At 35.1% G+C, this 70,168-nt stretch overlaps 4 protein-coding genes and 1 long non-coding RNA gene across 8 annotated transcripts; 4 read left to right on the forward strand and 1 right to left on the reverse strand.

The window, feature by feature from the left end:
• Positions 1-8,430: 8,430 nt before the first annotated feature.
• Positions 8,431-15,554, forward strand: LOC149876029 (uncharacterized). The gene is made up of 4 exons (XM_090075852.1): positions 8,431-14,536; positions 14,770-14,835; positions 15,095-15,151; positions 15,310-15,554. Exons 1-4 carry the CDS (start codon positions 11,746-11,748, stop codon positions 15,552-15,554), a joined length of 3,159 nt encoding a protein of 1,052 aa, XP_089931978.1. The 5' UTR covers positions 8,431-11,745.
• Positions 15,555-25,917: 10,363 nt separating this feature from the next.
• Positions 25,918-33,203, forward strand: LOC149876030 (uncharacterized). Of its 2 annotated transcripts, XM_090075845.1 has the most exons (5): positions 25,918-25,990; positions 29,243-32,062; positions 32,296-32,361; positions 32,621-32,677; positions 32,836-33,203. In XM_090075845.1, the coding sequence occupies exons 2-5, from the start codon at positions 29,272-29,274 to the stop codon at positions 33,153-33,155; spliced, it is 3,234 nt and encodes a 1,077-aa protein (XP_089931971.1). In that variant the 5' UTR covers positions 25,918-25,990; positions 29,243-29,271; the 3' UTR covers positions 33,156-33,203. The 2 variants fall into 2 exon arrangements, with proteins under 2 accessions (XP_089931971.1, XP_089931970.1); XM_090075844.1 differs by having other exon boundaries at positions 25,918-32,062.
• LOC149876031 (uncharacterized) lies at positions 29,882-33,947 on the reverse strand. Its single transcript, XR_016448952.1, has 2 exons — positions 33,851-33,947; positions 29,882-33,043 (listed from the first exon to the last, which is right to left on the reverse strand). It is a non-coding gene; the product is annotated as an uncharacterized LOC149876031 (long non-coding RNA).
• Positions 33,948-43,435: 9,488 nt separating this feature from the next.
• Positions 43,436-50,719, forward strand: LOC149876032 (uncharacterized). Of its 2 annotated transcripts, XM_090075846.1 has the most exons (5): positions 43,436-43,508; positions 46,759-49,578; positions 49,812-49,877; positions 50,137-50,193; positions 50,352-50,719. In XM_090075846.1, the coding sequence occupies exons 2-5, from the start codon at positions 46,788-46,790 to the stop codon at positions 50,669-50,671; spliced, it is 3,234 nt and encodes a 1,077-aa protein (XP_089931972.1). In that variant the 5' UTR covers positions 43,436-43,508; positions 46,759-46,787; the 3' UTR covers positions 50,672-50,719. The 2 variants fall into 2 exon arrangements, with proteins under 2 accessions (XP_089931972.1, XP_089931973.1); XM_090075847.1 differs by lacking the exon at positions 43,436-43,508 and having other exon boundaries at positions 46,083-49,578.
• A 10,235-nt stretch (positions 50,720-60,954) lies between these two features.
• On the forward strand, positions 60,955-68,229 carry LOC149876033 (uncharacterized). Of its 2 annotated transcripts, XM_090075848.1 has the most exons (5): positions 60,955-61,027; positions 64,269-67,088; positions 67,322-67,387; positions 67,647-67,703; positions 67,862-68,229. In XM_090075848.1, exons 2-5 carry the CDS (start codon positions 64,298-64,300, stop codon positions 68,179-68,181), a joined length of 3,234 nt encoding a protein of 1,077 aa, XP_089931974.1. In that variant the 5' UTR covers positions 60,955-61,027; positions 64,269-64,297; the 3' UTR covers positions 68,182-68,229. The 2 variants fall into 2 exon arrangements, with proteins under 2 accessions (XP_089931974.1, XP_089931976.1); XM_090075850.1 differs by lacking the exon at positions 60,955-61,027 and having other exon boundaries at positions 63,333-67,088.
• The last annotated feature ends 1,939 nt before the right edge of the window (positions 68,230-70,168 follow it).

Raw genomic sequence — 70,168 nt, forward strand, 5'->3', positions numbered from 1 at the left:
TGATGTCAAGCTACATAAGCTAATGTTAAAAGAGGAAAGCTGCGCTAACCTTTCTTTGAAAAACTATTCGAAATCTATTTTTGAGATAATCTAGATTTAAAAGAGGAACACTACGCTAATTTTGCTTTGAAAAAACTCTCGAAAACTAACTTATTCGATAGAGATAGCACACAAATTTAAAAAATTGTATCTACTCATCCACTTCTTCTACAGCAAAGTACTGAGGCTTTTTATGCACTTTTATTCTCTAACATACCTATATTTGCGCAAAGGATTTTATTTAACTCAATGTAAACATACATAGAAGAGTATTGTTACCCGTTTGTTTTATGCAGCCTAACTTTAGTTTCATCTATACATTATATTGCGTTTACCTTATATTTTATCTTGCCTTTGTTAGTTTTGTGTTTTGTTATGTCAAGCTTCATAATCTAATCTTAAAAGGGAAAACTGCGCTAACTTTTCTTTGAAAAAGTACTCAAAAGGACCTAAATCGATATAGATAGCTCACAATTTTAAAAAGTTGCATATAGTCATCTTCTTCTTCAGCAAAGTATCGAGGCTTTTTATGGATTTTTACTCTAACTTTCCTATATTTGCGCAAAGGACATTATTTAATTCAACTTAAACATGCCTAGTAGATTATTATGTTGTTGGTTTTTTATGCAGTCTAAACTTTGTTACATCTATATTTTACGATTAACTTATATTTTATCTTGCCTTTTTGAGCTTTGTGTTCTGTGATGTCAAGCTACATAGTCTAAACATAAAAGAGGAAAACTACGCTAAACTTGCTTTGAAAAACTATTCAAAAACTACCTTTAACAAAGTAGCGAGGCTTTTCATGCACTTTTACTCTCTAACATACCTACATTTGCGCAAAGGATTTTATTTAATTCAATTTAAACATGCCTAGTAGATTATTATGTTGTTGGTTTTTTATGCAGCCTAACTTTAGTTTCATCTATATTATGTTTTAGGTTTATCATATATTTTATCTTTTCTTTTTGAGTTTTGAGTTTTGTGATGCCAAGCAACTTAAGCTAAACTTAAAAGTGGAATGCTACGCTAACCTTTCTTTGAAAATCTATTCATAAACTACCCTAGACAAAAGCTAGATTTAAAAGAGGAAAACTACACTATTTTTACTTTGAAAAAACTTTCGAAAACTACCTTAATCGATAGAGATAGCACACGATTTTAAAAAATTGCATATAGTCATCCACTACTTCTGCAGCAAAGTAGCGAGGCTCTTTATGCACTTTTTCTCACTAGTTTGCTTATATTTACGCAAAGGAATTCATTTAATTCAATCCAAACATATATAGAAGATTATTATGTTACGATTTTTTTTTTCTTTTATGCAGCCTAACATTTATTTCACCTACATTTTATTTTACGATTAACTTTTATATTACCTTTCCTTTTAGTGTTTTGTGTTTTGTGATGTCAAGCTACATAAGCCAAACTTTAAAGAGGAAAAACTACGCTAAGCTTTCTTTGAAAAACTATTCAAAAACTACCTTAAACAAAGTAGCGAGGCTTTTTATGCACTTTTACTCTCTAACATACCTACATTTGTGCATAGGGTTTTATTAGATTCTAGTAGGTTATTACGTTGTTGTTTTTTTATGCAGTCTAACTTTAGCTTCATCTATATTTTATTTTACGTTTATCTTATATTTTATTTTGTCTTTTTGAATTTTGTGTTTTGTGATGTCAAGCTACATAAGCTAAACTTAAAAGAGGAAAGCTACGCTAACCTTTCTTTGAAAAGCTGTTCAAAAACTACCTTAGACATAATCTAGATTTAAAAGAGAAAGACTACGCTATTTTTGCTTTGAAAAATCTTTCGAAAACTACCTTAATCGATAGAGATAGCACAGGATTTTAAAAAGTTGTATCTAGTCATCCACTTCTTTCACAGCAAAGTAGCGAGGCTTTCTATGCGCTTTTACTCTCTAACATACCTATTTTTGCGCAAAGGATTTTATTTAATTCAATTTAAACATGCCTAGTAGATATTATGTTGTTGGTTTTTTATGCTGCCTAACTTTAGCTACATCTATTTTTCATTTTACGTTTGTCTTATATTTTATTTTATCTTTTTGTGTTCTGTGATGTCAAGCTACATAAGCTAATGTTAAAAGAGGAAAGCTGCGCTAACCTTTCTTTGAAAAACTATTCGAAATCTATTTTTGAGATAATCTAGATTTAAAAGAGGAACACTACGCTAATTTTGCTTTGAAAAAACTCTCGAAAACTACCTTATTCAATAGAGATAGCACACAAATTTAAAAAATTGTATCTACTCATCCACTTCTTCTTTTTATGGATTTTTACTCTCTTATTTACCCAAATTTGCGCAAAGGACTTTACTTAATTCAACTTAAACATGTCTAGTAGATTATTAAGTTGTTTGTTTTTTATGCAGCCTAACTTTAGTTTCATTTATATTTTATTTTACGTTTATCTGATACTTTATCTTGTCTTTTTGTGTGTTGTTTTGTCAAGCTACATAAGCTAAACTTAAAAGTGGAAAAGTACGCTAACCTTTCTTTGAAAATCTATTCAAAAACTGCCTTAGACATAAGCTAGATTTAAAAGAGGAAGACTACGCTATTTATGCTTTTAAAAAACTTTCGAAAAATACCTTAATCCATTGAGGTAGTGCACGAATTTACAAAGTTGTATCTAGTCATCCACTTCTTCTATAGCAAAGTAGCGAGGCTTTTTATGCACTTTTGCGTTCTAATTTATCTCTGTTTACGCATATGGTTTTTGTTTATTTCTATGTAATGATATACAAAAGAGTATTTTGTTAAAGATTATGCTGCAGGAGCTGCGTAAAAAAACTCTGGCGACCTTTCCTTAAGAAAAAAGCAACTGAAAGACATGTGCGCCTTAGAAAATTCAAATCGCGATTCACCAAATTAAAAGACGAAAAGAACGACCTTTAAAAGCTCTCACTAGACATTTGTGTTTATGATAGGCAATGCAGTTTTTGATTTTATGCAGCCTAACATTTGTTTCATCTATATCTTATTTTACGTTTATCTTATACTTTATCTTGCCTTTTTGAGTTTAGTATTTTGTGATGTCATGCTAAATAAACTATACTTTGCTAATTTTTATTTGAAAAAATATTCAAAAACTACCTGAATTATAAGCTAGATCTAAAGGAGGAAAACTACGCTAACTTTTCTTTAAAAAAAATATTTAAAAACTACCTTAAACATAAGCTATATCCAAAAGAGGAAAACTATGCTAACTTTTCTTTAAAAAAATATTTAAAAACTACCTTAAACATAAGCTAGATCTAAAAGAGGAAAACTACGCTAACTTTTCTTTGAAAAAATACTCAAAAACTACCTTAAACATAAGCTAGATCTAAAAGAGGAAAACTACGCTAACTTTTCTTTGAAAAAATACTCAAAAACTACCTTAAACATAAGCTAGATCTAAAAGAGGAAAACTACGCTAACAATTCTTTGAAAAAATATTCGAAAACTACCTTTAAACATGATTTAGATTTAATAGATGAAAACTACGCTAACATTTCTTTTGAAAAAACATTCAAAAACTACCTTTAAACATGATTTAAATTTAATAGATGAAAACTACGCTAACATTTCTTTGAAAAAACATTCAAAAACTACCTTTAAACATGATTTAAATTTAAAAAAGGAAAACTACGCTAACATTTCTTTGAAAAAATATTCAAAAAGTACCTTAATCGAAAGAGATAGCACACGAAATTAAAAAGTTGCATTTAGTCATCCGTTTCTTCTTCATCAAAGTAGCGAGGCGTTTATGCACTTTTTATTCTCTAAGTTATCTCTACTTACGCAAATGGCTTTTGTTTATTTCAATGTAAAACTTTTCAAAAGAGTATTTTGTTAAAGATTATGCTGCAGGGGCTGTGTAAGAAAACTCTGGTGACCTTTCTTTAAGAAAAAGCAACTAAAGTAGATGTGCGCCTAAGAAAATCCAAATTGCGATTCACTAAATTAAAAGACATATACAACAAACTTTAAAAGTGAAACTATTTTTACAAGCGTATTTGGTAAAGATGAAATGTTCTTATGACATTTTAACGTTACGAAAGGGATTTTCTTCTGTTCAAATATTTATTACAATTTAAAGTGTTAAATAATGTTACAGAAACGACCTAAAACGCCTGTTGTATTAATTTAAACGAACAAAATAGATAAAAAAAAGAAAAACTATCATTAAAAAAAAAAAGTAAAAAAAGAAAAGAAATAGAAGTTGAGGAAAAATAAAAATAAGAACTTCTAACAAAGAGCTCTTCTTTTTATTTTTCAGATTTTAGATGCTTAATTCCTTGAATGAAAAGTTGAACTGATGACTCACTACTAAGGTTGTTCCTAGCCTTCCGTTCTCAAACTAGGCCATTCTGAGAGGCTGTTTGATTAAGTACCGTTGATAGTAGTATCGCACGTAAGAGACTTCTAAAACTCTGATTATTATTAATTCCTGGAATGAAGAGATGACTTCATACTCACTAACGAGGTTGTTCTTAGCCATCCGTTCTTAAACTAAGCAAAACAGTGAAGTTGTTTGATTAAGTATCACAGTTTGCTGATTTGCACATGCACCATTGCCGAAACTGTGATGCTTGGTTCCTTGATTGGATTGAAGAAGCTCATCACCATGCATTTTACAAGCTGTCCGTTGTTATGTTTTGCAATTCAGTGGTTCTGTTTTGCAATTCATTTTCTGTTTGTTTAAGTATCATCGATGGTGGTGTCGTGCATGCAAACTTTCCGAAACTCTGATGCTTGTTTTTCTTGAATGGAGAGATGAGCTTATACTTTAGGTGACTTTTAAAACTGCAGTAATTAGTGCCTCGAATGGAAAAACGAACTCATTCATTACAGACCAAGGTTGTTCCTGGCCATCCGTTAACATATTAGGCAACAGTACAGCGAAGCTGTTTGTTTTACAAGCTTTTGTCGTTTCGAGAAATCACTACATTAAGCATTCGATGGTGATACACGACTGATGGCCAGGTTCTGATTTTCGAATGAAAAGAAGAGTCGCATCCGACCACCGGTCGGCTTTCGACGCAAAACAGCTGTACACACTCGTCCAACGATCCAGTGACTAACTGTTGCAACGAGAAAGTTAGCTTTATTTGTCGTGCAGATTGTCCGCTTTGACGTAAAATGCTAGAAATTTGCTGAACGCTCGGTTTGCGCCGCCCAAGAGTCATTCTGTTTCTGCGTTGCCAGCGTCTGTCGGCTAAATACAACTGTAGACTCCGCGCAAGCTTTTTCACCGCAAAAGTTGTACAGAGCCACACCGAAGGCTAAAATCGACTTTAAGGTCGAAGGTTAAAATCGACCCTAGAGGTTTGAAAACGACGTCACGAAATTTTCAAGACATCATCGAAGAAAATTACGGCGGCCAGATGCAACTCTTAGTACTAACTCTACTAATCTTAGTACGTTAAGCATTCCAGTCGAGAGATCAGACGTTTTTTCGTCACCTAAGAGACCGGCCGATGCGTTTGCGACGCTGCGGAAAGAAAGAAGATGGCAAACCACAGGGTTGTTACCGTAACAAACCTCCGTGAGTACCTCCATCTCGAGTGGCTTTTGAAGAAACGTTCGTTTTAAACTCAAAGGGATGGTTGTTAAAGCTCACAAACGCCTGGTTAACGATTTTCTAACGGCAGACACCGTGTTTACAATGGATACAGACCGATTAACTGAGCCCAAAGCGCAAGATCTATCAGAAAACTCCTCTAGGTCGATGCAACGAGACGACTAGACACGTGCGTCTAAAGGCATTTTACAATTGAAGGACGCCCCTCGTGGGCCCTTTAACCTTAACACTAAACTCCTGCTTGATATCCTCGTCCCCAGGTTTCCAAACCGTAACCCCAACCCCCTCTAATCCTAACCCCCTTACCCTCTAACTCTCCCCCTCAAAAAAACAAAAAACATAAAAAAGCAAACAAAACGAAAAAAAACTTGCTTCCCTCCTCACTTTTAGCTCTAGGATGCAACACCTTTTTGCCGCCCTCCGCTAGAAGGGAGTAGGGAGTAACGAAAGCTTGACATCAAAGTAGCGTTTCGTATGAGATTTGTTTGCCAAAATTTGAGCGTTTTTAAAAAAGCCAAGACTTCGTCAGAGGGGTTTCTTCTTTTCTCCTAAAGCTATCGATCGATTAAAAAGCTCAAAGCAAAGAAATTCAAAACAAAATACAAAAACGGGAAGTTTTAGTTTCTGCACCACAAGCCAAGCACTAGTTCAAACTGGAGATAATAAAAGGAAATCGAATGATCTCACTTCTCAAACCACTGAGCTGCCATTGGTCGGCAGTCTCTTGTTTGGAGACCATTGAGCTGCCATTGGTTGGCTGTTTAATCGTTGCGATTGGTCGGCAGTTTTATCGTTGGAGACCATTGAGAGATATAAAAGGAATTTTTTTTTTGAGCACAACATTAAACGTTAAATCGTTAGATGTTGTTATAAAGGCACCATTAGAATGCGATGTCCTCAAATATTTTCCTCGATATTTTAATAAGTAAACAAAAACAAAACTAAGTCTTGCAACTGGCGAAAACTTTCAATAAGCAAACAAAGCAACAACTTTCCTTTCGAGTTTTTTACATTTTAAACAAAAGACAAACAAAGAAAAAAAAAAACAAACAAAAACAAAAACAAAAACAAAAAAACAAAACAAAAACAAAACAGAAAAGGGAGAATGAGTGAGTCGACTGATTTCGCTCAACTGTCTTAAACGAGAAGTCATAAACGTTTGCTTGTGCCAGCAAGTTGCAAATTAAGTTGTAAATGAACTGCACCGCAAAAGCTTAACCACAGTTTATTAAGCATATTAAGCCTTTGCTGACATGTTAAGACATTTTAAGCCTTTGCTATTATCATGAGGCTTTTGCTCCACGAGCCAAAAAAGTACGCTAGAGTTGACAAACTGCATCGCGGTCGAAAAGTGTAATTACGCCAACACTTTTATCCGTTTTAAGCATTTCGTTTTCGCACGAACAACAATTAAAGCAGCTCGTTGAGCTTAACGACGTTCGTATTTTTTTTCGAAGCCAAAACTTCGGCTATAAGTAGAATGAAGAGGCACTTCGAAAAACAACAAAGCTGTTCGCAGTCGATAGCAACGAGCGACAACATCTCTGCGAGTCTGGCATCAAGGTAAACAGTTTTTTTTTACATTTTCATTTGTAAGTGCCACTTTTGTGTACATTATGTATTCAAAAATTTCTTGCTGACGCTAGATTTTTCGTTTTCAATGAACAACAGTTGCAACCTCTAGTCGTTTGCTAAAACAGCTTGCTAGGACAACCAAATCAATCATATGTTGTGAAAATTTCTTTTTGTTCAACTGACTAAGGAAGATCGAGCGAACGCTTTTTTTTTTATAACTTGTTTGTATCATATTGCTATTAAGAAAACAGCGTTGTGTATACTAAACGTGACATAATTGGCAATTATCCGTAACTAAAAATAAGATAGAAATTACAAACTTGATACCATATTTTAATTACTCTAACAAAACTAGACGTCATCGCGTGAGAAAATAAATGTTCATAACACATAACCTATTTTTTTGTTTTTTTTTTCTTCTCTTTTTTCCTTTTAATCTCTTTTCTTTCGTCCAAAAAGCGTTTTGATTTTTGCCTCGCCACAAGCGATGAAATCGATAAAAAAACCTGCTCGGACATTCTCAATTCTCAACAACAAAAGCAATCAAAGTTCTAGCTCTCGAGCACGTGCGCCGACAGGTTGATGAAACCGTTCAAATATGCTCGATCGCTAGAATTTAAAGAAAGAAACAAGCCAGAAACAAACCAAAATAAAAAAAACAAAAACAAAAATGGACATCTTTAGAACGCTTAAATTTTATAAAATATTTTCCTCTGCGTTTTTAACCAGCTAAACTGTCGTAAAGTTTTTTCGGTGCAGTTCATTTAAAAAACTTAGTTTTCAACTTTTAAACGTTTTAGACTTCTCGTTTAAGGCAGTCGAAAGAAATGAGTCGACTCACTCTCTCTCTCCCTATTCGGTTTTGTTTTTGTTTATTTGTTTTTGTTTTTTCTTCGTTTGCCTTCGTTTGCCTTTGTTTGCTTTTGGAAAAGTTGTCGCCATGCGAGACTTAGTTTTTTTTTTTTTTTGCTCAAATTGAGCACAAGTGAGTTTCTAGTCTTGAAAGTGTGCAAAGTGTGGGCCAATCTGGTGGCTGGAGTGATGACACGTGAATGCTGGAAATTCCAGACTTTGAGCGGATTCAGCGTACATAGAAAGAAAATGTAGCATTCACGTGGGTCTCTCCTAAGCGTGCCATTGGTCGGTCTGCTGTCCTTAAGTACCCCCCTCCCCCCCCTCAACGTCACGTTTGCTCAACTTTCTCGGTCTTTGGCGCCCAGAGAAAGCTTGAGGAAGGATAAAAAATGGCGAGGTTTCGGTACTGCGTTTTCTGTTTTTCTTATTTGTTTTTGTTTGTTTGCTTGTTTGTTTGTTTGTTTGTTTGTTAATTTTTTTAATTTTTTTTTTTTTGTTTGTTTGTTTCGTTCGTTTGTTTGTTTGTTTGTTTCGTTTGCTTCGTTTGTTTTGTGATGTTTTGTTTTCCCTTCTTGATGGCACAAAACAGAAGCAAACAAGACTTTCGGTTATATTCGGTTATATTCGGTTCAATAAAAGTTTGTTGGTTTCTGCACAACAACAACAACAACCACAACAACAAAAGTCCCTCTGTCCCTCAAAAGCAGTTTCTCCTCTGTCCTAAAGAAGAGCCTCTTTGTAATCGATCTTGTCTGAATGCAGCTCTCCTTTTGCCTACAGGTTTTTATTCCAACCCTTTTGTTGTTGTTAGTGCCATGTTGTTGTTATTGTTATACTCTGTAAAAGCAGTTGTTGCTGTTGTACTTGTTTGTTGTTTCTAAAGACACTGTTGTTGCTGCTGTTAGCGCTGTTAGTAATCACCCACTTGGCTTGTATTTTTGTTTCTTGTTTTTGTTTTTTGTTTTATTTATAAACACTCTCTGAGTAAGTGATGCTGTTGCTGTTGTTGTTGTTACAGTTGCAATGAGTGTTTGTTAATGTTCCCCCACTTGGCTTGTACTTTTGTTTTCTGTTTTGTTTTGTTTTTTTTTTGTTTTTGTTTTTTTTTTCTCAACACTCTCTGAGTAAGTGATGCTGTTGCTGTAGTCGTTGTTATAGTTGCAATGAGTGTTTGTTAATGTTCACCAACTTGGCTTGTTTATAATCTATTTTATTTTATCAACACTCTCTGAGTCAGTGATGGTGTTGCTGTTGCTGTTGTCGTTATTATGCTTGCAATGGGAGTTGTTACTGTTCACCCACTTTGCTTGTTTTGTTTTTATTTCTTTATTTTATCAACACCCTTTGAGCCAGTGATGCTGTTGCTGTTGTTGTTGTTATAGTTGCAATGAGTGTTGTTAATGTTCACCCACTTTGCTTGTGTTTTTGTTTTTGTTTATCAACACCCTTTGTGTCAGTGATGCTGTTGCTGTTGTTCTTATTACAGTTGCAATGAGTGTTTGTTAATGTTCACCAACTTGGCTTGTTTATAATCTATTTTGTTTTATCAACACTCTCTGAGTCAGTGATGCTGATGCTGTTGTTGTTATTGTGCTTGCAATAAGTGTTGCTAATGTTCACCCACTTTGCTTGTTTTGTTTGTGCTTTTGTTTTTGTTTATCAACACCCTTTGAGTCACTGATGCTGTTGCTGTTGGTGTTATTATAGTTGCAATGAGTGTTAATGTTCACCCACTTTGCTTGCTTTGTTTGTTTGTTGCTTTTTTTTTTTATCAACACCCTGCGAGTTAGTGATGCTGTTGCTGCTTTTGTCATTTTACTTGTATTTATAGTTGTTACTGTTCAGCCACTTTGCTTGTTTTTTAATCTGTTTTATTTTATCACCACTCTCTGAGTCAGTGATGATGTTGCTGATGCTGTTGTTGTTATTTTACTTGCAATGATAGCTGTTACTGTTCAGCCACTTTGCTTGTTTTGTTTGTTTGTTTGTTTGTTTTTTTTATCAATATCCTCTGAGTAAGTGATGCTGTTGCTGTTGTTGTTGTTATAGTTGCAATGAGTGTTTGTTAATGTTCCCCCCCTTGGCTTGTACTTCTGTTTTCTGTTTTGTTTTGTTTTTGTTTTTTTTGTTGTTTTTTTTCTCAACACTCTCTGAGTAAGTGATGCTGTTGCTGTAGTCGTTGTTATAGTTGCAATGAGTGTTTGTTAATGTTCACAAACTTGGCATGTTTATAATCTATTTTATTTTATCAACACTCTCTGAGTCAGTGATGCTGATGCTGTTGTTGTTATTATGCTTGCAATAAGTGTTGTTAATGTTCACCCACTCTGCTTGTTTTGTTTGTGCCTTTGTTTTTGTTTATCAACACCCTTTGAGTCACTGATGCTGTTGCTGTTGGTGTTATTATAGTTGCAATGAGTGTTAATGTTCACCCACTTTGCTTGCTTTATTTGTTTGTTGCTTTTTTTTTTATCAACACCCTGCGAGTTAGTGATGCTGTTGCTGCTTTTGTCAATTTTACTTGTATTTATAGTTGTTACTGTTTAGCCACTTTGCTTGTTTTTTAATCTGTTTTATTTTATCACCACTCTCTGAGTCAGTGATGATGTTGCTGATGCTGTTGTTGTTATTTTACTTGCAATGATAGCTGTTACTGTTCAGCCACTTTGCTTGTTTTTTTTTTGTTTTTGTTTTGTTTGTTTGTTTGTTTGTTTTTTTATATATCCTCTGAGTTAGTGATGCTGTTGTTGTTATTATGCTTTCAATGAGAGCTGTTACTGTTCACCCACTTTGTTTGTTTATAATCTGTTTTATTTTATCAACACTCTCTGAGTCAGTGATGCTGATGCTGATGCTGTTGTTGTTATTATGCTTGCAGTGAGAGTTGTTACTGTTCACCCACTTTGCTTGCTTATTGTCTATTTTATTTTGTCAACACTCTCTGAGTCAGTGATGCTGATGCTGATGCTGTTGTTGTTATTATGCTTGCAATGAGAGTTGTTACTGTTCACCCAATTTGCTTGTTTTGTTTTTTTATTTGTTTTTTTGTTTGTTTTTGTTTTGCTTGTTTTTTTTTATCAATACCCTCTGAGTCAGTGATGCTGTTGCTGTTGTTGTTGTTGTTGTTATAGTTGCAATGAGTGTTTGTTAATGTTCCCCCACTTGGCTTGTACTTTTGTTTTCTTTTTTGTTATGTCAACACTCTCTGAGTCAGTGATGCTGATGCTGTTGTTATTATGCTTGCAATGAGAGTTGTTACTGTTGTAGTTATGTCTGTCATTTGTCCTTGTTAGCAAGTTCTATTTGCCCTCTCTTGCCTTTTTTCAACACAGTTTCTTTCTTTGAGTCATATGGTTGCGAGATCCTCTCAAACTCCATCTCTTTATTTATTTGTTTCTTTTTTTTTTTTTTTTTCTCATTCTCCTTCTCATAATAGCAATCACTGCTGCCACCATGCATGTAATGCTAGTTGCTCTCATTCTTTTTCATTTGCTAGTGGAAACTTTGTTTCTTCTTGTTGCTCTCTTTTCTTTCTTTTTTCTCTTTTGCAGAGGATTCGAAAAAACACAGCTCTTCCCTGCAGTTGTAAACATTCCAGGATTCCAGGATGCAGGCAGAAGAAAAACACTCTCACTAACTGTCTTCTTTTTTTTAGCATAAACCGTTGCAAACAAACACCTGAACATGTCTTCTTCACAAGAAAACAACACTGTTGTTGCCCCTTCTCCGAACTCTAAAGCGAAAAAAAAGAAAAGAAGGCAGTCACAAGAACAGAGAGACTTAAAGCTCAAAAACAAAGTCAGGGCCGCATTAGTTGCAGCGTGTGGCTCCGTAAACAGGGTTGTACCTTTCTATGGTACCAAGAAGAGGTACGCTGTTAGCTGTCCGATGCCTTTGTGCAAACATTCCTCCACAAGCATTAAAAGACACTTGACTAAAAAAGATCATTCTTGGACTTTGGATGAAGCTTCCATCTTTTACTCTGCAATGGTCAGGAAGTTTCAGCATGCTCGTCTCGAACGCAAGTCCGGCTGTCCAAAACCTTACCCCTGTTTGCAATGTTGGAAGTATTACGACCGACTGGACATACACTTGAAAGAGACTCATTTCTACGATTCCAAGACGATCAAACAAAAGATTGCAGAGGCAAAGCGATACGACAACGACAAGCTCTATGTCCCTCAATTTATTCGACCTGCCTTCTTTGGTATTAAGCCAGTAGCTGAACAAGCGTCTGCATCAGGCTCTGCATCCTCTGCTCCTGGGCCTTCCTCCTCTTTTTCTTCTCCGGTTCTTTCCTCTGATCCTCTTTTAAGCTTGCCCTCATCAGTTGCTGGTTCGTCCGAGGCTCCTTCTGCAAACCACTGCACCTCTGTAGAAAACAAAGAGCTGAACACCGAATCCGTCCTAGACTCTGATTTTAATTCCTTAAAGCACTTGGTTTCCAACTCCTCCGTCTTGACAGAAGATAAGAGACTCTTGTTTCAGCTGGACAAAGATGCTTTTCACTTTTATTACCAGTCAGCAGATGAGCTCTTCAGAGATTTTGAAAAGTGGCTTGTGGTAGCCAACAACAACACTTTGTCACAAGCAAAGATCTACAAAAATGCAGTTGTTGAAATATTGACATGTTGTGACAGCACGCTGACGCTGCACCCGAACGCTCTCACCAATTCCAACGTTTTGGAGGATAGATACTTTTCCATGCACTTTAAAAACATTCAGCTCAATTCCAAGCTGAGTGAACTTGACCAAACAAAAGCCATGTCTTGTCACACGTTGTACAACCGCCTTGTCTACCTTTGTCTCCTGTTTCGTTTCAGTGAAGCCAGGAATGTCTATTTCGGACTTTCTCATGAGGCCATCCGACGTTTGCGCTGCAAGGTGGAGGAGTTACAAAAAGTGCTGAGGCCCTTTCGTTCTTTGAGGAGGAGCCTTGTGAAAAGCAAAAAATGCATCAACATCATCAATGTCAGTTTGCTGAACGAATATGGCAAGTCTGCATACGTAAGACAGTTAGTGGAATCGATTAGAAAGCCGTCTCTTACACCGACTAGAGACAATGCTGTGTCTCTACGAAACCATCTTCTGCTCTCTGTCACTGTAATTAACAGTTTAAGAAAATCTAACATTGCTCTTTTAAACATTAGAGACTACATGGCTGCTGAGAAGAGTGAGTGTGGATATTGCATTGTGCAAGAGCGCTACAAAACAGCATACAAGTACGGAGCCAAAAACATTCTAGTGCCGAACGACTTGAAAGTGTTGATCGATATTTATTTGCTGAGATACAGAGACCTTCTTGTCAACGACTCTCACTACATGGCTGCAGACACCAAGACTGTTTTGGAGTTGAGCGACTGCTACAGGCCCCTTTTTCCATCGATGAGACCCAACAAAGACGAATGTGTGACACTCGGTGCAACTAGAGTGCCTGTTTACCAGATGGGTTCCTCTGCTATCTCCTCTTGCCTGACGTCCTGCTTCAGAAAAAGCCAAGTAAACATTCCCATGAAGCGTCTTACTCCCACTTGCATTCGCGGTTCGATAGCCACTTACTTTGCCAACAACAGCAAAGAAGATCGCGAGCGGTTTGCTACACTCTACATGAAGCACAGCAGGAACACAATGGATAGCTTTTATGTGTCCCAGTGGAACGCTGCAGAGGAGTTGCGCTTTGCCCTGGGCATCGGACAGTCCTTCGGAGTCATAGAGTCTTTGACTGTTGAAAAGTCTGAGAGACCACCAAAGAAGGAGAAGGATGTGATGGACTGGCTCCAAACTAATGCAGAGGAGTACGGTTTTCATGAGGTTGAGGACATCTTTGAGGAAGATTTAGACTCCGGTTCTGACTCTGAAGAATGTGCTGCTACTTTCAGCTGTACCACAGTGGTTCCGTTTTCTCCAGCTGTAGAAAACAATGTTCCTTTAGAGGATAGCAACGACCATGCCGTAGATTTCTTGTGTGAACCTACCTCAACTCCTGTTTCGTCTGTTCCATCTGAACAAACAATCGCTGGTCCAGTTCTTGAACTATCCCCTGCTCTTGCACAACTAGTTCCTAACGAACAAGCTGTTTGTATGGATGTAGATCAGACTCTAGCTGTTCCTGTTGGCACAGCTTGTTCTCCTCTTGCATTAACATTATTTCCTGATGAACCGGATTTTATTGAACACCATGCAAAACTTTCTCCAGTTTACTTTAATGAGCAAGTGGTTGCCAAACCTGTTTCTGCTTCTCCTTCTCAGCAAGTCGCTTTCTGTCCTTCAAAAGAGGTCTTTTCTGTTCCTCTGACTCCTAGCCTTGTTGCTTTTCAGCAAACATTGGCCAAACCCAGTTTGTTTCTTTCATCTGATCCAGTTTCAGCTGTTCCTGTCCAACAGGCTGGTACTGTTCTTGCAAAGCAGCTCTCACCTTATGCTGTTCAATCTGTTGGTAGCCTATTTAGCCAAAGTCTTGCCTCTACATCCAGAGGTAAATTCTTTTTGATTTTTGATTTTTGATTTTTATGCAAATCTCAACACGCTTTCAAAAAATGAAAATGCCCAAATCAACTCCTTGCCCTATTGTTATTGTTAGAGCTGTAAAAAAAACAAAACAAAACAAAAAAACAACACAGAAGTGTGTATGTATTTGTTGCAGGACTAATTCTGTGATTGCTTAAATGTTTATACAAGTGAATGATACTAAAACTGATTATGTTTTAGAAGTAAAAGATCCAAGAAGAAAAAAAATCAAGTTGGAAATGCCATCTTTCACTCAAGAACTCATCGGTAATGTAAAACCTAATTTATACAAAGATATATAAACACAAACCTCTTCTTGCACAATTTCAGATGGTTAACTGTTAACAAAAACTAGCCATCATTGCTAAGTGCACTTTTAGAAAGTTGTGTCTACCCGATTTCTAATGATGAAGTTAGAAACATCACCGTTAGAAATCATGCACAGCTTGTTATCATCTCTAACACTTAGAAACTGTTGATGGTTTTTATGAATTAGAAAAATGAACATGGTTTTATTTTATTTCAGGATCAACTCAGCCAAGAACAAAGGAAAACAAAGCAGAAGTTAGCCAATGCCATTTAGGTAATCTTTCAAAAACCAGTTATTGCTATCAGTGCAAACAATAAGGTCAACAAAAAAAAAATAAATAAAAAAACAGAATAAATCTTGTCTTACTTCAGAACCAAATGAATATTTGATTTAATCACTTTGTGTTATGACTTGAGTTTGTAAAATTTTAGATGAAATAGTTGAAGAGCTGAATGCTTGCCCTGGCCACAACGAATGGTTCAACACCAGAAGTTTTCCACGATGTGCAGCTTTGGTGTTGGCATACATCTTGCAAGACGTGTTTACAGATGTAAGCTCAAGTTGCTCGTACAAAGATTACCTTGGCATCTTGGCAAATCATAGCAGTGACAAGCTCATTCATGTCTTGCAAAAGTACTCCTACCAAAGCCATATTAAAGACAAAATTAAAACCTGAAGCTAAAAATTCAAAAAGAGGGTAGTTTAGAAAAGTTTGTTCAATATGGCAATATCGTGAAACCATTTATGTAGTTTAGATAAGTTTGTTCAGTTTGGCAATAAAGATGGGCCTTTTGTGTAGTTTGTTTTATCTATGCTTTTGCAAATATTTTTATCTGTTTCGCTAAAGACATAATAAACAAGAAGTTCTGTTAAACTGTTCTCACATTTCTTATTTAAAGATAGTTCAAACTTTTTTTTATCTTTAAAAAAAAAAAAAAGAAGTCGTTTTGTTATTCTGTGAAAACTTTTAATAGAGTTGCATTTAGAATTACTTCTGATGTTTTTAAGAGTTTGTTAAAAAGCAAAATAATATTTCCTGTGATGTTAAACTGCATAAGTGAAATTTAAAAAAGGAAAACTGCTCCAACCATTTTTCGGAAAAAGAAATCAAAAAGTTCCTTATTTTAAAAGATCTAGACATCCATTTCTTCTTCAGCAAAATAGCGAGGCTTTTTTATGAACTCTTACTCTCTATTTTTTCATATCTTTACACAAAGGATTTTGTTTAGATCAATGTAAACATACATAGAAGTATATTATGTTTTTTTTTTTTTTTTTGTTTTTATGCAGTCTAACTTTTGTTTCACTTCTATTTTATTTTACGTTTATCTTGTATTTTATCATGCCTTATTGGTTTTTGCGTTTTGTGATGTCAAGCTGCGTAAGCTAAACTTAAAAGGGGAAAACTACGCTAACTTTTCTTTGAAAAAATATTCAAGAAGTACCTTAAACGAAAGAGAAAGCACACGAATCTTGCCATCCAATTCTTCTTCTGCAAAGTAGCGAGGCTTTTTATGTACTTTTGCTCTCTAATTTATCTCTATTTACGCAAAGGGTTTTATTTCAATGTAAACACGTATAAAAGAATACTTTGTTAAAAATAATGTTAAAGGAGTTGCGTAAAAAAAAACGTCTGAATAAAGTTTCTTTACAAAAAAAACAACTAAGAAACAAGCGCGCCTAAGAAAAACCAGATCGCGATTCACTAAGTCAAAAAACGAAAGAAACAAAGTTTAAAAGGTCTTTCTAGACAACAAATTCTATTTTTGGCAATGCAGTTTTTGTATTTATGCAACCTAACTTTTGTTTGACTTCTATTTTATTTTACGTTTACCTTGTATTTTATCTTGCCTTTTTGTGTTTTGTGATGTCAAGCTACATAATCTAAACTTAAAAGAAGGAAACTAGGCTAACTTTTCTAGTAGAATATTATGTTGTTGGTTTTGTATGCAGCCTAACTTTAGTTTCATCTATATTTTATTTTGCGTTTATCTTATATTTTATCTTGTCTTTTTGAGTTTTGTATTTTGTGATGTCAAGCTACATAATTTAAACTTAAAAGAAGAAAACTAGGCTAACTTTTCTTTGAAAAATTGTTCAAAAACTACCTTACACCGATAGAGATAGCTCACGAATTTAAAAAGTTGCATCTATTCATCTTCTTCTTCAGCAAAGTAAAGCTTTTTATGCACTTTTACTCTCTAACTTACCTATATTTGCGTAAAGGATTTTATTTAATTCAATTTAAACATAACTAGTAGAATATTATGTTGTTGGTTTTGTATGCAGCCTAACTTTAGTTTCATCTATATTTTATTTTGCGTTTATCTTATATTTTATCTTGTCTTTTTGAGTTTTATATTTTGTGATGTCAAGCTACATAAGCTAAACTTTAAAGAGGAAATTTACGCTAACCTGTCTTTGAAAAACTATTCAAAAACTACCTTTAACAAAGTAGCGAGGCTTTTTATGCGCTTTTACTCTCTAACATACCTATTTTTGCGCAAAGGATTTTATTTAATTCAATTTAAACATGCCTAGTAGATTATTATGTTGTTGGTTTTTTATGCAGCCTAACTTTAGCTACATCTATTTTTCATTTTACGTTTGTCTTATATTTTATTTTATCTTTTTGTGTTCTGTGATGTCAAGCTACATAAGCTAATGTTAAAAGAGGAAAGCTGCGCTAACCTTTCTTTGAAAAACTATTCGAAATCTATTTTTGAGATAATCTAGATTTAAAAGAGGAACACTACGCTAATTTTGCTTTGAAAAAACTCTCGAAAACTAACTTATTCGATAGAGATAGCACACAAATTTAAAAAATTGTATCTACTCATCCACTTCTTCTACAGCAAAGTACTGAGGCTTTTTATGCACTTTTATTCTCTAACATACCTATATTTGCGCAAAGGATTTTATTTAACTCAATGTAAACATACATAGAAGAGTATTGTTACCCGTTTGTTTTATGCAGCCTAACTTTAGTTTCATCTATACATTATATTGCGTTTACCTTATATTTTATCTTGCCTTTGTTAGTTTTGTGTTTTGTTATGTCAAGCTTCATAATCTAATCTTAAAAGGGGAAAACTGCGCTAACTTTTCTTTGAAAAAGTACTCAAAAAGGACCTAAATCGATATAGATAGCTCACAATTTTAAAAAGTTGCATATAGTCATCTTCTTCTTCAGCAAAGTATCGAGGCTTTTTATGGATTTTTACTCTAACTTTCCTATATTTGCGCAAAGGACATTATTTAATTCAACTTAAACATGCCTAGTAGATTATTATGTTGTTGGTTTTTTATGCAGTCTAAACTTTGTTACATCTATATTTTACGATTAACTTATATTTTATCTTGCCTTTTTGAGCTTTGTGTTCTGTGATGTCAAGCTACATAGTCTAAACATAAAAGAGGAAAACTACGCTAAACTTGCTTTGAAAAACTATTCAAAAACTACCTTTAACAAAGTAGCGAGGCTTTTCATGCACTTTTACTCTCTAACATACCTACATTTGCGCAAAGGATTTTATTTAATTCAATTTAAACATGCCTAGTAGATTATTATGTTGTTGGTTTTTTATGCAGCCTAACTTTAGTTTCATCTATATTATGTTTTAGGTTTATCATATATTTTATCTTTTCTTTTTGAGTTTTGAGTTTTGTGATGCCAAGCAACTTAAGCTAAACTTAAAAGTGGAATGCTACGCTAACCTTTCTTTGAAAATCTATTCATAAACTACCCTAGACAAAAGCTAGATTTAAAAGAGGAAAACTACACTATTTTTACTTTGAAAAAACTTTCGAAAACTACCTTAATCGATAGAGATAGCACACGATTTTAAAAAATTGCATATAGTCATCCACTACTTCTGCAGCAAAGTAGCGAGGCTCTTTATGCACTTTTTCTCACTAGTTTGCTTATATTTACGCAAAGGAATTCATTTAATTCAATCCAAACATATATAGAAGATTATTATGTTACGATTTTTTTTTTCTTTTATGCAGCCTAACATTTATTTCACCTACATTTTATTTTACGATTAACTTTTATATTACCTTTCCTTTTAGTGTTTTGTGTTTTGTGATGTCAAGCTACATAAGCCAAACTTTAAAGAGGAAAACTACGCTAAGCTTTCTTTGAAAAACTATTCAAAAACTACCTTAAACAAAGTAGCGAGGCTTTTTATGCACTTTTACTCTCTAACATACCTACATTTGTGCATAGGGTTTTATTAGATTCTAGTAGGTTATTACGTTGTTGTTTTTTTATGCAGTCTAACTTTAGCTTCATCTATATTTTATTTTACGTTTATCTTATATTTTATTTTGTCTTTTTGAATTTTGTGTTTTGTGATGTCAAGCTACATAAGCTAAACTTAAAAGAGGAAAGCTACGCTAACCTTTCTTTGAAAAGCTGTTCAAAAACTACCTTAGACATAATCTAGATTTAAAAGAGAAAGACTACGCTATTTTTGCTTTGAAAAATCTTTCGAAAACTACCTTAATCGATAGAGATAGCACAGGATTTTAAAAAGTTGTATCTAGTCATCCACTTCTTTCACAGCAAAGTAGCGAGGCTTTCTATGCGCTTTTACTCTCTAACATACCTATTTTTGCGCAAAGGATTTTATTTAATTCAATTTAAACATGCCTAGTAGATTATTATGTTGTTGGTTTTTTATGCTGCCTAACTTTAGCTACATCTATTTTTCATTTTACGTTTGTCTTATATTTTATTTTATCTTTTTGTGTTCTGTGATGTCAAGCTACATAAGCTAATGTTAAAAGAGGAAAGCTGCGCTAACCTTTCTTTGAAAAACTATTCGAAATCTATTTTTGAGATAATCTAGATTTAAAAGAGGAACACTACGCTAATTTTGCTTTGAAAAAACTCTCGAAAACTACCTTATTCAATAGAGATAGCACACAAATTTAAAAAATTGTATCTACTCATCCACTTCTTCTTTTTATGGATTTTTACTCTCTTATTTACCCAAATTTGCGCAAAGGACTTTACTTAATTCAACTTAAACATGTCTAGTAGATTATTAAGTTGTTTGTTTTTTATGCAGCCTAACTTTAGTTTCATTTATATTTTATTTTACGTTTATCTGATACTTTATCTTGTCTTTTTGTGTGTTGTTTTGTCAAGCTACATAAGCTAAACTTAAAAGTGGAAAAGTACGCTAACCTTTCTTTGAAAATCTATTCAAAAACTGCCTTAGACATAAGCTAGATTTAAAAGAGGAAGACTACGCTATTTATGCTTTTAAAAAACTTTCGAAAAATACCTTAATCCATTGAGGTAGTGCACGAATTTACAAAGTTGTATCTAGTCATCCACTTCTTCTATAGCAAAGTAGCGAGGCTTTTTATGCACTTTTGCGTTCTAATTTATCTCTGTTTACGCATATGGTTTTTGTTTATTTCTATGTAATGATATACAAAAGAGTATTTTGTTAAAGATTATGCTGCAGGAGCTGCGTAAAAAAACTCTGGCGACCTTTCCTTAAGAAAAAAGCAACTGAAAGACATGTGCGCCTTAGAAAATTCAAATATCGCGATTCACCAAATTAAAAGACGAAAAGAACGACCTTTAAAAGCTCTCACTAGACATTTGTGTTTATGATAGGCAATGCAGTTTTTGATTTTATGCAGCCTAACATTTGTTTCATCTATATCTTATTTTACGTTTATCTTATACTTTATCTTGCCTTTTTGAGTTTAGTATTTTGTGATGTCATGCTAAATAAACTATACTTTGCTAATTTTTATTTGAAAAAATATTCAAAAACTACCTGAATTATAAGCTAGATCTAAAGGAGGAAAACTACGCTAACTTTTCTTTAAAAAAAATATTTAAAAACTACCTTAAACATAAGCTATATCCAAAAGAGGAAAACTATGCTAACTTTTCTTTAAAAAAATATTTAAAAACTACCTTAAACATAAGCTAGATCTAAAAGAGGAAAACTACGCTAACTTTTCTTTGAAAAAATACTCAAAAACTACCTTAAACATAAGCTAGATCTAAAGAGGAAAACTACGCTAACTTTTCTTTGAAAAAATACTCAAAAACTACCTTAAACATAAGCTAGATCTAAAAGAGGAAAACTACGCTAACAATTCTTTGAAAAAATATTCGAAAACTACCTTTAAACATGATTTAGATTTAATAGATGAAAACTACGCTAACATTTCTTTGAAAAAACATTCAAAAACTACCTTTAAACATGATTTAAATTTAATAGATGAAAACTACGCTAACATTTCTTTGAAAAAACATTCAAAAACTACCTTTAAACATGATTTAAATTTAAAAAAGGAAAACTACGCTAACATTTCTTTGAAAAAATATTCAAAAAGTACCTTAATCGAAAGAGATAGCACACGAAATTAAAAAGTTGCATTTAGTCATCCGTTTCTTCTTCATCAAAGTAGCGAGGCGTTTATGCACTTTTTATTCTCTAAGTTATCTCTACTTACGCAAATGGCTTTTGTTTATTTCAATGTAAAACTTTTCAAAAGAGTATTTTGTTAAAGATTATGCTGCAGGGGCTGTGTAAGAAAACTCTGGTGACCTTTCTTTAAGAAAAAGCAACTAAAGTAGATGTGCGCCTAAGAAAATCCAAATTGCGATTCACTAAATTAAAAGACATATACAACAAACTTTAAAAGTGAAACTATTTTTACAAGCGTATTTGGTAAAGATGAAATGTTCTTATGACATTTTAACGTTACGAAAGGGATTTTCTTCTGTTCAAATATTTATTACAATTTAAAGTGTTAATAATGTTACAGAAACGACCTAAAACGCCTGTTGTATTAATTTAAACGAACAAAATAGATAAAAAAAAAGAAAAACTATCATTAAAAAAAAAAAAGTAAAAAAAGAAAAGAAATAGAAGTTGAGGAAAAATAAAAATAAGAACTTCTAACAAAGAGCTCTTCTTTTTATTTTTCAGATTTTAGATGCTTAATTCCTTGAATGAAAAGTTGAACTGATGACTCACTACTAAGGTTGTTCCTAGCCTTCCGTTCTCAAACTAGGCCATTCTGAGAGGCTGTTTGATTAAGTACCGTTGATAGTAGTATCGCACGTAAGAGACTTCTAAAACTCTGATTATTATTAATTCCTGGAATGAAGAGATGACTTCATACTCACTAACGAGGTTGTTCTTAGCCATCCGTTCTTAAACTAAGCAAAACAGTGAAGTTGTTTGATTAAGTATCACAGTTTGCTGATTTGCACATGCACCATTGCCGAAACTGTGATGCTTGGTTCCTTGATTGGATTGAAGAAGCTCATCACCATGCATTTTACAAGCTGTCCGTTGTTATGTTTTGCAATTCAGTGGTTCTGTTTTGCAATTCATTTTCTGTTTGTTTAAGTATCATCGATGGTGGTGTCGTGCATGCAAACTTTCCGAAACTCTGATGCTTGTTTTTCTTGAATGGAGAGATGAGCTTATACTTTAGGTGACTTTTAAAACTGCAGTAATTAGTGCCTCGAATGGAAAAACGAACTCATTCATTACAGACCAAGGTTGTTCCTGGCCATCCGTTAACATATTAGGCAACAGTACAGCGAAGCTGTTTGTTTTACAAGCTTTTGTCGTTTCGAGAAATCACTACATTAAGCATTCGATGGTGATACACGACTGATGGCCAGGTTCTGATTTTCGAATGAAAAGAAGAGTCGCATCCGACCACCGGTCGGCTTTCGACGCAAAACAGCTGTACACACTCGTCCAACGATCCAGTGACTAACTGTTGCAACGAGAAAGTTAGCTTTATTTGTCGTGCAGATTGTCCGCTTTGACGTAAAATGCTAGAAATTTGCTGAACGCTCGGTTTGCGCCGCCCAAGAGTCATTCTGTTTCTGCGTTGCCAGCGTCTGTCGGCTAAATACAACTGTAGACTCCGCGCAAGCTTTTTCACCGCAAAAGTTGTACAGAGCCACACCGAAGGCTAAAATCGACTTTAAGGTCGAAGGTTAAAATCGACCCTAGAGGTTTGAAAACGACGTCACGAAATTTTCAAGACATCATCGAAGAAAATTACGGCGGCCAGATGCAACTCTTAGTACTAACTCTACTAATCTTAGTACGTTAAGCATTCCAGTCGAGAGATCAGACGTTTTTTCGTCACCTAAGAGACCGGCCGATGCGTTTGCGACGCTGCGGAAAGAAAGAAGATGGCAAACCACAGGGTTGTTACCGTAACAAACCTCCGTGAGTACCTCCATCTCGAGTGGCTTTTGAAGAAACGTTCGTTTTAAACTCAAAGGGATGGTTGTTAAAGCTCACAAACGCCTGGTTAACGATTTTCTAACGGCAGACACCGTGTTTACAATGGATACAGACCGATTAACTGAGCCCAAAGCGCAAGATCTATCAGAAAACTCCTCTAGGTCGATGCAACGAGACGACTAGACACGTGCGTCTAAAGGCATTTTACAATTGAAGGACGCCCCTCGTGGGCCCTTTAACCTTAACACTAAACTCCTGCTTGATATCCTCGTCCCCAGGTTTCCAAACCGTAACCCCAACCCCCTCTAATCCTAACCCCCTTACCCTCTAACTCTCCCCCCTCAAAAAAACAAAAAACATAAAAAAGCAAACAAAACGAAAAAAAAACTTGCTTCCCTCCTCACTTTTAGCTCTAGGATGCAACACCTTTTTGCCGCCCTCCGCTAGAAGGGAGTAGGGAGTAACGAAAGCTTGACATCAAAGTAGCGTTTCGTATGAGATTTGTTTGCCAAAATTTGAGCGTTTTTAAAAAAGCCAAGACTTCGTCAGAGGGGTTTCTTCTTTTCTCCTAAAGCTATCGATCGATTAAAAAGCTCAAAGCAAAGAAATTCAAAACAAAATACAAAAACGGGAAGTTTTAGTTTCTGCACCACAAGCCAAGCACTAGTTCAAACTGGAGATAATAAAAGGAAATCGAATGATCTCACTTCTCAAACCACTGAGCTGCCATTGGTCGGCAGTCTCTTGTTTGGAGACCATTGAGCTGCCATTGGTTGGCTGTTTAATCGTTGCGATTGGTCGGCAGTTTTATCGTTGGAGACCATTGAGAGATATAAAAGGAATTTTTTTTTTGAGCACAACATTAAACGTTAAATCGTTAGATGTTGTTATAAAGGCACCATTAGAATGCGATGTCCTCAAATATTTTCCTCGATATTTTAATAAGTAAACAAAAACAAAACTAAGTCTTGCAACTGGCGAAAACTTTCAATAAGCAAACAAAGCAACAACTTTCCTTTCGAGTTTTTTACATTTTAAACAAAAGACAAACAAAGAAAAAAAAAAAACAAACAAAAACAAAAACAAAAACAAAAAAACAAAACAAAAACAAAACAGAAAAGGGAGAATGAGTGAGTCGACTGATTTCGCTCAACTGTCTTAAACGAGAAGTCATAAACGTTTGCTTGTGCCAGCAAGTTGCAAATTAAGTTGTAAATGAACTGCACCGCAAAAGCTTAACCACAGTTTATTAAGCATATTAAGCCTTTGCTGACATGTTAAGACATTTTAAGCCTTTGCTATTATCATGAGGCTTTTGCTCCACGAGCCAAAAAAGTACGCTAGAGTTGACAAACTGCATCGCGGTCGAAAAGTGTAATTACGCCAACACTTTTATCCGTTTTAAGCATTTCGTTTTCGCACGAACAACAATTAAAGCAGCTCGTTGAGCTTAACGACGTTCGTATTTTTTTTCGAAGCCAAAACTTCGGCTATAAGTAGAATGAAGAGGCACTTCGAAAAACAACAAAGCTGTTCGCAGTCGATAGCAACGAGCGACAACATCTCTGCGAGTCTGGCATCAAGGTAAACAGTTTTTTTTTACATTTTCATTTGTAAGTGCCACTTTTGTGTACATTATGTATTCAAAAATTTCTTGCTGACGCTAGATTTTTCGTTTTCAATGAACAACAGTTGCAACCTCTAGTCGTTTGCTAAAACAGCTTGCTAGGACAACCAAATCAATCATATGTTGTGAAAATTTCTTTTTGTTCAACTGACTAAGGAAGATCGAGCGAACGCTTTTTTTTTTATAACTTGTTTGTATCATATTGCTATTAAGAAAACAGCGTTGTGTATACTAAACGTGACATAATTGGCAATTATCCGTAACTAAAAATAAGATAGAAATTACAAACTTGATACCATATTTTAATTACTCTAACAAAACTAGACGTCATCGCGTGAGAAAATAAATGTTCATAACACATAACCTATTTTTTTGTTTTTTTTTTCTTCTCTTTTTTCCTTTTAATCTCTTTTCTTTCGTCCAAAAAGCGTTTTGATTTTTGCCTCGCCACAAGCGATGAAATCGATAAAAAAACCTGCTCGGACATTCTCAATTCTCAACAACAAAAGCAATCAAAGTTCTAGCTCTCGAGCACGTGCGCCGACAGGTTGATGAAACCGTTCAAATATGCTCGATCGCTAGAATTTAAAGAAAGAAACAAGCCAGAAACAAACCAAAATAAAAAAAACAAAAACAAAAATGGACATCTTTAGAACGCTTAAATTTTATAAAATATTTTCCTCTGCGTTTTTAACCAGCTAAACTGTCGTAAAGTTTTTTCGGTGCAGTTCATTTAAAAAACTTAGTTTTCAACTTTTAAACGTTTTAGACTTCTCGTTTAAGGCAGTCGAAAGAAATGAGTCGACTCACTCTCTCTCTCCCTATTCGGTTTTGTTTTTGTTTATTTGTTTTTGTTTTTTCTTCGTTTGCCTTCGTTTGCCTTTGTTTGCTTTTGGAAAAGTTGTCGCCATGCGAGACTTAGTTTTTTTTTTTTTTTGCTCAAATTGAGCACAAGTGAGTTTCTAGTCTTGAAAGTGTGCAAAGTGTGGGCCAATCTGGTGGCTGGAGTGATGACACGTGAATGCTGGAAATTCCAGACTTTGAGCGGATTCAGCGTACATAGAAAGAAAATGTAGCATTCACGTGGGTCTCTCCTAAGCGTGCCATTGGTCGGTCTGCTGTCCTTAAGTACCCCCCTCCCCCCCCTCAACGTCACGTTTGCTCAACTTTCTCGGTCTTTGGCGCCCAGAGAAAGCTTGAGGAAGGATAAAAAATGGCGAGGTTTCGGTACTGCGTTTTCTGTTTTTCTTATTTGTTTTTGTTTGTTTGCTTGTTTGTTTGTTTGTTTGTTTGTTAATTTTTTTAATTTTTTTTTTTTTGTTTGTTTGTTTCGTTCGTTTGTTTGTTTGTTTGTTTCGTTTGCTTCGTTTGTTTTGTGATGTTTTGTTTTCCCTTCTTGATGGCACAAAACAGAAGCAAACAAGACTTTCGGTTATATTCGGTTATATTCGGTTCAATAAAAGTTTGTTGGTTTCTGCACAACAACAACAACAACCACAACAACAAAAGTCCCTCTGTCCCTCAAAAGCAGTTTCTCCTCTGTCCTAAAGAAGAGCCTCTTTGTAATCGATCTTGTCTGAATGCAGCTCTCCTTTTGCCTACAGGTTTTTATTCCAACCCTTTTGTTGTTGTTAGTGCCATGTTGTTGTTATTGTTATACTCTGTAAAAGCAGTTGTTGCTGTTGTACTTGTTTGTTGTTTCTAAAGACACTGTTGTTGCTGCTGTTAGCGCTGTTAGTAATCACCCACTTGGCTTGTATTTTTGTTTCTTGTTTTTGTTTTTTGTTTTATTTATAAACACTCTCTGAGTAAGTGATGCTGTTGCTGTTGTTGTTGTTACAGTTGCAATGAGTGTTTGTTAATGTTCCCCCACTTGGCTTGTACTTTTGTTTTCTGTTTTGTTTTGTTTTTTTTTTGTTTTTGTTTTTTTTTTCTCAACACTCTCTGAGTAAGTGATGCTGTTGCTGTAGTCGTTGTTATAGTTGCAATGAGTGTTTGTTAATGTTCACCAACTTGGCTTGTTTATAATCTATTTTATTTTATCAACACTCTCTGAGTCAGTGATGGTGTTGCTGTTGCTGTTGTCGTTATTATGCTTGCAATGGGAGTTGTTACTGTTCACCCACTTTGCTTGTTTTGTTTTTATTTCTTTATTTTATCAACACCCTTTGAGCCAGTGATGCTGTTGCTGTTGTTGTTGTTATAGTTGCAATGAGTGTTGTTAATGTTCACCCACTTTGCTTGTGTTTTTGTTTTTGTTTATCAACACCCTTTGTGTCAGTGATGCTGTTGCTGTTGTTCTTATTACAGTTGCAATGAGTGTTTGTTAATGTTCACCAACTTGGCTTGTTTATAATCTATTTTGTTTTATCAACACTCTCTGAGTCAGTGATGCTGATGCTGTTGTTGTTATTGTGCTTGCAATAAGTGTTGCTAATGTTCACCCACTTTGCTTGTTTTGTTTGTGCTTTTGTTTTTGTTTATCAACACCCTTTGAGTCACTGATGCTGTTGCTGTTGGTGTTATTATAGTTGCAATGAGTGTTAATGTTCACCCACTTTGCTTGCTTTGTTTGTTTGTTGCTTTTTTTTTTTATCAACACCCTGCGAGTTAGTGATGCTGTTGCTGCTTTTGTCATTTTACTTGTATTTATAGTTGTTACTGTTCAGCCACTTTGCTTGTTTTTTAATCTGTTTTATTTTATCACCACTCTCTGAGTCAGTGATGATGTTGCTGATGCTGTTGTTGTTATTTTACTTGCAATGATAGCTGTTACTGTTCAGCCACTTTGCTTGTTTTGTTTGTTTGTTTGTTTGTTTTTTTTATCAATATCCTCTGAGTAAGTGATGCTGTTGCTGTTGTTGTTGTTATAGTTGCAATGAGTGTTTGTTAATGTTCCCCCCCTTGGCTTGTACTTCTGTTTTCTGTTTTGTTTTGTTTTTGTTTTTTTTGTTGTTTTTTTTCTCAACACTCTCTGAGTAAGTGATGCTGTTGCTGTAGTCGTTGTTATAGTTGCAATGAGTGTTTGTTAATGTTCACAAACTTGGCATGTTTATAATCTATTTTATTTTATCAACACTCTCTGAGTCAGTGATGCTGATGCTGTTGTTGTTATTATGCTTGCAATAAGTGTTGTTAATGTTCACCCACTCTGCTTGTTTTGTTTGTGCCTTTGTTTTTGTTTATCAACACCCTTTGAGTCACTGATGCTGTTGCTGTTGGTGTTATTATAGTTGCAATGAGTGTTAATGTTCACCCACTTTGCTTGCTTTATTTGTTTGTTGCTTTTTTTTTTATCAACACCCTGCGAGTTAGTGATGCTGTTGCTGCTTTTGTCATTTTACTTGTATTTATAGTTGTTACTGTTTAGCCACTTTGCTTGTTTTTTAATCTGTTTTATTTTATCACCACTCTCTGAGTCAGTGATGATGTTGCTGATGCTGTTGTTGTTATTTTACTTGCAATGATAGCTGTTACTGTTCAGCCACTTTGCTTGTTTTTTTTTTGTTTTTGTTTTGTTTGTTTGTTTGTTTGTTTTTTTATATATCCTCTGAGTTAGTGATGCTGTTGTTGTTATTATGCTTTCAATGAGAGCTGTTACTGTTCACCCACTTTGTTTGTTTATAATCTGTTTTATTTTATCAACACTCTCTGAGTCAGTGATGCTGATGCTGATGCTGTTGTTGTTATTATGCTTGCAGTGAGAGTTGTTACTGTTCACCCACTTTGCTTGCTTATTGTCTATTTTATTTTGTCAACACTCTCTGAGTCAGTGATGCTGATGCTGATGCTGTTGTTGTTATTATGCTTGCAATGAGAGTTGTTACTGTTCACCCAATTTGCTTGTTTTGTTTTTTTATTTGTTTTTTTGTTTGTTTTTGTTTTGCTTGTTTTTTTTTATCAATACCCTCTGAGTCAGTGATGCTGTTGCTGTTGTTGTTGTTGTTGTTATAGTTGCAATGAGTGTTTGTTAATGTTCCCCCACTTGGCTTGTACTTTTGTTTTCTTTTTTGTTATGTCAACACTCTCTGAGTCAGTGATGCTGATGCTGTTGTTATTATGCTTGCAATGAGAGTTGTTACTGTTGTAGTTATGTCTGTCATTTGTCCTTGTTAGCAAGTTCTATTTGCCCTCTCTTGCCTTTTTTCAACACAGTTTCTTTCTTTGAGTCATATGGTTGCGAGATCCTCTCAAACTCCATCTCTTTATTTATTTGTTTCTTTTTTTTTTTTTTTTTTCTCATTCTCCTTCTCATAATAGCAATCACTGCTGCCACCATGCATGTAATGCTAGTTGCTCTCATTCTTTTTCATTTGCTAGTGGAAACTTTGTTTCTTCTTGTTGCTCTCTTTTCTTTCTTTTTTCTCTTTTGCAGAGGATTCGAAAAAACACAGCTCTTCCCTGCAGTTGTAAACATTCCAGGATTCCAGGATGCAGGCAGAAGAAAAACACTCTCACTAACTGTCTTCTTTTTTTTAGCATAAACCGTTGCAAACAAACACCTGAACATGTCTTCTTCACAAGAAAACAACACTGTTGTTGCCCCTTCTCCGAACTCTAAAGCGAAAAAAAAGAAAAGAAGGCAGTCACAAGAACAGAGAGACTTAAAGCTCAAAAACAAAGTCAGGGCCGCATTAGTTGCAGCGTGTGGCTCCGTAAACAGGGTTGTACCTTTCTATGGTACCAAGAAGAGGTACGCTGTTAGCTGTCCGATGCCTTTGTGCAAACATTCCTCCACAAGCATTAAAAGACACTTGACTAAAAAAGATCATTCTTGGACTTTGGATGAAGCTTCCATCTTTTACTCTGCAATGGTCAGGAAGTTTCAGCATGCTCGTCTCGAACGCAAGTCCGGCTGTCCAAAACCTTACCCCTGTTTGCAATGTTGGAAGTATTACGACCGACTGGACATACACTTGAAAGAGACTCATTTCTACGATTCCAAGACGATCAAACAAAAGATTGCAGAGGCAAAGCGATACGACAACGACAAGCTCTATGTCCCTCAATTTATTCGACCTGCCTTCTTTGGTATTAAGCCAGTAGCTGAACAAGCGTCTGCATCAGGCTCTGCATCCTCTGCTCCTGGGCCTTCCTCCTCTTTTTCTTCTCCGGTTCTTTCCTCTGATCCTCTTTTAAGCTTGCCCTCATCAGTTGCTGGTTCGTCCGAGGCTCCTTCTGCAAACCACTGCACCTCTGTAGAAAACAAAGAGCTGAACACCGAATCCGTCCTAGACTCTGATTTTAATTCCTTAAAGCACTTGGTTTCCAACTCCTCCGTCTTGACAGAAGATAAGAGACTCTTGTTTCAGCTGGACAAAGATGCTTTTCACTTTTATTACCAGTCAGCAGATGAGCTCTTCAGAGATTTTGAAAAGTGGCTTGTGGTAGCCAACAACAACACTTTGTCACAAGCAAAGATCTACAAAAATGCAGTTGTTGAAATATTGACATGTTGTGACAGCACGCTGACGCTGCACCCGAACGCTCTCACCAATTCCAACGTTTTGGAGGATAGATACTTTTCCATGCACTTTAAAAACATTCAGCTCAATTCCAAGCTGAGTGAACTTGACCAAACAAAAGCCATGTCTTGTCACACGTTGTACAACCGCCTTGTCTACCTTTGTCTCCTGTTTCGTTTCAGTGAAGCCAGGAATGTCTATTTCGGACTTTCTCATGAGGCCATCCGACGTTTGCGCTGCAAGGTGGAGGAGTTACAAAAAGTGCTGAGGCCCTTTCGTTCTTTGAGGAGGAGCCTTGTGAAAAGCAAAAAATGCATCAACATCATCAATGTCAGTTTGCTGAACGAATATGGCAAGTCTGCATACGTAAGACAGTTAGTGGAATCGATTAGAAAGCCGTCTCTTACACCGACTAGAGACAATGCTGTGTCTCTACGAAACCATCTTCTGCTCTCTGTCACTGTAATTAACAGTTTAAGAAAATCTAACATTGCTCTTTTAAACATTAGAGACTACATGGCTGCTGAGAAGAGTGAGTGTGGATATTGCATTGTGCAAGAGCGCTACAAAACAGCATACAAGTACGGAGCCAAAAACATTCTAGTGCCGAACGACTTGAAAGTGTTGATCGATATTTATTTGCTGAGATACAGAGACCTTCTTGTCAACGACTCTCACTACATGGCTGCAGACACCAAGACTGTTTTGGAGTTGAGCGACTGCTACAGGCCCCTTTTTCCATCGATGAGACCCAACAAAGACGAATGTGTGACACTCGGTGCAACTAGAGTGCCTGTTTACCAGATGGGTTCCTCTGCTATCTCCTCTTGCCTGACGTCCTGCTTCAGAAAAAGCCAAGTAAACATTCCCATGAAGCGTCTTACTCCCACTTGCATTCGCGGTTCGATAGCCACTTACTTTGCCAACAACAGCAAAGAAGATCGCGAGCGGTTTGCTACACTCTACATGAAGCACAGCAGGAACACAATGGATAGCTTTTATGTGTCCCAGTGGAACGCTGCAGAGGAGTTGCGCTTTGCCCTGGGCATCGGACAGTCCTTCGGAGTCATAGAGTCTTTGACTGTTGAAAAGTCTGAGAGACCACCAAAGAAGGAGAAGGATGTGATGGACTGGCTCCAAACTAATGCAGAGGAGTACGGTTTTCATGAGGTTGAGGACATCTTTGAGGAAGATTTAGACTCCGGTTCTGACTCTGAAGAATGTGCTGCTACTTTCAGCTGTACCACAGTGGTTCCGTTTTCTCCAGCTGTAGAAAACAATGTTCCTTTAGAGGATAGCAACGACCATGCCGTAGATTTCTTGTGTGAACCTACCTCAACTCCTGTTTCGTCTGTTCCATCTGAACAAACAATCGCTGGTCCAGTTCTTGAACTATCCCCTGCTCTTGCACAACTAGTTCCTAACGAACAAGCTGTTTGTATGGATGTAGATCAGACTCTAGCTGTTCCTGTTGGCACAGCTTGTTCTCCTCTTGCATTAACATTATTTCCTGATGAACCGGATTTTATTGAACACCATGCAAAACTTTCTCCAGTTTACTTTAATGAGCAAGTGGTTGCCAAACCTGTTTCTGCTTCTCCTTCTCAGCAAGTCGCTTTCTGTCCTTCAAAAGAGGTCTTTTCTGTTCCTCTGACTCCTAGCCTTGTTGCTTTTCAGCAAACATTGGCCAAACCCAGTTTGTTTCTTTCATCTGATCCAGTTTCAGCTGTTCCTGTCCAACAGGCTGGTACTGTTCTTGCAAAGCAGCTCTCACCTTATGCTGTTCAATCTGTTGGTAGCCTATTTAGCCAAAGTCTTGCCTCTACATCCAGAGGTAAATTCTTTTTGATTTTTGATTTTTGATTTTTATGCAAATCTCAACACGCTTTCAAAAAATGAAAATGCCCAAATCAACTCCTTGCCCTATTGTTATTGTTAGAGCTGTAAAAAAAACAAAACAAAACAAAAAAACAACACAGAAGTGTGTATGTATTTGTTGCAGGACTAATTCTGTGATTGCTTAAATGTTTATACAAGTGAATGATACTAAAACTGATTATGTTTTAGAAGTAAAAGATCCAAGAAGAAAAAAAATCAAGTTGGAAATGCCATCTTTCACTCAAGAACTCATCGGTAATGTAAAACCTAATTTATACAAAGATATATAAACACAAACCTCTTCTTGCACAATTTCAGATGGTTAACTGTTAACAAAAACTAGCCATCATTGCTAAGTGCACTTTTAGAAAGTTGTGTCTACCCGATTTCTAATGATGAAGTTAGAAACATCACCGTTAGAAATCATGCACAGCTTGTTATCATCTCTAACACTTAGAAACTGTTGATGGTTTTTATGAATTAGAAAAATGAACATGGTTTTATTTTATTTCAGGATCAACTCAGCCAAGAACAAAGGAAAACAAAGCAGAAGTTAGCCAATGCCATTTAGGTAATCTTTCAAAAACCAGTTATTGCTATCAGTGCAAACAATAAGGTCAACAAAAAAAAAATAAATAAAAAAACAGAATAAATCTTGTCTTACTTCAGAACCAAATGAATATTTGATTTAATCACTTTGTGTTATGACTTGAGTTTGTAAAATTTTAGATGAAATAGTTGAAGAGCTGAATGCTTGCCCTGGCCACAACGAATGGTTCAACACCAGAAGTTTTCCACGATGTGCAGCTTTGGTGTTGGCATACATCTTGCAAGACGTGTTTACAGATGTAAGCTCAAGTTGCTCGTACAAAGATTACCTTGGCATCTTGGCAAATCATAGCAGTGACAAGCTCATTCATGTCTTGCAAAAGTACTCCTACCAAAGCCATATTAAAGACAAAATTAAAAACATGAAGCTAAAAATTCAAAAAGAGGGTAGTTTAGAAAAGTTTGTTCAATATGGCAATATCGTGAAACCATTTATGTAGTTTAGATAAGTTTGTTCAGTTTGGCAATAAAGATGGGCCTTTTGTGTAGTTTGTTTTATCTATGCTTTTGCAAATATTTTTATCTGTTTCGCTAAAGACATAATAAACAAGAAGTTCTGTTAAACTGTTCTCACATTTCTTATTTAAAGATAGTTCAAACTTTTTTTTATCTTTAAAAAAAAAAAAAAGAAGTCGTTTTGTTATTCTGTGAAAACTTTTAATAGAGTTGCATTTAGAATTACTTCTGATGTTTTTAAGAGTTTGTTAAAAAGCAAAATAATATTTCCTGTGATGTTAAACTGCATAAGTGAAATTTAAAAAAGGAAAACTGCTCCAACCATTTTTCGGAAAAAGAAATCAAAAAGTTCCTTATTTTAAAAGATCTAGACATCCATTTCTTCTTCAGCAAAATAGCGAGGCTTTTTTATGAACTCTTACTCTCTATTTTTTCATATCTTTACACAAAGGATTTTGTTTAGATCAATGTAAACATACATAGAAGTATATTATGTTTTTTTTTTTTTTTTTGTTTTTATGCAGTCTAACTTTTGTTTCACTTCTATTTTATTTTACGTTTATCTTGTATTTTATCATGCCTTATTGGTTTTTGCGTTTTGTGATGTCAAGCTGCGTAAGCTAAACTTAAAAGGGGAAAACTACGCTAACTTTTCTTTGAAAAAATATTCAAGAAGTACCTTAAACGAAAGAGAAAGCACACGAATCTTGCCATCCAATTCTTCTTCTGCAAAGTAGCGAGGCTTTTTATGTACTTTTGCTCTCTAATTTATCTCTATTTACGCAAAGGGTTTTATTTCAATGTAAACACGTATAAAAGAATACTTTGTTAAAAATAATGTTAAAGGAGTTGCGTAAAAAAAAACGTCTGAATAAAGTTTCTTTACAAAAAAAACAACTAAGAAACAAGCGGCCTAAGAAAAACCAGATCGCGATTCACTAAGTCAAAAAACGAAAGAAACAAAGTTTAAAAGGTCTTTCTAGACAACAAATTCTATTTTTGGCAATGCAGTTTTTGTATTTATGCAACCTAACTTTTGTTTGACTTCTATTTTATTTTACGTTTACCTTGTATTTTATCTTGCCTTTTTGTGTTTTGTGATGTCAAGCTACATAATCTAAACTTAAAAGAAGGAAACTAGGCTAACTTTTCTAGTAGAATATTATGTTGTTGGTTTTGTATGCAGCCTAACTTTAGTTTCATCTATATTTTATTTTGCGTTTATCTTATATTTTATCTTGTCTTTTTGAGTTTTGTATTTTGTGATGTCAAGCTACATAATTTAAACTTAAAAGAAGAAAACTAGGCTAACTTTTCTTTGAAAAATTGTTCAAAAACTACCTTACACCGATAGAGATAGCTCACGAATTTAAAAAGTTGCATCTATTCATCTTCTTCTTCAGCAAAGTAAAGCTTTTTATGCACTTTTACTCTCTAACTTACCTATATTTGCGTAAAGGATTTTATTTAATTCAATTTAAACATAACTAGTAGAATATTATGTTGTTGGTTTTGTATGCAGCCTAACTTTAGTTTCATCTATATTTTATTTTGCGTTTATCTTATATTTTATCTTGTCTTTTTGAGTTTTATATTTTGTGATGTCAAGCTACATAAGCTAAACTTTAAAGAGGAAATTTACGCTAACCTGTCTTTGAAAAACTATTCAAAAACTACCTTTAACAAAGTAGCGAGGCTTTTTATGCGCTTTTACTCTCTAACATACCTATTTTTGCGCAAAGGATTTTATTTAATTCAATTTAAACATGCCTAGTAGATTATTATGTTGTTGGTTTTTTATGCAGCCTAACTTTAGCTACATCTATTTTTCATTTTACGTTTGTCTTATATTTTATTTTATCTTTTTGTGTTCTGTGATGTCAAGCTACATAAGCTAATGTTAAAAGAGGAAAGCTGCGCTAACCTTTCTTTGAAAAACTATTCGAAATCTATTTTTGAGATAATCTAGATTTAAAAGAGGAACACTACGCTAATTTTGCTTTGAAAAAACTCTCGAAAACTAACTTATTCGATAGAGATAGCACACAAATTTAAAAAATTGTATCTACTCATCCACTTCTTCTACAGCAAAGTACTGAGGCTTTTTATGCACTTTTATTCTCTAACATACCTATATTTGCGCAAAGGATTTTATTTAACTCAATGTAAACATACATAGAAGAGTATTGTTACCCGTTTGTTTTATGCAGCCTAACTTTAGTTTCATCTATACATTATATTGCGTTTACCTTATATTTTATCTTGCCTTTGTTAGTTTTGTGTTTTGTTATGTCAAGCTTCATAATCTAATCTTAAAAGGGGAAAACTGCGCTAACTTTTCTTTGAAAAAGTACTCAAAAAGGACCTAAATCGATATAGATAGCTCACAATTTTAAAAAGTTGCATATAGTCATCTTCTTCTTCAGCAAAGTATCGAGGCTTTTTATGGATTTTTACTCTAACTTTCCTATATTTGCGCAAAGGACATTATTTAATTCAACTTAAACATGCCTAGTAGATTATTATGTTGTTGGTTTTTTATGCAGTCTAAACTTTGTTACATCTATATTTTACGATTAACTTATATTTTATCTTGCCTTTTTGAGCTTTGTGTTCTGTGATGTCAAGCTACATAGTCTAAACATAAAAGAGGAAAACTACGCTAAACTTGCTTTGAAAAACTATTCAAAAACTACCTTTAACAAAGTAGCGAGGCTTTTCATGCACTTTTACTCTCTAACATACCTACATTTGCGCAAAGGATTTTATTTAATTCAATTTAAACATGCCTAGTAGATTATTATGTTGTTGGTTTTTTATGCAGCCTAACTTTAGTTTCATCTATATTATGTTTTAGGTTTATCATATATTTTATCTTTTCTTTTTGAGTTTTGAGTTTTGTGATGCCAAGCAACTTAAGCTAAACTTAAAAGTGGAATGCTACGCTAACCTTTCTTTGAAAATCTATTCATAAACTACCCTAGACAAAAGCTAGATTTAAAAGAGGAAAACTACACTATTTTTACTTTGAAAAAACTTTCGAAAACTACCTTAATCGATAGAGATAGCACACGATTTTAAAAAATTGCATATAGTCATCCACTACTTCTGCAGCAAAGTAGCGAGGCTCTTTATGCACTTTTTCTCACTAGTTTGCTTATATTTACGCAAAGGAATTCATTTAATTCAATCCAAACATATATAGAAGATTATTATGTTACGATTTTTTTTTTCTTTTATGCAGCCTAACATTTATTTCACCTACATTTTATTTTACGATTAACTTTTATATTACCTTTCCTTTTAGTGTTTTGTGTTTTGTGATGTCAAGCTACATAAGCCAAACTTTAAAGAGGAAAACTACGCTAAGCTTTCTTTGAAAAACTATTCAAAAACTACCTTAAACAAAGTAGCGAGGCTTTTTATGCACTTTTACTCTCTAACATACCTACATTTGTGCATAGGGTTTTATTAGATTCTAGTAGGTTATTACGTTGTTGTTTTTTTATGCAGTCTAACTTTAGCTTCATCTATATTTTATTTTACGTTTATCTTATATTTTATTTTGTCTTTTTGAATTTTGTGTTTTGTGATGTCAAGCTACATAAGCTAAACTTAAAAGAGGAAAGCTACGCTAACCTTTCTTTGAAAAGCTGTTCAAAAACTACCTTAGACATAATCTAGATTTAAAAGAGAAAGACTACGCTATTTTTGCTTTGAAAAATCTTTCGAAAACTACCTTAATCGATAGAGATAGCACAGGATTTTAAAAAGTTGTATCTAGTCATCCACTTCTTTCACAGCAAAGTAGCGAGGCTTTCTATGCGCTTTTACTCTCTAACATACCTATTTTTGCGCAAAGGATTTTATTTAATTCAATTTAAACATGCCTAGTAGATTATTATGTTGTTGGTTTTTTATGCTGCCTAACTTTAGCTACATCTATTTTTCATTTTACGTTTGTCTTATATTTTATTTTATCTTTTTGTGTTCTGTGATGTCAAGCTACATAAGCTAATGTTAAAAGAGGAAAGCTGCGCTAACCTTTCTTTGAAAAACTATTCGAAATCTATTTTTGAGATAATCTAGATTTAAAAGAGGAACACTACGCTAATTTTGCTTTGAAAAAACTCTCGAAAACTACCTTATTCAATAGAGATAGCACACAAATTTAAAAAATTGTATCTACTCATCCACTTCTTCTTTTTATGGATTTTTACTCTCTTACAAATTTGCGCAAAGGACTTTACTTAATTCAACTTAAACATGTCTAGTAGATTATTAAGTTGTTTGTTTTTTATGCAGCCTAACTTTAGTTTCATTTATATTTTATTTTACGTTTATCTGATACTTTATCTTGTCTTTTTGTGTGTTGTTTTGTCAAGCTACATAAGCTAAACTTAAAAGTGGAAAAGTACGCTAACCTTTCTTTGAAAATCTATTCAAAAACTGCCTTAGACATAAGCTAGATTTAAAGAGGAAGACTACGCTATTTATGCTTTTAAAAAACTTTCGAAAAATACCTTAATCCATTGAGGTAGTGCACGAATTTACAAAGTTGTATCTAGTCATCCACTTCTTCTATAGCAAAGTAGCGAGGCTTTTTATGCACTTTTGCGTTCTAATTTATCTCTGTTTACGCATATGGTTTTTGTTTATTTCTATGTAATGATATACAAAAGAGTATTTTGTTAAAGATTATGCTGCAGGAGCTGCGTAAAAAAACTCTGGCGACCTTTCCTTAAGAAAAAAGCAACTGAAAGACATGTGCGCCTTAGAAAATTCAAATCGCGATTCACCAAATTAAAAGACGAAAAGAACGACCTTTAAAAGCTCTCACTAGACATTTGTGTTTATGATAGGCAATGCAGTTTTTGATTTTATGCAGCCTAACATTTGTTCATCTATATCTTATTTTACGTTTATCTTATACTTTATCTTGCCTTTTTGAGTTTAGTATTTTGTGATGTCATGCTAAATAAACTATACTTTGCTAATTTTTATTTGAAAAAATATTCAAAAACTACCTGAATTATAAGCTAGATCTAAAGGAGGAAAACTACGCTAACTTTTCTTTAAAAAAAATATTTAAAAACTACCTTAAACATAAGCTATATCCAAAAGAGGAAAACTATGCTAACTTTTCTTTAAAAAAATATTTAAAAACTACCTTAAACATAAGCTAGATCTAAAAGAGGAAAACTACGCTAACTTTTCTTTGAAAAAATACTCAAAAACTACCTTAAACATAAGCTAGATCTAAAAGAGGAAAACTACGCTAACTTTTCTTTGAAAAAATACTCAAAAACTACCTTAAACATAAGCTAGATCTAAAAGAGGAAAACTACGCTAACAATTCTTTGAAAAAATATTCGAAAACTACCTTTAAACATGATTTAGATTTAATAGATGAAAACTACGCTAACATTTCTTTGAAAAAACATTCAAAAACTACCTTTAAACATGATTTAAATTTAATAGATGAAAACTACGCTAACATTTCTTTGAAAAAACATTCAAAAACTACCTTTAAACATGATTTAAATTTAAAAAAGGAAAACTACGCTAACATTTCTTTGAAAAAATATTCAAAAAGTACCTTAATCGAAAGAGATAGCACACGAAATTAAAAAGTTGCATTTAGTCATCCGTTTCTTCTTCATCAAAGTAGCGAGGCGTTTATGCACTTTTTATTCTCTAAGTTATCTCTACTTACGCAAATGGCTTTTGTTTATTTCAATGTAAAACTTTTCAAAAGAGTATTTTGTTAAAGATTATGCTGCAGGGGCTGTGTAAGAAAACTCTGGTGACCTTTCTTTAAGAAAAAGCAACTAAAGTAGATGTGCGCCTAAGAAAATCCAAATTGCGATTCACTAAATTAAAAGACATATACAACAAACTTTAAAAGTGAAACTATTTTTACAAGCGTATTTGGTAAAGATGAAATGTTCTTATGACATTTTAACGTTACGAAAGGGATTTTCTTCTGTTCAAATATTTATTACAATTTAAAGTGTTAAATAATGTTACAGAAACGACCTAAAACGCCTGTTGTATTAATTTAAACGAACAAAATAGATAAAAAAAAGAAAAACTATCATTAAAAAAAAAAAAGTAAAAAAAGAAAAGAAATAGAAGTTGAGGAAAAATAAAAATAAGAACTTCTAACAAAGAGCTCTTCTTTTTATTTTTCAGATTTTAGATGCTTTAATTCCTTGAATGAAAAGTTGAACTGATGACTCACTACTAAGGTTGTTCCTAGCCTTCCGTTCTCAAACTAGGCCATTCTGAGAGGCTGTTTGATTAAGTACCGTTGATAGTAGTATCGCACGTAAGAGACTTCTAAAACTCTGATTATTATTAATTCCTGGAATGAAGAGATGACTTCATACTCACTAACGAGGTTGTTCTTAGCCATCCGTTCTTAAACTAAGCAAAACAGTGAAGTTGTTTGATTAAGTATCACAGTTTGCTGATTTGCACATGCACCATTGCCGAAACTGTGATGCTTGGTTCCTTGATTGGATTGAAGAAGCTCATCACCATGCATTTTACAAGCTGTCCGTTGTTATGTTTTGCAATTCAGTGGTTCTGTTTTGCAATTCATTTTCTGTTTGTTTAAGTATCATCGATGGTGGTGTCGTGCATGCAAACTTTCCGAAACTCTGATGCTTGTTTTTCTTGAATGGAGAGATGAGCTTATACTTTAGGTGACTTTTAAAACTGCAGTAATTAGTGCCTCGAATGGAAAAACGAACTCATTCATTACAGACCAAGGTTGTTCCTGGCCATCCGTTAACATATTAGGCAACAGTACAGCGAAGCTGTTTGTTTTACAAGCTTTTGTCGTTTCGAGAAATCACTACATTAAGCATTCGATGGTGATACACGACTGATGGCCAGGTTCTGATTTTCGAATGAAAAGAAGAGTCGCATCCGACCACCGGTCGGCTTTCGACGCAAAACAGCTGTACACACTCGTCCAACGATCCAGTGACTAACTGTTGCAACGAGAAAGTTAGCTTTATTTGTCGTGCAGATTGTCCGCTTTGACGTAAAATGCTAGAAATTTGCTGAACGCTCGGTTTGCGCCGCCCAAGAGTCATTCTGTTTCTGCGTTGCCAGCGTCTGTCGGCTAAATACAACTGTAGACTCCGCGCAAGCTTTTTCACCGCAAAAGTTGTACAGAGCCACACCGAAGGCTAAAATCGACTTTAAGGTCGAAGGTTAAAATCGACCCTAGAGGTTTGAAAACGACGTCACGAAATTTTCAAGACATCATCGAAGAAAATTACGGCGGCCAGATGCAACTCTTAGTACTAACTCTACTAATCTTAGTACGTTAAGCATTCCAGTCGAGAGATCAGACGTTTTTTCGTCACCTAAGAGACCGGCCGATGCGTTTGCGACGCTGCGGAAAGAAAGAAGATGGCAAACCACAGGGTTGTTACCGTAACAAACCTCCGTGAGTACCTCCATCTCGAGTGGCTTTTGAAGAAACGTTCGTTTTAAACTCAAAGGGATGGTTGTTAAAGCTCACAAACGCCTGGTTAACGATTTTCTAACGGCAGACACCGTGTTTACAATGGATACAGACCGATTAACTGAGCCCAAAGCGCAAGATCTATCAGAAAACTCCTCTAGGTCGATGCAACGAGACGACTAGACACGTGCGTCTAAAGGCATTTTACAATTGAAGGACGCCCCTCGTGGGCCCTTTAACCTTAACACTAAACTCCTGCTTGATATCCTCGTCCCCAGGTTTCCAAACCGTAACCCCAACCCCCTCTAATCCTAACCCCCTTACCCTCTAACTCTCCCCCCTCAAAAAAACAAAAAACATAAAAAAGCAAACAAAACGAAAAAAAAACTTGCTTCCCTCCTCACTTTTAGCTCTAGGATGCAACACCTTTTTGCCGCCCTCCGCTAGAAGGGAGTAGGGAGTAACGAAAGCTTGACATCAAAGTAGCGTTTCGTATGAGATTTGTTTGCCAAAATTTGAGCGTTTTTAAAAAAGCCAAGACTTCGTCAGAGGGGTTTCTTCTTTTCTCCTAAAGCTATCGATCGATTAAAAAGCTCAAAGCAAAGAAATTCAAAACAAAATACAAAAACGGGAAGTTTTAGTTTCTGCACCACAAGCCAAGCACTAGTTCAAACTGGAGATAATAAAAGGAAATCGAATGATCTCACTTCTCAAACCACTGAGCTGCCATTGGTCGGCAGTCTCTTGTTTGGAGACCATTGAGCTGCCATTGGTTGGCTGTTTAATCGTTGCGATTGGTCGGCAGTTTTATCGTTGGAGACCATTGAGAGATATAAAAGGAATTTTTTTTTTGAGCACAACATTAAACGTTAAATCGTTAGATGTTGTTATAAAGGCACCATTAGAATGCGATGTCCTCAAATATTTTCCTCGATATTTTAATAAGTAAACAAAAACAAAACTAAGTCTTGCAACTGGCGAAAACTTTCAATAAGCAAACAAAGCAACAACTTTCCTTTCGAGTTTTTTACATTTTAAACAAAAGACAAACAAAGAAAAAAAAAAAACAAACAAAAACAAAAACAAAAACAAAAAAACAAAACAAAAACAAAACAGAAAAGGGAGAATGAGTGAGTCGACTGATTTCGCTCAACTGTCTTAAACGAGAAGTCATAAACGTTTGCTTGTGCCAGCAAGTTGCAAATTAAGTTGTAAATGAACTGCACCGCAAAAGCTTAACCACAGTTTATTAAGCATATTAAGCCTTTGCTGACATGTTAAGACATTTTAAGCCTTTGCTATTATCATGAGGCTTTTGCTCCACGAGCCAAAAAAGTACGCTAGAGTTGACAAACTGCATCGCGGTCGAAAAGTGTAATTACGCCAACACTTTTATCCGTTTTAAGCATTTCGTTTTCGCACGAACAACAATTAAAGCAGCTCGTTGAGCTTAACGACGTTCGTATTTTTTTTCGAAGCCAAAACTTCGGCTATAAGTAGAATGAAGAGGCACTTCGAAAAACAACAAAGCTGTTCGCAGTCGATAGCAACGAGCGACAACATCTCTGCGAGTCTGGCATCAAGGTAAACAGTTTTTTTTTACATTTTCATTTGTAAGTGCCACTTTTGTGTACATTATGTATTCAAAAATTTCTTGCTGACGCTAGATTTTTCGTTTTCAATGAACAACAGTTGCAACCTCTAGTCGTTTGCTAAAACAGCTTGCTAGGACAACCAAATCAATCATATGTTGTGAAAATTTCTTTTTGTTCAACTGACTAAGGAAGATCGAGCGAACGCTTTTTTTTTTATAACTTGTTTGTATCATATTGCTATTAAGAAAACAGCGTTGTGTATACTAAACGTGACATAATTGGCAATTATCCGTAACTAAAAATAAGATAGAAATTACAAACTTGATACCATATTTTAATTACTCTAACAAAACTAGACGTCATCGCGTGAGAAAATAAATGTTCATAACACATAACCTATTTTTTTGTTTTTTTTTTCTTCTCTTTTTTCCTTTTAATCTCTTTTCTTTCGTCCAAAAAGCGTTTTGATTTTTGCCTCGCCACAAGCGATGAAATCGATAAAAAAACCTGCTCGGACATTCTCAATTCTCAACAACAAAAGCAATCAAAGTTCTAGCTCTCGAGCACGTGCGCCGACAGGTTGATGAAACCGTTCAAATATGCTCGATCGCTAGAATTTAAAGAAAGAAACAAGCCAGAAACAAACCAAAATAAAAAAAACAAAAACAAAAATGGACATCTTTAGAACGCTTAAATTTTATAAAATATTTTCCTCTGCGTTTTTAACCAGCTAAACTGTCGTAAAGTTTTTTCGGTGCAGTTCATTTAAAAAACTTAGTTTTCAACTTTTAAACGTTTTAGACTTCTCGTTTAAGGCAGTCGAAAGAAATGAGTCGACTCACTCTCTCTCTCCCTATTCGGTTTTGTTTTTGTTTATTTGTTTTTGTTTTTTCTTCGTTTGCCTTCGTTTGCCTTTGTTTGCTTTTGGAAAAGTTGTCGCCATGCGAGACTTAGTTTTTTTTTTTTTTTGCTCAAATTGAGCACAAGTGAGTTTCTAGTCTTGAAAGTGTGCAAAGTGTGGGCCAATCTGGTGGCTGGAGTGATGACACGTGAATGCTGGAAATTCCAGACTTTGAGCGGATTCAGCGTACATAGAAAGAAAATGTAGCATTCACGTGGGTCTCTCCTAAGCGTGCCATTGGTCGGTCTGCTGTCCTTAAGTACCCCCCTCCCCCCCCTCAACGTCACGTTTGCTCAACTTTCTCGGTCTTTGGCGCCCAGAGAAAGCTTGAGGAAGGATAAAAAATGGCGAGGTTTCGGTACTGCGTTTTCTGTTTTTCTTATTTGTTTTTGTTTGTTTGCTTGTTTGTTTGTTTGTTTGTTTGTTAATTTTTTTAATTTTTTTTTTTTGTTTGTTTGTTTCGTTCGTTTGTTTGTTTGTTTGTTTCGTTTGCTTCGTTTGTTTTGTGATGTTTTGTTTTCCCTTCTTGATGGCACAAAACAGAAGCAAACAAGACTTTCGGTTATATTCGGTTATATTCGGTTCAATAAAAGTTTGTTGGTTTCTGCACAACAACAACAACAACCACAACAACAAAAGTCCCTCTGTCCCTCAAAAGCAGTTTCTCCTCTGTCCTAAAGAAGAGCCTCTTTGTAATCGATCTTGTCTGAATGCAGCTCTCCTTTTGCCTACAGGTTTTTATTCCAACCCTTTTGTTGTTGTTAGTGCCATGTTGTTGTTATTGTTATACTCTGTAAAAGCAGTTGTTGCTGTTGTACTTGTTTGTTGTTTCTAAAGACACTGTTGTTGCTGCTGTTAGCGCTGTTAGTAATCACCCACTTGGCTTGTATTTTTGTTTCTTGTTTTTGTTTTTTGTTTTATTTATAAACACTCTCTGAGTAAGTGATGCTGTTGCTGTTGTTGTTGTTACAGTTGCAATGAGTGTTTGTTAATGTTCCCCCACTTGGCTTGTACTTTTGTTTTCTGTTTTGTTTTGTTTTTTTTTTGTTTTTGTTTTTTTTTTCTCAACACTCTCTGAGTAAGTGATGCTGTTGCTGTAGTCGTTGTTATAGTTGCAATGAGTGTTTGTTAATGTTCACCAACTTGGCTTGTTTATAATCTATTTTATTTTATCAACACTCTCTGAGTCAGTGATGGTGTTGCTGTTGCTGTTGTCGTTATTATGCTTGCAATGGGAGTTGTTACTGTTCACCCACTTTGCTTGTTTTGTTTTTATTTCTTTATTTTATCAACACCCTTTGAGCCAGTGATGCTGTTGCTGTTGTTGTTGTTATAGTTGCAATGAGTGTTGTTAATGTTCACCCACTTTGCTTGTGTTTTTGTTTTTGTTTATCAACACCCTTTGTGTCAGTGATGCTGTTGCTGTTGTTCTTATTACAGTTGCAATGAGTGTTTGTTAATGTTCACCAACTTGGCTTGTTTATAATCTATTTTGTTTTATCAACACTCTCTGAGTCAGTGATGCTGATGCTGTTGTTGTTATTGTGCTTGCAATAAGTGTTGCTAATGTTCACCCACTTTGCTTGTTTTGTTTGTGCTTTTGTTTTTGTTTATCAACACCCTTTGAGTCACTGATGCTGTTGCTGTTGGTGTTATTATAGTTGCAATGAGTGTTAATGTTCACCCACTTTGCTTGCTTTGTTTGTTTGTTGCTTTTTTTTTTTATCAACACCCTGCGAGTTAGTGATGCTGTTGCTGCTTTTGTCATTTTACTTGTATTTATAGTTGTTACTGTTCAGCCACTTTGCTTGTTTTTTAATCTGTTTTATTTTATCACCACTCTCTGAGTCAGTGATGATGTTGCTGATGCTGTTGTTGTTATTTTACTTGCAATGATAGCTGTTACTGTTCAGCCACTTTGCTTGTTTTGTTTGTTTGTTTGTTTGTTTTTTTTATCAATATCCTCTGAGTAAGTGATGCTGTTGCTGTTGTTGTTGTTATAGTTGCAATGAGTGTTTGTTAATGTTCCCCCCCTTGGCTTGTACTTCTGTTTTCTGTTTTGTTTTGTTTTTGTTTTTTTTGTTGTTTTTTTTCTCAACACTCTCTGAGTAAGTGATGCTGTTGCTGTAGTCGTTGTTATAGTTGCAATGAGTGTTTGTTAATGTTCACAAACTTGGCATGTTTATAATCTATTTTATTTTATCAACACTCTCTGAGTCAGTGATGCTGATGCTGTTGTTGTTATTATGCTTGCAATAAGTGTTGTTAATGTTCACCCACTCTGCTTGTTTTGTTTGTGCCTTTGTTTTTGTTTATCAACACCCTTTGAGTCACTGATGCTGTTGCTGTTGGTGTTATTATAGTTGCAATGAGTGTTAATGTTCACCCACTTTGCTTGCTTTATTTGTTTGTTGCTTTTTTTTTTATCAACACCCTGCGAGTTAGTGATGCTGTTGCTGCTTTTGTCATTTTACTTGTATTTATAGTTGTTACTGTTTAGCCACTTTGCTTGTTTTTTAATCTGTTTTATTTTATCACCACTCTCTGAGTCAGTGATGATGTTGCTGATGCTGTTGTTGTTATTTTACTTGCAATGATAGCTGTTACTGTTCAGCCACTTTGCTTGTTTTTTTTTTGTTTTTGTTTTGTTTGTTTGTTTGTTTGTTTTTTTATATATCCTCTGAGTTAGTGATGCTGTTGTTGTTATTATGCTTTCAATGAGAGCTGTTACTGTTCACCCACTTTGTTTGTTTATAATCTGTTTTATTTTATCAACACTCTCTGAGTCAGTGATGCTGATGCTGATGCTGTTGTTGTTATTATGCTTGCAGTGAGAGTTGTTACTGTTCACCCACTTTGCTTGCTTATTGTCTATTTTATTTTGTCAACACTCTCTGAGTCAGTGAGCTGATGCTGATGCTGTTGTTGTTATTATGCTTGCAATGAGAGTTGTTACTGTTCACCCAATTTGCTTGTTTTGTTTTTTTATTTGTTTTTTTGTTTGTTTTTGTTTTGCTTGTTTTTTTTTATCAATACCCTCTGAGTCAGTGATGCTGTTGCTGTTGTTGTTGTTGTTGTTATAGTTGCAATGAGTGTTTGTTAATGTTCCCCCACTTGGCTTGTACTTTTGTTTTCTTTTTTGTTATGTCAACACTCTCTGAGTCAGTGATGCTGATGCTGTTGTTATTATGCTTGCAATGAGAGTTGTTACTGTTGTAGTTATGTCTGTCATTTGTCCTTGTTAGCAAGTTCTATTTGCCCTCTCTTGCCTTTTTTCAACACAGTTTCTTTCTTTGAGTCATATGGTTGCGAGATCCTCTCAAACTCCATCTCTTTATTTATTTGTTTCTTTTTTTTTTTTTTTTTTCTCATTCTCCTTCTCATAATAGCAATCACTGCTGCCACCATGCATGTAATGCTAGTTGCTCTCATTCTTTTTCATTTGCTAGTGGAAACTTTGTTTCTTCTTGTTGCTCTCTTTTCTTTCTTTTTTCTCTTTTGCAGAGGATTCGAAAAAACACAGCTCTTCCCTGCAGTTGTAAACATTCCAGGATTCCAGGATGCAGGCAGAAGAAAAACACTCTCACTAACTGTCTTCTTTTTTTTAGCATAAACCGTTGCAAACAAACACCTGAACATGTCTTCTTCACAAGAAAACAACACTGTTGTTGCCCCTTCTCCGAACTCTAAAGCGAAAAAAAAGAAAAGAAGGCAGTCACAAGAACAGAGAGACTTAAAGCTCAAAAACAAAGTCAGGGCCGCATTAGTTGCAGCGTGTGGCTCCGTAAACAGGGTTGTACCTTTCTATGGTACCAAGAAGAGGTACGCTGTTAGCTGTCCGATGCCTTTGTGCAAACATTCCTCCACAAGCATTAAAAGACACTTGACTAAAAAAGATCATTCTTGGACTTTGGATGAAGCTTCCATCTTTTACTCTGCAATGGTCAGGAAGTTTCAGCATGCTCGTCTCGAACGCAAGTCCGGCTGTCCAAAACCTTACCCCTGTTTGCAATGTTGGAAGTATTACGACCGACTGGACATACACTTGAAAGAGACTCATTTCTACGATTCCAAGACGATCAAACAAAAGATTGCAGAGGCAAAGCGATACGACAACGACAAGCTCTATGTCCCTCAATTTATTCGACCTGCCTTCTTTGGTATTAAGCCAGTAGCTGAACAAGCGTCTGCATCAGGCTCTGCATCCTCTGCTCCTGGGCCTTCCTCCTCTTTTTCTTCTCCGGTTCTTTCCTCTGATCCTCTTTTAAGCTTGCCCTCATCAGTTGCTGGTTCGTCCGAGGCTCCTTCTGCAAACCACTGCACCTCTGTAGAAAACAAAGAGCTGAACACCGAATCCGTCCTAGACTCTGATTTTAATTCCTTAAAGCACTTGGTTTCCAACTCCTCCGTCTTGACAGAAGATAAGAGACTCTTGTTTCAGCTGGACAAAGATGCTTTTCACTTTTATTACCAGTCAGCAGATGAGCTCTTCAGAGATTTTGAAAAGTGGCTTGTGGTAGCCAACAACAACACTTTGTCACAAGCAAAGATCTACAAAAATGCAGTTGTTGAAATATTGACATGTTGTGACAGCACGCTGACGCTGCACCCGAACGCTCTCACCAATTCCAACGTTTTGGAGGATAGATACTTTTCCATGCACTTTAAAAACATTCAGCTCAATTCCAAGCTGAGTGAACTTGACCAAACAAAAGCCATGTCTTGTCACACGTTGTACAACCGCCTTGTCTACCTTTGTCTCCTGTTTCGTTTCAGTGAAGCCAGGAATGTCTATTTCGGACTTTCTCATGAGGCCATCCGACGTTTGCGCTGCAAGGTGGAGGAGTTACAAAAAGTGCTGAGGCCCTTTCGTTCTTTGAGGAGGAGCCTTGTGAAAAGCAAAAAATGCATCAACATCATCAATGTCAGTTTGCTGAACGAATATGGCAAGTCTGCATACGTAAGACAGTTAGTGGAATCGATTAGAAAGCCGTCTCTTACACCGACTAGAGACAATGCTGTGTCTCTACGAAACCATCTTCTGCTCTCTGTCACTGTAATTAACAGTTTAAGAAAATCTAACATTGCTCTTTTAAACATTAGAGACTACATGGCTGCTGAGAAGAGTGAGTGTGGATATTGCATTGTGCAAGAGCGCTACAAAACAGCATACAAGTACGGAGCCAAAAACATTCTAGTGCCGAACGACTTGAAAGTGTTGATCGATATTTATTTGCTGAGATACAGAGACCTTCTTGTCAACGACTCTCACTACATGGCTGCAGACACCAAGACTGTTTTGGAGTTGAGCGACTGCTACAGGCCCCTTTTTCCATCGATGAGACCCAACAAAGACGAATGTGTGACACTCGGTGCAACTAGAGTGCCTGTTTACCAGATGGGTTCCTCTGCTATCTCCTCTTGCCTGACGTCCTGCTTCAGAAAAAGCCAAGTAAACATTCCCATGAAGCGTCTTACTCCCACTTGCATTCGCGGTTCGATAGCCACTTACTTTGCCAACAACAGCAAAGAAGATCGCGAGCGGTTTGCTACACTCTACATGAAGCACAGCAGGAACACAATGGATAGCTTTTATGTGTCCCAGTGGAACGCTGCAGAGGAGTTGCGCTTTGCCCTGGGCATCGGACAGTCCTTCGGAGTCATAGAGTCTTTGACTGTTGAAAAGTCTGAGAGACCACCAAAGAAGGAGAAGGATGTGATGGACTGGCTCCAAACTAATGCAGAGGAGTACGGTTTTCATGAGGTTGAGGACATCTTTGAGGAAGATTTAGACTCCGGTTCTGACTCTGAAGAATGTGCTGCTACTTTCAGCTGTACCACAGTGGTTCCGTTTTCTCCAGCTGTAGAAAACAATGTTCCTTTAGAGGATAGCAACGACCATGCCGTAGATTTCTTGTGTGAACCTACCTCAACTCCTGTTTCGTCTGTTCCATCTGAACAAACAATCGCTGGTCCAGTTCTTGAACTATCCCCTGCTCTTGCACAACTAGTTCCTAACGAACAAGCTGTTTGTATGGATGTAGATCAGACTCTAGCTGTTCCTGTTGGCACAGCTTGTTCTCCTCTTGCATTAACATTATTTCCTGATGAACCGGATTTTATTGAACACCATGCAAAACTTTCTCCAGTTTACTTTAATGAGCAAGTGGTTGCCAAACCTGTTTCTGCTTCTCCTTCTCAGCAAGTCGCTTTCTGTCCTTCAAAAGAGGTCTTTTCTGTTCCTCTGACTCCTAGCCTTGTTGCTTTTCAGCAAACATTGGCCAAACCCAGTTTGTTTCTTTCATCTGATCCAGTTTCAGCTGTTCCTGTCCAACAGGCTGGTACTGTTCTTGCAAAGCAGCTCTCACCTTATGCTGTTCAATCTGTTGGTAGCCTATTTAGCCAAAGTCTTGCCTCTACATCCAGAGGTAAATTCTTTTTGATTTTTGATTTTTGATTTTTATGCAAATCTCAACACGCTTTCAAAAAATGAAAATGCCCAAATCAACTCCTTGCCCTATTGTTATTGTTAGAGCTGTAAAAAAAACAAAACAAAACAAAAAAACAACACAGAAGTGTGTATGTATTTGTTGCAGGACTAATTCTGTGATTGCTTAAATGTTTATACAAGTGAATGATACTAAAACTGATTATGTTTTAGAAGTAAAAGATCCAAGAAGAAAAAAAATCAAGTTGGAAATGCCATCTTTCACTCAAGAACTCATCGGTAATGTAAAACCTAATTTATACAAAGATATATAAACACAAACCTCTTCTTGCACAATTTCAGATGGTTAACTGTTAACAAAAACTAGCCATCATTGCTAAGTGCACTTTTAGAAAGTTGTGTCTACCCGATTTCTAATGATGAAGTTAGAAACATCACCGTTAGAAATCATGCACAGCTTGTTATCATCTCTAACACTTAGAAACTGTTGATGGTTTTTATGAATTAGAAAAATGAACATGGTTTTATTTTATTTCAGGATCAACTCAGCCAAGAACAAAGGAAAACAAAGCAGAAGTTAGCCAATGCCATTTAGGTAATCTTTCAAAAACCAGTTATTGCTATCAGTGCAAACAATAAGGTCAACAAAAAAAAAATAAATAAAAAAACAGAATAAATCTTGTCTTACTTCAGAACCAAATGAATATTTGATTTAATCACTTTGTGTTATGACTTGAGTTTGTAAAATTTTAGATGAAATAGTTGAAGAGCTGAATGCTTGCCCTGGCCACAACGAATGGTTCAACACCAGAAGTTTTCCACGATGTGCAGCTTTGGTGTTGGCATACATCTTGCAAGACGTGTTTACAGATGTAAGCTCAAGTTGCTCGTACAAAGATTACCTTGGCATCTTGGCAAATCATAGCAGTGACAAGCTCATTCATGTCTTGCAAAAGTACTCCTACCAAAGCCATATTAAAGACAAAATTAAAAACATGAAGCTAAAAATTCAAAAAGAGGGTAGTTTAGAAAAGTTTGTTCAATATGGCAATATCGTGAAACCATTTATGTAGTTTAGATAAGTTTGTTCAGTTTGGCAATAAAGATGGGCCTTTTGTGTAGTTTGTTTTATCTATGCTTTTGCAAATATTTTTATCTGTTTCGCTAAAGACATAATAAACAAGAAGTTCTGTTAAACTGTTCTCACATTTCTTATTTAAAGATAGTTCAAACTTTTTTTTATCTTTAAAAAAAAAAAAAAGAAGTCGTTTTGTTATTCTGTGAAAACTTTTAATAGAGTTGCATTTAGAATTACTTCTGATGTTTTTAAGAGTTTGTTAAAAAGCAAAATAATATTTCCTGTGATGTTAAACTGCATAAGTGAAATTTAAAAAAGGAAAACTGCTCCAACCATTTTTCGGAAAAAGAAATCAAAAAGTTCCTTATTTTAAAAGATCTAGACATCCATTTCTTCTTCAGCAAAATAGCGAGGCTTTTTTATGAACTCTTACTCTCTATTTTTTCATATCTTTACACAAAGGATTTTGTTTAGATCAATGTAAACATACATAGAAGTATATTATGTTTTTTTTTTTTTTTTTGTTTTTATGCAGTCTAACTTTTGTTTCACTTCTATTTTATTTTACGTTTATCTTGTATTTTATCATGCCTTATTGGTTTTTGCGTTTTGTGATGTCAAGCTGCGTAAGCTAAACTTAAAAGGGGAAAACTACGCTAACTTTTCTTTGAAAAAATATTCAAGAAGTACCTTAAACGAAAGAGAAAGCACACGAATCTTGCCATCCAATTCTTCTTCTGCAAAGTAGCGAGGCTTTTTATGTACTTTTGCTCTCTAATTTATCTCTATTTACGCAAAGGGTTTTATTTCAATGTAAACACGTATAAAAGAATACTTTGTTAAAAATAATGTTAAAGGAGTTGCGTAAAAAAAAACGTCTGAATAAAGTTTCTTTACAAAAAAAACAACTAAGAAACAAGCGCGCCTAAGAAAAACCAGATCGCGATTCACTAAGTCAAAAAACGAAAGAAACAAAGTTTAAAAGGTCTTTCTAGACAACAAATTCTATTTTTGGCAATGCAGTTTTTGTATTTATGCAACCTAACTTTTGTTTGACTTCTATTTTATTTTACGTTTACCTTGTATTTTATCTTGCCTTTTTGTGTTTTGTGATGTCAAGCTACATAATCTAAACTTAAAAGAAGGAAACTAGGCTAACTTTTCTAGTAGAATATTATGTTGTTGGTTTTGTATGCAGCCTAACTTTAGTTTCATCTATATTTTATTTTGCGTTTATCTTATATTTTATCTTGTCTTTTTGAGTTTTGTATTTTGTGATGTCAAGCTACATAATTTAAACTTAAAAGAAGAAAACTAGGCTAACTTTTCTTTGAAAAATTGTTCAAAAACTACCTTACACCGATAGAGATAGCTCACGAATTTAAAAAGTTGCATCTATTCATCTTCTTCTTCAGCAAAGTAAAGCTTTTTATGCACTTTTACTCTCTAACTTACCTATATTTGCGTAAAGGATTTTATTTAATTCAATTTAAACATAACTAGTAGAATATTATGTTGTTGGTTTTGTATGCAGCCTAACTTTAGTTTCATCTATATTTTATTTTGCGTTTATCTTATATTTTATCTTGTCTTTTTGAGTTTTATATTTTGTGATGTCAAGCTACATAAGCTAAACTTTAAAGAGGAAATTTACGCTAACCTGTCTTTGAAAAACTATTCAAAAACTACCTTTAACAAAGTAGCGAGGCTTTTTATGCGCTTTTACTCTCTAACATACCTATTTTTGCGCAAAGGATTTTATTTAATTCAATTTAAACATGCCTAGTAGATTATTATGTTGTTGGTTTTTTATGCAGCCTAACTTTAGCTACATCTATTTTTCATTTTACGTTTGTCTTATATTTTATTTTATCTTTTTGTGTTCTGTGATGTCAAGCTACATAAGCTAATGTTAAAAGAGGAAAGCTGCGCTAACCTTTCTTTGAAAAACTATTCGAAATCTATTTTTGAGATAATCTAGATTTAAAAGAGGAACACTACGCTAATTTTGCTTTGAAAAAACTCTCGAAAACTAACTTATTCGATAGAGATAGCACACAAATTTAAAAAATTGTATCTACTCATCCACTTCTTCTACAGCAAAGTACTGAGGCTTTTTATGCACTTTTATTCTCTAACATACCTATATTTGCGCAAAGGATTTTATTTAACTCAATGTAAACATACATAGAAGAGTATTGTTACCCGTTTGTTTTATGCAGCCTAACTTTAGTTTCATCTATACATTATATTGCGTTTACCTTATATTTTATCTTGCCTTTGTTAGTTTTGTGTTTTGTTATGTCAAGCTTCATAATCTAATCTTAAAAGGGGAAAACTGCGCTAACTTTTCTTTGAAAAAGTACTCAAAAAGGACCTAAATCGATATAGATAGCTCACAATTTTAAAAAGTTGCATATAGTCATCTTCTTCTTCAGCAAAGTATCGAGGCTTTTTATGGATTTTTACTCTAACTTTCCTATATTTGCGCAAAGGACATTATTTAATTCAACTTAAACATGCCTAGTAGATTATTATGTTGTTGGTTTTTTATGCAGTCTAAACTTTGTTACATCTATATTTTACGATTAACTTATATTTTATCTTGCCTTTTTGAGCTTTGTGTTCTGTGATGTCAAGCTACATAGTCTAAACATAAAAGAGGAAAACTACGCTAAACTTGCTTTGAAAAACTATTCAAAAACTACCTTTAACAAAGTAGCGAGGCTTTTCATGCACTTTTACTCTCTAACATACCTACATTTGCGCAAAGGATTTTATTTAATTCAATTTAAACATGCCTAGTAGATTATTATGTTGTTGGTTTTTTATGCAGCCTAACTTTAGTTTCATCTATATTATGTTTTAGGTTTATCATATATTTTATCTTTTCTTTTTGAGTTTTGAGTTTTGTGATGCCAAGCAACTTAAGCTAAACTTAAAAGTGGAATGCTACGCTAACCTTTCTTTGAAAATCTATTCATAAACTACCCTAGACAAAAGCTAGATTTAAAAGAGGAAAACTACACTATTTTTACTTTGAAAAAACTTTCGAAAACTACCTTAATCGATAGAGATAGCACACGATTTTAAAAAATTGCATATAGTCATCCACTACTTCTGCAGCAAAGTAGCGAGGCTCTTTATGCACTTTTTCTCACTAGTTTGCTTATATTTACGCAAAGGAATTCATTTAATTCAATCCAAACATATATAGAAGATTATTATGTTACGATTTTTTTTTTCTTTTATGCAGCCTAACATTTATTTCACCTACATTTTATTTTACGATTAACTTTTATATTACTTTTATATTACCTTTCCTTTTAGTGTTTTGTGTTTTGTGATGTCAAGCTACATAAGCCAAACTTTAAAGAGGAAAACTACGCTAAGCTTTCTTTGAAAAACTATTCAAAAACTACCTTAAACAAAGTAGCGAGGCTTTTTATGCACTTTTACTCTCTAACATACCTACATTTGTGCATAGGGTTTTATTAGATTCTAGTAGGTTATTACGTTGTTGTTTTTTTATGCAGTCTAACTTTAGCTTCATCTATATTTTATTTTACGTTTATCTTATATTTTATTTTGTCTTTTTGAATTTTGTGTTTTGTGATGTCAAGCTACATAAGCTAAACTTAAAAGAGGAATCTCTCTAACCTTTCTTTGAAAAGCTGTTCAAAAACTACCTTAGACATAATCTAGATTTTAAAAGAGAAAGACTACGCTATTTTTGCTTTGAAAAATCTTTCGAAAACTACCTTAATCGATAGAGATAGCACAGATTTTAAAAAGTTGTACTAGTCATCCACTTCATTCACAGCAAAGTAGCGAGGCTTTCTATGCGCTTTTACTCTCTAACATACCTATTTTTGCGGCAAAGGATTTATTTAATTCAATTTAAACATGCCTAGTAGATTATTATGTTGTTGGTTTTTTATGCTGCCTAACTTTAGCTACATCTATTTTCATTTTACGTTTGTCTTATATTTTATTTTATCTTTTTGTGTTCTGTGATGTCAAGCTACATAAGCTAATGTTAAAAGAGGAAAGCTGCGCTAACCTTTCTTTGAAAAACTATTCGAAATCTATTTTTGAGATAATCTAGATTTAAAAGAGGAACACTACGCTAATTTTGCTTTGAAAAAACTCTCGAAACTACCTTATTCAATAGAGATAGCACACAAATTTAAAAAATTGTATCTACTCATCCACTTCTTCTTTTTATGGATTTTTACTCTCTTATTTACCCAAATTTGCGCAAAGGACTTTACTTAATTCAACTTAAACATGTCTAGTAGATTATTAAGTTGTTTGTTTTTTATGCAGCCTAACTTTAGTTTCATTTATATTTTATTTTACGTTTATCTGATACTTTATCTTGTCTTTTTTGTGTGTTGTTTTGTCAAGCTACATAAGCTAAACTTAAAAGTGGAAAAGTACGCTAACCTTTCTTTGAAATCTATTCAAAACTGCCTTAGACATAAGCTAGATTTAAAAGAGGAAGACTACGCTATTTATGCTTTTAAAAAACTTTCGAAAAATACCTTAATCCATTGAGGTAGTGCACGAATTTACAAAGTTGTATCTAGTCATCCACTTCTTCTATAGCAAAGTAGCGAGGCTTTTTATGCACTTTTGCGTTCTAATTTATCTCTGTTTACGCATATGGTTTTTGTTTATTCTATGTAATGATATACAAAAGAGTATTTTGTTAAAGATTATGCCTGCAGGAGCTGCGTAAAAAAACTCTGGCGACCTTTCCTTAAGAAAAAAGCAACTGAAAGACATGTGCGCCTAGAAAATTCAAATCGCGATTCACCAAATTAAAAGACGAAAAGAACGACCTTTAAAAGCTCTCACTAGACATTTGTGTTTATGATAGGCAATGCAGTTTTTGATTTTATGCAGCCTAACATTTGTTTCTATCTATATCTTATTTTACGTTTATCTTATACTTTATCTTGCCTTTTTGAGTTTAGTATTTTGTGATGTCATGCTAAATAAACTATATCTTTGCTAATTTTTATTTTGAAAAAATATTCAAAAACTACCTGAATTATAAGCTAGATCTAAAGGAGGAAAACTACGCTAACTTTTCTTTAAAAAAAATATTTAAAAACTACCTTAAACATAAGCTATATCCAAAAGAGGAAAACTATGCTAACTTTTCTTAAAAAAATATTTAAAACTACCTTAAACATAAGCTAGATCTAAAAGAGGAAAACTACGCTAACTTTTCTTTGAAAAAATACTCAAAAACTACCTTAAACATAAGCTAGATCTAAAAGAGGAAAACTACGCTAACTTTTCTTTGAAAAAATACTCAAAAACTACCTTAAACATAAGCTAGATCTAAAAGAGGAAAACTACGCTAACAATTCTTTGAAAAAATATTCGAAAACTACCTTTAAACATGATTTAGATTAATAGATGAAAACTACGCTAACATTTCTTTGAAAAAACATTCAAAAACTACCTTTAAACATGATTTAAATTTAATAGATGAAAACTACGCTAACATTTCTTTGAAAAAACATTCAAAAACTACCTTTAAACATGATTTAAATTTAAAAAAGGAAAACTACGCTAACATTTCTTTGAAAAAATATTCAAAAAGTACCTTAATCGAAAGAGATAGCACACGAAATTAAAAAGTTGCATTTAGTCATCCGTTTCATCTTCATCAAAGTAGCGAGGCGTTTATGCACTTTTTATTCTCTAAGTTATCTCTACTTACGCAAATGCTTTTGTTATTTCAATGTAAAACTTTTCAAAAGAGTATTTTGTTAAAGATTATGCTGCAGGGCTGTGTAAGAAAACTCTGGTGACCTTTCTTTAAGAAAAAGCAACTAAAGTAGATGTGCGCCTAGAAAATCCAAATTGCGATTCACTAAATTAAAAGACATATACAACAAACTTTAAAAGTGAAACTATTTTTACAAGCGTATTTGGTAAAGATGAAATGTTCTTATGACATTTTAACGTTACGAAAGGGATTTTCTTCTGTTCAAATATTTATTACAATTTAAAGTGTTAAATAATGTTACAGAAACGACCTAAAACGCCTGTTGTATTAATTTAAACGAACAAAATAGATAAAAAAAAAGAAAAACTATCATTAAAAAAAAAAAAGTAAAAAAAGAAAAGAAATAGAAGTTGAGGAAAAATAAAATAAGAACTTCTAACAAAGAGCTCTTCTTTTTATTTTTCAGATTTTAGATGCTTAATTCCTTGAATGAAAAGTTGAACTGATGACTCACTACTAAGGTTGTTCCTAGGCCTTCCGTTCTCAAACTAGGCCATTCTGAGAGGCTGTTTGATTAAGTACCGTTGATAGTAGTATCGCACGTAAAGACTTCTAAAACTCTGATTTATTATTAATTCCTGGAATGAAGAGATGACTTCATACTCACTAACGAGGTTGTTCTTAGCCATCCGTTCATAACTAAGCAAAACAGTGAAGTTGTTTGATTAAGTATCACAGTTTGCTGATTTGCACATGCACCATTGCCGAAACTGTGATGCTTGGTTCCTTGATTGGATTGAAGAAGCTCATCACCATGCATTTTACAAGCTGTCCGTTGTTATGTTTTGCAATTCAGTGGTTCTGTTTTGCAATTCATTTTCTGTTTGTTTAAGTATCATCGATGGTGGTGTCGTGCATGCAAACTTTCCGAAACTCTGCGAAACTCTGATGCTTGTTTTTCTTGAATGGAGAGATGAGCTTATACCTTTAGGTGACTTTTAAACTGCAGTAATTAGTGCCTCGAATGGAAAAACGAACTCATTCATTACAGACCAAGGTTGTTCCTGGCCATCCGTTAACATATTAGGCAACAGTACAGCGAAGCTGTTTGTTTTACAAGCTTTTGTCGTTTCGAGAAATCACTACATTAAGCATTCGATGGTGATACACGACTGATGGCCAGGTTCTGATTTTCGAAGAAAAGAAGAGTCGCATCCGACCACCGGTCGGCTTTCGACGCAAAACAGCTGTACACACTCGTCCAACGATCCAGTGACTAACTGTTGCAACGAGAAAGTTAGCTTTATTTGTCGTGCAGATTTGTCCGCTTTGACGTAAAATGCTAGAAATTTGCTGAACGCTCGGTTTGCGCCGCCCAAGAGTCATTCTGTTTCTGCGTTGCCAGCGTCTGTCGGCTAAATACAACTGTAGACTCCGCGCAAGCTTTTTCACCGCAAAAGTTGTACAGAGCCACACCGAAGGCTAAAATCGACTTTAAGGTCGAAGGTTAAATTCGACCCTAGAGGTTTGAAAACGACGTCACGAAATTTTCCAGCCATCATCGAAGAAAATTACGGCGGCCAGAGGCAACTCTTAGTACTAACTCTAACTAATCTTAGTACGTTAAGCATTCCAGTCGAGAGATCAGACGTTTTTTCGTCACCTAAGAGACCGGCCGATGCGTTTGCGACGCTGCGGAAAGAAAGAAGATGGCAAACCACAGGGTTGTTACCGTAACAAACCTCCGTGAGTACCTCCATCTCGAGTGGCTTTTGAAGAAACGTTCGTTTTAAACTCAAAGGGATGGTTGTTAAAGCTCACAAACGCCTGGTTAACGATTTTCTAACGGCAGACACCGTGTTTACAATGGATACAGACCGATTAACTGAGCCCAAAGCGCAAGATCTATCAGAAAACTCTCTAGGTCGATGCAACGAGACGACTAGACACGTGCGTCTAAAGGCATTTTACAATTGAAGGAAGCCCCTCGTGGGCCCTTTAACCTTAACACTAAACTCCTGCTTGTTATCCTCGTCCCCCAGGTTTCCAAACCGTAACCCAACCCCCTCTAATCCTACCCCTTACCCTCTAACTCTCCCCCTCAAAAAACAAAAAACATAAAAAAGCAAACAAAACGAAAAAAAAACTTGCTTCCCTCCTCACTTTTAGCTCTAGGATGCAACACCTTTTTGCCCCCTCCGCTAGAAGGGAGTAGGGAGTAACGAAAGCTTGACATCAAAGTAGCGTTTCGTATGAGATTTGTTTGCCAAAATTTGATGGCGTTTTAAAAAGCCAAGACTTCGTCAGAGGGGGTTTTCTTCTTTTCTCCTAAAGCTATCGATCGATTAAAAAGCTCAAAGCAAAGAAATTCAAACAAAATACAAAAACGGGAAGTTTTAGTTTCTGCCACCACAAGCCAAGCACTAGTTCAAACTGGAGATAATAAAAGGAAATCGAATGATCTCACTTCTCAAAACCACTGAGCTGCCATTGGTCGGCAGTCTCTTGTTTGGAGACCATTGAGCTGCCATTGGTTGGCTGTTTAATCGTTGCGATTGGTCGGCAGTTTTACGTTGGAGACCATTGAGAGATATAAAGGAATTTTTTTTTTGAGCACAACATTAAACGTTAAATCGTTAGATGTTGTTATAAAGGCACCATTAGAATGCGATGTCCTCAAATATTTTCCTCGATATTTTAATAAGTAAACAAAAACAAAACTAAGTCTTGCAACTGGCGAAAACTTTCAATAAGCAAACAAAGCAACAACTTTCCTTTCGAGTTTTTTACATTTTAAACAAAAGACAAACAAAGAAAAAAAAAAACAAAACAAAAACAAAACAAAAACAAAAAAACAAAAACAAAAACAAAACAGAAAAGGGAGAATGAGTGAGTCGACTGATTTCGCTCAACTGTCTTAAACGAGAAGTCATAAACGTTTGCTTGTGCCAGCAAGTTGCAAATTAAGTTGTAAATGAACTGCACCGCAAAAGCTTAACCACAGTTTATTAAGCATATTAAGCCTTTGCTGACATGTTAAGACATTTTAAGCCTTTGCTATTATCATGAGGCTTTGCTCCACGAGCCAAAAAAGTACGCTAGAGTTGACAAACTGCATCGCGGTCGAAAAGTGTAATTACGCCAACACTTTTATCCGTTTTAAGCATTTCGTTTTCGCCACGAACAACACTTAAAGCAGCTCGTTGAGCTTAACGACGTTCGTATTTTTTTTCGAAGCCAAAACTTCGGCTATAAGTAGAATGAAGAGGCACTTCGAAAAACAACAAAGCTGTTCGCAGTCGATAGAAACGAGCGACAACATCTCTGCGAGTCTGGCATCAAGGTAAACAGTTTTTTTTACATTTTCATTTGTAAGTGCCACTTTTGTGTACATTATGTATTCAAAATTTCTTGCTGACGCTAGATTTTTTCGTTTTCAATGAACAACAGTTGCAACCTCTAGTCGTTTGCTAAACAGCTTGCTAGGACAACCAAATCAATCATATGTTGTGAAAATTTCTTTTTGTTCAACTGACTAAGGAAGATCGAGCGAACGCTTTTTTTTTTATACCTTGTTTGTATCATATTGCTATTAAGAAAACAGCGTTGTGTATACTAAACGTGACATAATTGGCAATTATCCGTAACTAAAAATAAGATAGAAATTACAAACTTGATACCATATTTTAATTACTCTAACAAAACTAGACGTCATCGCGTGAGAAAATAAATGTTCATAACACATAACCTATTTTTTTGTTTTTTTTTCTCTTTTTTCTTTTAATCTCTTTCTTTCGTCCAAAAAGCGTTTTGATTTTTGCCTCGCCACAAGCGATGAAATCGATAAAAAAACCTGCTCGGACATTCTCAATTCTCAACAACAAAAGCAATCAAAGTTCTAGCTCTCGAGCACGTGCGCCGACAGGTTGATGAAACCGTTCAAATATGCTCGATCGCTAGAATTTAAAGAAAGAAACAAGCCAGAAACAAACCAAAATAAAAAAAACAAAAACAAAAATGGACATCTTTAGAACGCTTAAATTTTATAAAATATTTTCCTCTGCGTTTTTAACCAGCTAAACTGTCGTAAAGTTTTTTCGGTGCAGTCATTTTAAAAACTAGTTTTCAACTTTTAACGTTTTAGACTTCTCGTTTAAGGCAGTCGAAAGAAATGAGTCGACTCACTCTCTCTCTCCTATTCGGTTTTGTTTTTGTTTATTTGTTTTTTGTTTTTTCTTCGTTTGCCTTCGTTTGCCTTTGTTTGCTTTTGGAAAATGTTGTCGCCATGCGAGACTTAGTTTTTTTTTTTTTTTGCTCAAATTGAGCACAAGTGAGTTTCTAGTCTTGAAAGTGTGCAAAGTGTGGGCCAATCTGGTGGCTGGAGTGATGACACGTGAATGCTGGAAATTCCAGACTTTGAGCGGATTCAGCGTACATAGAAAGAAAATGTAGCATTCACGTGGGTCTCTCCTAAGCGTGCCATTGGTCGGTCTGCTGTCCTTAAGTACCCCCTCCCCCCCCTCAACGTCACGTTTGCTCAACTTTCTCGGTCTTTGGCGCCCAGAGAAAGCTTGAGGAAGGATAAAAAATGGCGAGGTTTCGGTACTGCGTTTTCTGTTTTTCTTATTTGTTTTTGTTTGTTTGCTTGTTTGTTTGTTTGTTTGTTTGTTAATTTTTTTAATTTTTTTTTTTGTTTGTTTGTTTCGTTCGTTTGTTTGTTTGTTTGTTTCGATTGCTTCGTTTGTTTTGTGATGTTTTGTTTTCCCTTCTTGATGGCACAAAACAGAAGCAAACAAGACTTTCGGTTATATTCGGTTATATTCGGTTCAATAAAAGTTTGTTGGTTTCTGCACAACAACAACAACACACAACAACAAAAGTCCCTCTGTCCCTCAAAAGCAGTTTTCTCCTCTGTCCTAAAGAAGAGCCTCTTTGTAATCGATCTTGTCTGAATGCAGCTCTCCTTTTGCCTACAGGTTTTTACCTTTTGTTGTTGTTAGTGCCATGTTGTTGTTATTGTTATACTCTGTAAAAGCAGTTGTTGCTGTTGTACTTGTTTGTTGTTTCTAAAGACACTGTTGTTGCTGCTGTTAGCGCTGTTAGTAATCACCCACTTGGCTTGTATTTTTGTTTCTTGTTTTTGTTTTTTGTTTTATTTATAAACACTCTCTGAGTAAGTGATGCTGTTGCTGTTGTTGTTGTTACAGTTGCAATGAGTGTTTGTTAATGTTCCCCCACTTGGCTTGTACTTTTGTTTTCTGTTTTGTTTTGTTTTTTTTTTGTTTTTGTTTTTTTTTTCTCAACACTCTCTGAGTAAGTGATGCTGTTGCTGTAGTCGTTGTTATAGTTGCAATGAGTGTTTGTTAATGTTCACCAACTTGGCTTGTTTATAATCTATTTTATTTTATCAACACTCTCTGAGTCAGTGATGGTGTTGCTGTTGCTGTTGTCGTTATTATGCTTGCAATGGGAGTTGTTACTGTTCACCCACTTTGCTTGTTTTGTTTTTATTTCTTTATTTTATCAACACCCTTTGAGCCAGTGATGCTGTTGCTGTTGTTGTTGTTATAGTTGCAATGAGTGTTGTTAATGTTCACCCACTTTGCTTGTGTTTTTGTTTTTGTTTATCAACACCCTTTGTGTCAGTGATGCTGTTGCTGTTGTTCTTATTACAGTTGCAATGAGTGTTTGTTAATGTTCACCAACTTGGCTTGTTTATAATCTATTTTGTTTTATCAACACTCTCTGAGTCAGTGATGCTGATGCTGTTGTTGTTATTGTGCTTGCAATAAGTGTTGCTAATGTTCACCCACTTTGCTTGTTTTGTTTGTGCTTTTGTTTTTGTTTATCAACACCCTTTGAGTCACTGATGCTGTTGCTGTTGGTGTTATTATAGTTGCAATGAGTGTTAATGTTCACCCACTTTGCTTGCTTTGTTTGTTTGTTGCTTTTTTTTTTTATCAACACCCTGCGAGTTAGTGATGCTGTTGCTGCTTTTGTCATTTTACTTGTATTTATAGTTGTTACTGTTCAGCCACTTTGCTTGTTTTTTAATCTGTTTTATTTTATCACCACTCTCTGAGTCAGTGATGATGTTGCTGATGCTGTTGTTGTTATTTTACTTGCAATGATAGCTGTTACTGTTCAGCCACTTTGCTTGTTTTGTTTGTTTGTTTGTTTGTTTTTTTTATCAATATCCTCTGAGTAAGTGATGCTGTTGCTGTTGTTGTTGTTATAGTTGCAATGAGTGTTTGTTAATGTTCCCCCCCTTGGCTTGTACTTCTGTTTTCTGTTTTGTTTTGTTTTTGTTTTTTTTGTTGTTTTTTTTCTCAACACTCTCTGAGTAAGTGATGCTGTTGCTGTAGTCGTTGTTATAGTTGCAATGAGTGTTTGTTAATGTTCACAAACTTGGCATGTTTATAATCTATTTTATTTTATCAACACTCTCTGAGTCAGTGATGCTGATGCTGTTGTTGTTATTATGCTTGCAATAAGTGTTGTTAATGTTCACCCACTCTGCTTGTTTTGTTTGTGCCTTTGTTTTTGTTTATCAACACCCTTTGAGTCACTGATGCTGTTGCTGTTGGTGTTATTATAGTTGCAATGAGTGTTAATGTTCACCCACTTTGCTTGCTTTATTTGTTTGTTGCTTTTTTTTTTATCAACACCCTGCGAGTTAGTGATGCTGTTGCTGCTTTTGTCATTTTACTTGTATTTATAGTTGTTACTGTTTAGCCACTTTGCTTGTTTTTTAATCTGTTTTATTTTATCACCACTCTCTGAGTCAGTGATGATGTTGCTGATGCTGTTGTTGTTATTTTACTTGCAATGATAGCTGTTACTGTTCAGCCACTTTGCTTGTTTTTTTTTTGTTTTTGTTTTGTTTGTTTGTTTGTTTGTTTTTTTTATATCCTCTGAGTTAGTGATGCTGTTGTTGTTATTATGCTTTCAATGAGAGCTGTTACTGTTCACCCACTTTGTTTGTTTATAATCTGTTTTATTTTATCAACACTCTCTGAGTCAGTGATGCTGATGCTGATGCTGTTGTTGTTATTATGCTTGCAGTGAGAGTTGTTACTGTTCACCCACTTTGCTTGCTTATTGTCTATTTTATTTTGTCAACACTCTCTGAGTCAGTGATGCTGATGCTGATGCTGTTGTTGTTATTATGCTTGCAATGAGAGTTGTTACTGTTCACCCAATTTGCTTGTTTTGTTTTTTTATTTGTTTTTTTGTTTGTTTTTGTTTTGCTTGTTTTTTTTTATCAATACCCTCTGAGTCAGTGATGCTGTTGCTGTTGTTGTTGTTGTTGTTATAGTTGCAATGAGTGTTTGTTAATGTTCCCCCACTTGGCTTGTACTTTTGTTTTCTTTTTTGTTATGTCAACACTCTCTGAGTCAGTGATGCTGATGCTGTTGTTATTATGCTTGCAATGAGAGTTGTTACTGTTGTAGTTATGTCTGTCATTTGTCCTTGTTAGCAAGTTCTATTTGCCCTCTCTTGCCTTTTTTCAACACAGTTTCTTTCTTTGAGTCATATGGTTGCGAGATCCTCTCAAACTCCATCTCTTTATTTATTTGTTTCTTTTTTTTTTTTTTTTTTCTCATTCTCCTTCTCATAATAGCAATCACTGCTGCCACCATGCATGTAATGCTAGTTGCTCTCATTCTTTTTCATTTGCTAGTGGAAACTTTGTTTCTTCTTGTTGCTCTCTTTTCTTTCTTTTTTCTCTTTTGCAGAGGATTCGAAAAAACACAGCTCTTCCCTGCAGTTGTAAACATTCCAGGATTCCAGGATGCAGGCAGAAGAAAAACACTCTCACTAACTGTCTTCTTTTTTTTAGCATAAACCGTTGCAAACAAACACCTGAACATGTCTTCTTCACAAGAAAACAACACTGTTGTTGCCCCTTCTCCGAACTCTAAAGCGAAAAAAAAGAAAAGAAGGCAGTCACAAGAACAGAGAGACTTAAAGCTCAAAAACAAAGTCAGGGCCGCATTAGTTGCAGCGTGTGGCTCCGTAAACAGGGTTGTACCTTTCTATGGTACCAAGAAGAGGTACGCTGTTAGCTGTCCGATGCCTTTGTGCAAACATTCCTCCACAAGCATTAAAAGACACTTGACTAAAAAAGATCATTCTTGGACTTTGGATGAAGCTTCCATCTTTTACTCTGCAATGGTCAGGAAGTTTCAGCATGCTCGTCTCGAACGCAAGTCCGGCTGTCCAAAACCTTACCCCTGTTTGCAATGTTGGAAGTATTACGACCGACTGGACATACACTTGAAAGAGACTCATTTCTACGATTCCAAGACGATCAAACAAAAGATTGCAGAGGCAAAGCGATACGACAACGACAAGCTCTATGTCCCTCAATTTATTCGACCTGCCTTCTTTGGTATTAAGCCAGTAGCTGAACAAGCGTCTGCATCAGGCTCTGCATCCTCTGCTCCTGGGCCTTCCTCCTCTTTTTCTTCTCCGGTTCTTTCCTCTGATCCTCTTTTAAGCTTGCCCTCATCAGTTGCTGGTTCGTCCGAGGCTCCTTCTGCAAACCACTGCACCTCTGTAGAAAACAAAGAGCTGAACACCGAATCCGTCCTAGACTCTGATTTTAATTCCTTAAAGCACTTGGTTTCCAACTCCTCCGTCTTGACAGAAGATAAGAGACTCTTGTTTCAGCTGGACAAAGATGCTTTTCACTTTTATTACCAGTCAGCAGATGAGCTCTTCAGAGATTTTGAAAAGTGGCTTGTGGTAGCCAACAACAACACTTTGTCACAAGCAAAGATCTACAAAAATGCAGTTGTTGAAATATTGACATGTTGTGACAGCACGCTGACGCTGCACCCGAACGCTCTCACCAATTCCAACGTTTTGGAGGATAGATACTTTTCCATGCACTTTAAAAACATTCAGCTCAATTCCAAGCTGAGTGAACTTGACCAAACAAAAGCCATGTCTTGTCACACGTTGTACAACCGCCTTGTCTACCTTTGTCTCCTGTTTCGTTTCAGTGAAGCCAGGAATGTCTATTTCGGACTTTCTCATGAGGCCATCCGACGTTTGCGCTGCAAGGTGGAGGAGTTACAAAAAGTGCTGAGGCCCTTTCGTTCTTTGAGGAGGAGCCTTGTGAAAAGCAAAAAATGCATCAACATCATCAATGTCAGTTTGCTGAACGAATATGGCAAGTCTGCATACGTAAGACAGTTAGTGGAATCGATTAGAAAGCCGTCTCTTACACCGACTAGAGACAATGCTGTGTCTCTACGAAACCATCTTCTGCTCTCTGTCACTGTAATTAACAGTTTAAGAAAATCTAACATTGCTCTTTTAAACATTAGAGACTACATGGCTGCTGAGAAGAGTGAGTGTGGATATTGCATTGTGCAAGAGCGCTACAAAACAGCATACAAGTACGGAGCCAAAAACATTCTAGTGCCGAACGACTTGAAAGTGTTGATCGATATTTATTTGCTGAGATACAGAGACCTTCTTGTCAACGACTCTCACTACATGGCTGCAGACACCAAGACTGTTTTGGAGTTGAGCGACTGCTACAGGCCCCTTTTTCCATCGATGAGACCCAACAAAGACGAATGTGTGACACTCGGTGCAACTAGAGTGCCTGTTTACCAGATGGGTTCCTCTGCTATCTCCTCTTGCCTGACGTCCTGCTTCAGAAAAAGCCAAGTAAACATTCCCATGAAGCGTCTTACTCCCACTTGCATTCGCGGTTCGATAGCCACTTACTTTGCCAACAACAGCAAAGAAGATCGCGAGCGGTTTGCTACACTCTACATGAAGCACAGCAGGAACACAATGGATAGCTTTTATGTGTCCCAGTGGAACGCTGCAGAGGAGTTGCGCTTTGCCCTGGGCATCGGACAGTCCTTCGGAGTCATAGAGTCTTTGACTGTTGAAAAGTCTGAGAGACCACCAAAGAAGGAGAAGGATGTGATGGACTGGCTCCAAACTAATGCAGAGGAGTACGGTTTTCATGAGGTTGAGGACATCTTTGAGGAAGATTTAGACTCCGGTTCTGACTCTGAAGAATGTGCTGCTACTTTCAGCTGTACCACAGTGGTTCCGTTTTCTCCAGCTGTAGAAAACAATGTTCCTTTAGAGGATAGCAACGACCATGCCGTAGATTTCTTGTGTGAACCTACCTCAACTCCTGTTTCGTCTGTTCCATCTGAACAAACAATCGCTGGTCCAGTTCTTGAACTATCCCCTGCTCTTGCACAACTAGTTCCTAACGAACAAGCTGTTTGTATGGATGTAGATCAGACTCTAGCTGTTCCTGTTGGCACAGCTTGTTCTCCTCTTGCATTAACATTATTTCCTGATGAACCGGATTTTATTGAACACCATGCAAAACTTTCTCCAGTTTACTTTAATGAGCAAGTGGTTGCCAAACCTGTTTCTGCTTCTCCTTCTCAGCAAGTCGCTTTCTGTCCTTCAAAAGAGGTCTTTTCTGTTCCTCTGACTCCTAGCCTTGTTGCTTTTCAGCAAACATTGGCCAAACCCAGTTTGTTTCTTTCATCTGATCCAGTTTCAGCTGTTCCTGTCCAACAGGCTGGTACTGTTCTTGCAAAGCAGCTCTCACCTTATGCTGTTCAATCTGTTGGTAGCCTATTTAGCCAAAGTCTTGCCTCTACATCCAGAGGTAAATTCTTTTTGATTTTTGATTTTTGATTTTTATGCAAATCTCAACACGCTTTCAAAAAATGAAAATGCCCAAATCAACTCCTTGCCCTATTGTTATTGTTAGAGCTGTAAAAAAAACAAAACAAAACAAAAAAACAACACAGAAGTGTGTATGTATTTGTTGCAGGACTAATTCTGTGATTGCTTAAATGTTTATACAAGTGAATGATACTAAAACTGATTATGTTTTAGAAGTAAAAGATCCAAGAAGAAAAAAAATCAAGTTGGAAATGCCATCTTTCACTCAAGAACTCATCGGTAATGTAAAACCTAATTTATACAAAGATATATAAACACAAACCTCTTCTTGCACAATTTCAGATGGTTAACTGTTAACAAAAACTAGCCATCATTGCTAAGTGCACTTTTAGAAAGTTGTGTCTACCCGATTTCTAATGATGAAGTTAGAAACATCACCGTTAGAAATCATGCACAGCTTGTTATCATCTCTAACACTTAGAAACTGTTGATGGTTTTTATGAATTAGAAAAATGAACATGGTTTTATTTTATTTCAGGATCAACTCAGCCAAGAACAAAGGAAAACAAAGCAGAAGTTAGCCAATGCCATTTAGGTAATCTTTCAAAAACCAGTTATTGCTATCAGTGCAAACAATAAGGTCAACAAAAAAAAAATAAATAAAAAAACAGAATAAATCTTGTCTTACTTCAGAACCAAATGAATATTTGATTTAATCACTTTGTGTTATGACTTGAGTTTGTAAAATTTTAGATGAAATAGTTGAAGAGCTGAATGCTTGCCCTGGCCACAACGAATGGTTCAACACCAGAAGTTTTCCACGATGTGCAGCTTTGGTGTTGGCATACATCTTGCAAGACGTGTTTACAGATGTAAGCTCAAGTTGCTCGTACAAAGATTACCTTGGCATCTTGGCAAATCATAGCAGTGACAAGCTCATTCATGTCTTGCAAAAGTACTCCTACCAAAGCCATATTAAAGACAAAATTAAAAACATGAAGCTAAAAATTCAAAAAGAGGGTAGTTTAGAAAAGTTTGTTCAATATGGCAATATCGTGAAACCATTTATGTAGTTTAGATAAGTTTGTTCAGTTTGGCAATAAAGATGGGCCTTTTGTGTAGTTTGTTTTATCTATGCTTTTGCAAATATTTTTATCTGTTTCGCTAAAGACATAATAAACAAGAAGTTCTGTTAAACTGTTCTCACATTTCTTATTTAAAGATAGTTCAAACTTTTTTTTATCTTTAAAAAAAAAAAAAAGAAGTCGTTTTGTTATTCTGTGAAAACTTTTAATAGAGTTGCATTTAGAATTACTTCTGATGTTTTTAAGAGTTTGTTAAAAAGCAAAATAATATTTCCTGTGATGTTAAACTGCATAAGTGAAATTTAAAAAAGGAAAACTGCTCCAACCATTTTTCGGAAAAAGAAATCAAAAAGTTCCTTATTTTAAAAGATCTAGACATCCATTTCTTCTTCAGCAAAATAGCGAGGCTTTTTTATGAACTCTTACTCTCTATTTTTTCATATCTTTACACAAAGGATTTTGTTTAGATCAATGTAAACATACATAGAAGTATATTATGTTTTTTTTTTTTTTTTTGTTTTTATGCAGTCTAACTTTTGTTTCACTTCTATTTTATTTTACGTTTATCTTGTATTTTATCATGCCTTATTGGTTTTTGCGTTTTGTGATGTCAAGCTGCGTAAGCTAAACTTAAAAGGGGAAAACTACGCTAACTTTTCTTTGAAAAAATATTCAAGAAGTACCTTAAACGAAAGAGAAAGCACACGAATCTTGCCATCCAATTCTTCTTCTGCAAAGTAGCGAGGCTTTTTATGTACTTTTGCTCTCTAATTTATCTCTATTTACGCAAAGGGTTTTATTTCAATGTAAACACGTATAAAAGAATACTTTGTTAAAAATAATGTTAAAGGAGTTGCGTAAAAAAAAACGTCTGAATAAAGTTTCTTTACAAAAAAAACAACTAAGAAACAAGCGCGCCTAAGAAAAACCAGATCGCGATTCACTAAGTCAAAAAACGAAAGAAACAAAGTTTAAAAGGTCTTTCTAGACAACAAATTCTATTTTTGGCAATGCAGTTTTTGTATTTATGCAACCTAACTTTTGTTTGACTTCTATTTTATTTTACGTTTACCTTGTATTTTATCTTGCCTTTTTGTGTTTTGTGATGTCAAGCTACATAATCTAAACTTAAAAGAAGGAAACTAGGCTAACTTTTCTAGTAGAATATTATGTTGTTGGTTTTGTATGCAGCCTAACTTTAGTTTCATCTATATTTTATTTTGCGTTTATCTTATATTTTATCTTGTCTTTTTGAGTTTTGTATTTTGTGATGTCAAGCTACATAATTTAAACTTAAAAGAAGAAAACTAGGCTAACTTTTCTTTGAAAAATTGTTCAAAAACTACCTTACACCGATAGAGATAGCTCACGAATTTAAAAAGTTGCATCTATTCATCTTCTTCTTCAGCAAAGTAAAGCTTTTTATGCACTTTTACTCTCTAACTTACCTATATTTGCGTAAAGGATTTTATTTAATTCAATTTAAACATAACTAGTAGAATATTATGTTGTTGGTTTTGTATGCAGCCTAACTTTAGTTTCATCTATATTTTATTTTGCGTTTATCTTATATTTTATCTTGTCTTTTTGAGTTTTATATTTTGTGATGTCAAGCTACATAAGCTAAACTTTAAAGAGGAAATTTACGCTAACCTGTCTTTGAAAAACTATTCAAAAACTACCTTTAACAAAGTAGCGAGGCTTTTTATGCGCTTTTACTCTCTAACATACCTATTTTTGCGCAAAGGATTTTATTTAATTCAATTTAAACATGCCTAGTAGATTATTATGTTGTTGGTTTTTTATGCAGCCTAACTTTAGCTACATCTATTTTTCATTTTACGTTTGTCTTATATTTTATTTTATCTTTTTGTGTTCTGTGATGTCAAGCTACATAAGCTAATGTTAAAAGAGGAAAGCTGCGCTAACCTTTCTTTGAAAAACTATTCGAAATCTATTTTTGAGATAATCTAGA

The sequence above is a fragment of the Hydra viridissima genome, unplaced genomic scaffold, assembly GCF_058129835.1.
Source record: "Hydra viridissima isolate aposymbiotic clone 2 unplaced genomic scaffold, HvirCarnegie_v1 scaffold_53, whole genome shotgun sequence".
NCBI lineage: Eukaryota > Metazoa > Cnidaria > Hydrozoa > Anthoathecata > Hydridae > Hydra > Hydra viridissima.

Bases quoted from the DNA above. Each gene is read 5' to 3' on its own strand.
- LOC149876029 (XM_090075852.1), top strand. From the start codon at position 11,746: ATGTCTTCTTCACAAGAAAACAACACTGTTGTTGCCCCTTCTCCGAAC. The intron at 14,836-15,094 runs GTAATGTAAAAC...ATTTTATTTCAG, and splicing joins TTTCACTCAAGAACTCATCG to GATCAACTCAGCCAAGAACA. The intron at 15,152-15,309 runs GTAATCTTTCAA...GTAAAATTTTAG, and splicing joins AGTTAGCCAATGCCATTTAG to ATGAAATAGTTGAAGAGCTG.
- LOC149876030 (XM_090075844.1), top strand. From the start codon at position 29,272: ATGTCTTCTTCACAAGAAAACAACACTGTTGTTGCCCCTTCTCCGAAC. The intron at 32,362-32,620 runs GTAATGTAAAAC...ATTTTATTTCAG, and splicing joins TTTCACTCAAGAACTCATCG to GATCAACTCAGCCAAGAACA. The intron at 32,678-32,835 runs GTAATCTTTCAA...GTAAAATTTTAG, and splicing joins AGTTAGCCAATGCCATTTAG to ATGAAATAGTTGAAGAGCTG.
- LOC149876032 (XM_090075846.1), top strand. From the start codon at position 46,788: ATGTCTTCTTCACAAGAAAACAACACTGTTGTTGCCCCTTCTCCGAAC. The intron at 49,579-49,811 runs GTAAATTCTTTT...ATTATGTTTTAG, and splicing joins TCTTGCCTCTACATCCAGAG to AAGTAAAAGATCCAAGAAGA. The intron at 50,194-50,351 runs GTAATCTTTCAA...GTAAAATTTTAG, and splicing joins AGTTAGCCAATGCCATTTAG to ATGAAATAGTTGAAGAGCTG.
- LOC149876033 (XM_090075848.1), top strand. From the start codon at position 64,298: ATGTCTTCTTCACAAGAAAACAACACTGTTGTTGCCCCTTCTCCGAAC. The intron at 67,388-67,646 runs GTAATGTAAAAC...ATTTTATTTCAG, and splicing joins TTTCACTCAAGAACTCATCG to GATCAACTCAGCCAAGAACA. The intron at 67,704-67,861 runs GTAATCTTTCAA...GTAAAATTTTAG, and splicing joins AGTTAGCCAATGCCATTTAG to ATGAAATAGTTGAAGAGCTG.